Source organism: Homarus americanus, unplaced genomic scaffold (assembly GCF_018991925.1).
Source record: "Homarus americanus isolate GMGI-L3 unplaced genomic scaffold, GMGI_Hamer_2.0 scaffold1024, whole genome shotgun sequence".
NCBI lineage: Eukaryota > Metazoa > Arthropoda > Malacostraca > Decapoda > Nephropidae > Homarus > Homarus americanus.
The window spans coordinates 2,522,763-2,594,851 of record NW_024715228.1 but is presented as its reverse complement, the minus strand read 5'-3'; the positions used below and the strand labels follow the sequence as shown (position 1 = coordinate 2,594,851).

At 40.0% G+C, this 72,089-nt stretch overlaps 2 protein-coding genes across 2 annotated transcripts in view; both read left to right on the top strand.

The window, feature by feature from the left end:
- The first annotated feature begins 19,897 nt into the window (after positions 1-19,897).
- On the top strand, positions 19,898-49,655 carry LOC121857180 (uncharacterized serine-rich protein C215.13-like). Its single transcript, XM_042353120.1, has 8 exons — positions 19,898-19,971; positions 31,405-31,479; positions 35,683-36,272; positions 45,690-45,766; positions 47,788-47,933; positions 48,289-48,466; positions 48,706-48,842; positions 49,266-49,655. Exons 2-8 carry the CDS (start codon positions 31,413-31,415, stop codon positions 49,409-49,411), a joined length of 1,341 nt encoding a protein of 446 aa, XP_042209054.1. The 5' UTR covers positions 19,898-19,971; positions 31,405-31,412; the 3' UTR covers positions 49,412-49,655.
- A 2,640-nt stretch (positions 49,656-52,295) lies between these two features.
- The window catches only part of LOC121854956 (origin recognition complex subunit 3-like), a 30,671-nt gene continuing 10,877 nt past the window's right edge, over positions 52,296-72,089 (top strand). Inside the window, exons 1-10 of the mRNA XM_042349775.1 lie at positions 52,296-52,527; positions 54,842-55,000; positions 55,994-56,250; positions 56,414-56,552; positions 56,896-57,290; positions 58,168-58,327; positions 60,605-60,718; positions 64,279-64,476; positions 65,310-65,426; positions 70,105-70,243. Of these exons, the coding sequence (XP_042205709.1) occupies positions 52,501-52,527; positions 54,842-55,000; positions 55,994-56,250; positions 56,414-56,552; positions 56,896-57,290; positions 58,168-58,327; positions 60,605-60,718; positions 64,279-64,476; positions 65,310-65,426; positions 70,105-70,243 (1,705 nt within the window). The 5' untranslated portion in view covers positions 52,296-52,500. The remainder of the gene's footprint in view (positions 52,528-54,841; positions 55,001-55,993; positions 56,251-56,413; positions 56,553-56,895; positions 57,291-58,167; positions 58,328-60,604; positions 60,719-64,278; positions 64,477-65,309; positions 65,427-70,104; positions 70,244-72,089) is intronic.

The following is a 72,089-nucleotide window of genomic DNA, read 5'->3' as shown; positions in this document are numbered from 1 at the left end:
AGTCACAAGAGAAACAGTAATAATAAGGAGGAAGGTGTCACTATCCACAAGATCTCTCAAAACACGTCACCATCACCACAAGTCATCACACTCCTCCGGTGAATATTATAGCTACCGCCAGTTGTTGTTTTCTACAGTGACGCTTGAAATTACAGCCAAATGACGCCTTCTTATGAAACTTAATGACACGAAGCTGGGGAAATGTTTTACTGTCTCTATGTCCTCAAAGTTACAGTCACGATACTCCAGTGGCGACAACTTAGTGTAAACTTTGTGTAATCTAACTTGTATTTAATTTAATCAAACTTAGCATAAGGTGGCTGGACTTACTGTGACCTAACAACAACACAAGATGGCCGCCAGCTGGTCCTCTCCCCCCCCTCCCCCCCACACACACATACGAGCAACAGTATTGTCAGAAGTCTTTTAGATTCGCTTAACCCAGAAGTGAAAGACTCGCCGTCGTTAAAGGAAGTTGTCAAGCTATATGACAATAATATTCTCCTGATCTTTTCATCAAACTGATATTCCTTTATCTAATCTGACTTAAAGGTTCGTGGATACTCAAAATGTTGGTCATGACAATGTTCCTTAAATGCCTTGGTTATATTTCACTAAGCCCAGAGGGTAACCCTGTGATGGTTGCTGAAACTCACCTCCAGTCGGTCGCGTCTCCGTCTGGATCCTGAGGAATTGGCTGCAAAGTTGGGTGAATGCGGCGCACATCTTTGGATTGGCCACTCTCAAGTTCTGGGAATTACTATCGACTTGATTTACATTCCTAAGTTGTTGAACTTCGACTAACCTTCAGATATTTGCGTCAGAGAACGAGAGAAGGTCAGGAAACTTCTATTGCCGTGTTACCCGTCGACATCAACATCAGTCGACCGTACTGAACTTCCGGCATAAACAAGATTTTTTTTTAATAAACCTCACAAAACACGAAACAAGATAAACCATTAATCTTCAAAAGGTTTACACGGATGTCACACACTCATCCTACGACAATTCCTCTTGACTCCTGGAATGAGTCTGTTTTTCACCATAAACTTTTAAACCGGAAGATCTTAAACATTATTATTAGGTCATGAAGGAGGACGGCGTCCAGGTAGGTACTTCTCGGTAATTGTTCTGGCCAAGTTAAACAAGTCGAAAGGGAAGAAACGTTGATCTAGCGCAGCATCAGTAACGAACACTGATCCACTCCACCTGGGACGACGACTCCTTGTGTTCAGAAGATAAGAACACATGAAACCCACCTTCCCGACGTGTTGTCTCAGGATGTGTAGAGTCTCCCTGTTTAGAAAAGTGTACATACCTGCTGTGTTTCTCACGTGTCAGCCACTACCCAGGCTGAGCTCTTAACACAAGACAGATTAGAATGGAGTTGGTCACTCCGTGTCATCCAACACCTGAAGTGTCCGGTGAAGTCTTGATTGAACGTGTAAGTGAACCCCGGGTCAATACCTCACTCTTTCCTCCTGTCTGGGCTTAAAGGCGGTTGTGTTTTGCCCGGAAACATTGCCAGCTGTGATACATCTTGAGTCACACCACAACGTTCTTAAAGAGAATGGCTGACGCACCTGACATGGTGTTGTAATTGTGATTGTACAGTATACCAAGTGTTATATTTTATTTTCTTAGTGCTTAAAAAATAAACAGAGACTTGAAATATATACATATAAGTATACAGAAAAAAAAATATATATATATATATATATATATATATTTTTTTTTATACATACATACATACATACAGTACATACATATATATATATATATATATATATATATATATATATATATATATATATATATATATATATATATATATATATATATATATATATATATATATATATATACCAAGATGATTTACCAGATAATTATAACGTAATAAAAATTCACTATTCACTTCAGCCATCTTCACCTGATGTTCCTGATAGTTACGTCACAGCACCTCACCTGGGCCCACCTTCAGTCACACTTCACAGGAAAATAATTATCATGGCTCTTATTCCCTGAGACAAAACCACGTCACGCCGCCTCCTCTGACACTCTGACCCAAGGACCCTGGGGCAGGTCTCGCGAGTCCTGAGCGGGAAAGTGTGAAGATGTCCTCGGGGGAGATGCTCCTTTTGAGTGAGTCCTTGAGGATCCTTACGAGATGTGAGGCTCGGGAAGACGATTCCTAGAAGATTCTTAAGAGAGAGTCTTAATGGAGAAACATCCGAGTGGGTCCTGAGACAGATTATTATTTTACGGATGATAGGTGGAATCTTTAAAGGATCCTTGAACGTGTTTGGAGTCCTTGAGAATCCTAAAGGGTCATTGGAGGTTCATAAAGTACCAAACGTTCTGAAGATTTATAAGGAAGAAGGACATTAAAGAAGACGCATCCTCAGTGATGGGGTAAGAGCCCTTGGGTAGGGGTTGTGTACGTGGTAATCCTGATAAGGTTGGTTGCGTAAGACACTGTTCTGAGAGGACCAGTTTTTTAAGGATTCTTGAGATAAAAAGTTCTTTCTACTGTGAGTCTTTTACAATGATCCTGTAAGTAGCCATACATACATACATACATACATACATACATACATACATACATACATACATACATACATACATACATACGTACATACATACATACATACATACATATATACATACATACATACTTACATACATACATACAGAATTTTTTTTTATAAAGACAGATTGAAAAGGATGTATCGCAACCAAGTCAATGACATCACTGTACCTCGTCGACTCATTCCTGTACCACAAGAGACTCGCTACCACACCCACGTCTAACTCAGCCTCCATAGCACCACTTCCACCACACTCTATAGAAACACCAGACTCGAACCATCCAATCCTATGTGCTGTTGGATCATTGGCAGCTGAGTCGATACCGGAATGCAAATTGGAAAACCCGAGAGAGTTGAAAAAAAAATGGGTGTTTGTTTTCCTTCAAGATTTTTATTTTAAAGGGGCAGGTGGGGGTGGGGGGGTGGTGGTGGGGGGGTGGAAGTATTGGTATTGGTGGAGGGAGGTAATGGTGATGGGGAGGTAGTAGTGGTGGTGGTGGTAGTGGTGGTGGAGGTGGTGGGAGTGGTGGTGGAGGTGGTAGTGGTGGTAGTGCCGGCGGTTTCCCAACTATCGGTACAAACAGATGTTGGCAGATACCAAACAACGTCAACAATGGGGTACAGTTTTTTTTATTTATTTTTTTTAATCCTTATCATGTTCTACATACACTGTTAATGTGTGTTTGTTTTTTCAAGATTTTGTTTATACGCAGACACACTTGTGATTGTTTGCTTCGTTATTTTGTTTGTTGTTGTGTCCATTATATATTTATTAGCAGTATAGACGAACAAGACTGAGTTACATAACAGGTCAGAAAAAATCCCCCACACACATACATACTGTACGTACATTATATGCACAGAAGCACGCACACACAATCACAAATAAATACACACACACACACACACACACACACACACACACACACACACAGGTATAAACTTCCTCAATATAAACACTCCATCACAGGTGTATTTCAACTGAGTACCAGAAGAAAAGAAAATTCCCGCATCTTTTAATTTCCACTGACGAGATAAAACAAGAACTTTAAAACCATCAATACGGGATTTCTCGAGTCTAGGCATAGTCGTGTGTGTGTGTGTGTGTGTGTGTGTGTGTGTGTGTGTGTGTGTGTTATTTCACCAGCATATGTCAATCAATAACTATCTGCCATGAATCTATCTTGAATCTACCATATAACCAACAACCATGAGTCTACCATAACCAACAACCATGAGTCTACCATAACCAACAACCATGAGTCTACCATAACCAACAACCATGAGTCTCTCCTGGCCAATAAGAGCCTCCAGACGTCCTTAATCCATCTGGTTATCAACTTCATGGGTCGTTTCTTATCTCGTGGGATTCACAAAAGGATTTTCTTGATTCAAAGTTGATCTGAGTTTCCTTGCAGTATCTCTTGTCTCCTCTCTCTCTCTCTCTCTCTCTCTCTCTCTCTCTCTCTCTCTCTCTCTCTCTCTCTCTCTCTCTCTCTCTCTCTCTCTCTCTCTTGTTTGTTTACCTGCCTGTCAAACTATATACCTACAATATCTATATTTATTTGTCTGTCTGTCTTTCTGTGTATTCAACTGTGTGTGTATCTATCTATCTATCTATCTATCTATCTATCTATCTATCTATCTATCTATCTATCTATCTATCTATCCATCCGTCCCAATATCCGCCATATCTCGGATTATTGCTGCCGTTGTCTGACATGGGCGGGGGGAGCAACTGTTGTGAGCTTGACGAGTCTTAGGGACAGCACCCAACCATCCCTGAATGTTGATCCCTAGCCAAGGTCAGCTGTGAGGAGGCTGTGAGAGAGAGAGAAAGGAGGAACAGAGAGAGATAAAGAAAGAGGGAATGTTGTGTGTGAGAGAGAGGAAGAGAGACCTTAGGTGTAGAAGCTCTAATAGATATGCCGGTGTTAATCAGTGATGATCACCTGTCGCCATTACGATTACGAGTCACTGTTGTCATTCGTCATCATTACCAGCCCTCATCACCATCCATCATCATGTCTTCGTCACCAGTCACCACCAGTCACCAAGAGGGGCTCTACCACCCGTCTACAACAACACTGATGCCTCGCTGTTATTTATAGAAAACACATTTTTCTTTAAGGAGAAACTCAACAAAACCTGGAACTGACGTCAATTAAACTCTACAGGAGCTAGGGTCTCTCTGTCGACTCTCACAATGTTAATCACGAAGGCTGGGTGGGTGGGCGGGCGTGCGTGGTGGTTGGAATAGTACGAAAGAGCAGGAATAGTTAGATCAACAAACAGGAATTAGCGTAGAGGTGATAAGACGATATGGAATAGGATGGGTCGAAAGGAAGTGAGAGAGGGTTGATACAGGATAACTTGACCACCAATAACATCTTGAAGAAAATAACAACAATACGACCATCAAGAGATGCTGCCAGCTGAACAATAATTACATGTCTACGTTACAATCAGGGGGGACTTAAGGGGCAGCCATTGTCCTTGATATTCGTCTTGTGAATTAATCCCGTTTAGAAGAGTCTTCCCATCAAGCTGCATCGAGTCATTGCCCATTTACCTAAAGCTTCATATTGTCGTTCGAGGCCTCGGAACTGCTGAGCTCGTCCTGGGAATGTCTGACTCGTTGGGGCGGGAATGGAGCCTCGTTTAAATGATACATTATCCTGAAGCCTTTCATACCCCGCTCTGCTCAACACACTCTCACAGAAACTCTCTACCAACACTCTTACAATGACTACACGAAATGTATTTATGAAAAACAAAAACTGTTTTCTGTTATACAAATGATATCTTTACTTTCCTGACCCAATTTTTATATTATCTGATTTATTGTGAAATCTGAATTTTTCTGAGGGTGGGCTGAGGGAGGAGTGAGGGGTGAAGGAGCTGTGAGAGGGTGAGGGAGGGGGTCAGGGGGTGAGAGAGAGGGTGACGAAGGGGTTAGTAGGGGAGAGGAAGGTGTCAGAGGAAGGTGTCAGAGGAAGGTGTCAGAGGGTGAGGGAGAAGGAGATATTGAGTGAGGGGTCGGAGGGTGAGAGGGTGATGGGGATTCAGAGGGTGAGGGAGAGGGTGAGAGGGTGATGGGGATTCAGAGGGTGAGGGAGAGGGTGAGAGGGTGATGGGGATTCAGAGGGTGAGGGAGAGGGTGAGAGGGTGATGGGGATTCAGAGGGTGAGGGAGAGGGAGAGAGGGTGATGGGGATTCAGAGGGTGAGGGAGTGGGTGAGAGAGTGAGGAAAGGGTGAAGGAGAAATGAGAGGATAATGGGTAACGGAGGCGTAAAAGGGTGAGGAGGGGATGGGAGGTAGAGGATGAAGAAGGGAAGAGGGTGATGTGTGAGAAGGACTCAAAGGGGATTTGTGAGAGGGGGGGAAAGGGTGAGGGATGGGTGATGGGAGAGGGAATCCGCACCAATCCAACCTACCAGCCGAACATACCAACCCAACCCACCAACCCAACCCACCAACCCAACCCAGCCCACCAACCCAACCTAGCCCATCAACCCAACCCAGCCCATCAACCCAATCCATCAACCCAACCCACCAACCCAACACACTAACCCACTCCACATATCAAGCGCCGCTCAACACACTGACCCTCTCGGCTCTCTCTGACCATCACCACGACCTCATCTGTAAATTTGGTCAGAAGCTTCTGCACCATCCTCGACACCGGCTCCTGCTTCCACCCAAGATCCTTCGTCCGCGAATTGCTGTTCGACATCACAACCGCATCCAGCCCAAATGAGCACGTACTGATCGTTATAAGAACAGCCCAGTCCCAACCATTGTGAAAAATAACAACACTCATAGTCAACTAGTGTGTTCATTCCCAGCCAATCTCACCTTTATTCACTGTCACTATGTTGTAATGTCTTGTAGTATGACCTCTCCCCACCTTGTTATTATATATCATATTTGTATACCTTTTAACTTGTATATTATTTGCCAATCAAGTTATTCATTCCCTAATTATGAAACTGTATATTTTCAGCCTTCTGGCTGCCATGCTCTTTCAATAAACCGTTTTTAACTGCCGAGTGGTGCGACAGTTAGATGACGTCACGTCTTAAGGGTGAGAGAAACCCTCAACGTGGACTCACTCAACGTTTATTGGTTGATATGGTCAAAACCTGGAAAACTGAGACACTCGTTAACTACTGATTACATTCCATTACGTGTATACATTATACATCAGTTAGTAAATACACTATTCTGTACGGTTATTACCCAAATTGCCTTACACTATGAACGTATGTAGTTCACAACATTTCACCATAATACAAACAATCACTGTGTTCTTTCACTCACCTGTGCGGGCTTCTAGCTCCACTTAACTCCTAGTATCGCTCCAAGTAACTCCTGGTTATAGCGACTGTAGTGTGTGTACACTCGAAGGGGCTGGACGATACTGTCAGCCAGAGGCGTCCCGAGCTGCTATCGATGGTCATAACAACGAAAAGATTGTTTGTTTGTTTTTTTTTTGTTTTTTTTTGTTTTTTTTTGGGGGGGGGGCACCCCCCTCCATCCTGTGTAAGGTGAAGCGCAGAAGCGTTTACAGCGCCCAACAGGGAAGCATGGTAAGTTCATGCTTGCCTTTATGTCTCATGAGTTAAGGGCGTAGAAGCCTGAAGAGTCAATGGTTTATGTCATCAAGTTATTGGAAGCTCCAACAACTTTCCCTGAATACGAATTCGCAACTTTCGATTTACAACAGGTACCTACTTTACTGCTAGGTGAACAGGGACCAAGCAGCAAAGTAGGTACCTCTCTCTCTCTCTCTCTCTCTCTCACAAGTAAGCTAGTACTATTCTCTCTCTCTCTCTCTCTCTCACACAAGTAAGCTAGTACTATTCTCTCTCTCTCTCTCTCTCATCACAAGTAAGCTAGTACTCTCTCCCTCTCTCTATCCATCTATCCATCTATCCATCTATCTATCTATTTCATTGCCAAATACTTAATTTTGCAACACTCCTAGAAGAGAAAAATTTGTTTTCTTTTATCATGTATCTATATTTTGTTAAGGAACTTTTGCATTCTATGAATACAATTGCCTGCTCACTGTATAATTTGTTTTATAAGTGTCCAAAAATGTAACTGCAAATAAACCTAATGTATATCTGCTTATTTTACTGTTATGTAAATAAAATATGCTTGCTAAAAAAGTGAATGATAAATAAAAAGGGTATCCTATTACAGAGCCTTAACTTGAGACTCATGAGACTTGCCCCCCCCCCCCTCCCTTTCCATGAACATATATACGCCATTGATGATATACAGTATGTACAGTATGTTGTGTTGTCAATAGTAAGAGAAACAATTGAGACCCTGCAATTTTGTGTAAATGAGGCAAAAAGTCGGATCAGCAACCTGGGACTTGGTCACATTTTTCGTGATGCCATATGGCAGCAGGGTCTACCATTAGACAACACATTATACTTCCAATATCTTCCCAGGCGGTAGTACCTCCCTGTTTGGTAGCTGCCTACTACCTCAAAGGGCACTACTCAGTCAAATGTCCATACCTGGAGCTGGATGACGCCTTCACAAGGAGTCTAGCTTATACTACAGACGAGCAGTGGGCGACCTAATTGAGGTTTATAAGCATCTCAAGGGGCACTACTCAGTCGAGTGTCCTTAATTGGAGCTGGTGGACGCTCGCCCCACAAGGGGTCACAGCTCAAGATTGAAGAAGCCATAAGTCCAGAAAACTGTGATGGCAGACTTTTTCGGAGTGAGAATTGTGAACTCTTGGAACAACCTGCCAGAAAGTGTTGTGACGGCACCGAGCGTGAGTTCTTTCAAGACCAGACTTGACCAACACTGGAGCAGGTTCAGATACATTCAGGAGCCAGTTCATGGCCAGTACGTGCCAACAGTGCGTAACAGAGACGTGACCGACCGACCAAGCGGCTGACGAGCCGATCAGTGGTGAAGAGGATAAAAGTAAAAAAGTAACAGACACTACTTTTTACTTACACAATTTCGTTTGTGCGTCCTTTTACCACTTTAATTTTATAAATTCTTCCTTGTATTTATAAATGTTATTCAGTACTAACAATGACGACTATGTATTAAATTACAAAAGCTATAGTTTCTGATTTCAAATATTACTTAATGTACTTTCCAATATTCCCCTGCTGTAACCAAATACTTTCTCAATAAAAGATATGGGTGATACGGTAAGAATATGTAAAACCAAAATCCCTTACATCGTTATGCTTGTAAAATATATATATATATATATATATATATATATATATATATATATATATATATATATATATATATATATATATATATATATATATATATATATATATATATATATATATATATATATTTGAAACAGGAAGCGTCTCATTATAATCTGTGCAGTAGACTCACAAGGTTATACTGGTCAGCCCTGCAAGACAAACATAGAAAATGAAGCATCAGAGAAAACAAATTCTTTATGGGACACACTTGTAAAATACTTACGTTCTTCATTCCTCTCCCTCTCTCTCTTTCAGCTACCGCCGCTGGCTAGCCCTCGTGGCGAACAGGGAAGCAACTTTCATAAATAGTCCCCTGCTAGTACACAGCCTCTTCATCATCAAGACTCCTGGTGTGCCTCCTCGTGGTAACACACGGTAACTGGGTGCCTAGTGGGCCCAGGCTAGACCAGCAAGGGATCTCGGAGTCGCAGTGGGCTCCAGAGGGACGAGTCCTGGCACCTATCAACCATTTCCCCTTTGCCTTGCGGATTAACCTTGGTTGGTATAAGGCTACGGGAGTAAATTCCGATCGAAATATCTCCGGTGGAGCCCCGCATCAGGCAGACATGCTTACAGAGCTCCAACAAGACCCCAACGGCGGTATAGGAGGAAGAGGTGGCCACCAGGGGAACCCAACGACTACACCGGCGGACGAAGGCAATGCATGATGGACAGGCTACTAAGTCGAAAACCAACACTTACATCACTGGATCGGGAAAAGGGAGAGCCAAGATGTCAGGACCCTTCTGGATACTGGCACAAGTGAGCGTCCTGAAAGAAGAACCGCCCTTTTGGCAAAAGAGCTGGCTTGGTATAATATCGACATAGCAGCCATTAGTGAGTCCCGGCTCCCAGACGAGGGTCGATTCACAGAAAGGGGGCCTGGCTATGCCTTCTTCTGGAAGGGTAAGCCTGCTGTGGAGAGAAACTGCATTTATGGAGTTGGCTTTGTCATCCGCCAACGCATCCTACACAGGCTAACTGAAATGCCTATTGGGGTCAACGAGCGCCTCATGACGCTCCGTGTCCCACTGAATCACTCCTGTCATGCCTTTTTCATCAGTACATACGCCCCAACACTGGATGCAGAGGATGACATCAAGGAGGCCTTTTACGCCGACCTCGACAGAGTGCTAACCTCTACCCCCAGAGAAGATAAGGTTATGCGCCTTGGTGACTCCAGTGCCAGAGTTGGCAGAGATGCTGACATTTGGCAGGCAGGGAGTCATAGGGAGAAATGGACTAGGCAAGTGTAATCCCAATGGCCTACTCCTCCTCAGCAAGTGTGTTGCACACAAATTCACTATCACCATACCTTGTTTAGGCAGGCCGACAAGTTCGAGGGTTTTTGGTAACACCCACGATCCAAACATTGGCATCTCTTTGATTACTTCATTTTCAGAGAAAGAGATCGCCGTGATGTCCTCACCACCCGGGCCATGCGTGGCTCAGACCACTGCGACACTGGTCATCGGCTCTTTTGAACCAAGCAATCACTGGCTGGCAAAACAACCCTCAGTCTCTGACCAAAGCTGATACCTTCCACAAGAAGAAAGCGGCAGCCCAGCGCGAACTTCGCAATCTAAAGAACTACTGGTTAAAAAATAAAGCATGTGAAACACAAAAATTTGCAGATCAGCAGGAGATGCGCGAATTTTTCAATTCCACTAAAACATTTTATGGGCCAATCTCTCGTAGTACTGCCCCCACCCTCCACTCATCCGACGGTAACTCCTTAATTAAAGATGATGAAGGCTTCCCTCAGCACTGGAAAGAGCACTACCATTCACTGCTTAACCAAAACACCGATGTGAATGTCCTGACTACCCAGCAGGTCCCTCAACCTCCAGAGCTGATCCACCGCAGCTATCCTCCATCCCTAGATGAGGTAGCTACTGCCCTCAAACAGTTGCTAATAACAAAGCCTCAGGGTCGGATGGAATTCCAGCTGGGGTGTAAAGAGCAGGGGGACCTTTGCTTACCAGCCGTCTCCACTCTCTCCTGGAGAATATATGGGAAAAGGAGGAAATACCCCAAGCTCTTAAAGACACCTCCATCGTTAATATTTATAAGAACAAGGGAGACCAGTCAGACTGTGGCAACTACCGCGGGATGTAGCTGCTGTCCCTAGCTGGCAAGATTATCGCCCGGGTCCTCCTAAACAGACTTCTTCCTGAGGCAGAAAACTTCCTCCCATAATCTCATTGTGGCTTTAGAGCATCACGTGGCACCACTGACATGATCTTTGCTGCCCACCAGATACTGGAAAAATGCAGAGAACAGCATTGTGACCTGTACATGGCTATCATCGACCTAACCAAGGCCTTCGACTCGGTCAACAGGGAAGCCCTCTGGTGAACCCTCAGCCAGTTTGCCTGCCCACTAAGATTCATCGCCATTGTGAGGCACCTTCACGATGGCATGAACGGCAGTGTCCTGCGCAATGGCACCCAGTCTGAGTTCTTACCCATCCAAACGGGGGTTAAACAAGGGTGTGTACTGGCACCAACTCTCTTTTCCATTTTCTTGGTTGCCTTCCTTAATCGTGCCAGTGCCAATGTAGCCGGTGGGGTGGACATCGAGTACCGAATGAAGGGTCTTTTCAACATAAAACGACTCCAGGCAGGAACAAAGGTGTCGGCAGTCTATTATGAACTTCAGTATGCAGACGACCTCACCCTTGTCGCTCATACCGAACGCGACCTACAGGAGATCCTGAACACCTACGCGTATGCACACTTTGGCCTTGAGGTGAATGTACGTAAGACTCAGATTCTTTTTCGTCCTGCCCCTGGTTCAGCTACACCTCCACCATCCATCCAGCTTAACGGTACTACCCTCTCTAGTGTTACCCACTTTCGGTATCTCGGCTCCCACCCGTCCACCACCGCAGACATCGATGAAGAGATTCAGCATCGGATCCGATGTGCATCTCAAGCCTTTGGCAGACTCCGAAACCGTGTCTTCAGCTGTACGGAGCTGAATTTATCTACAAAGTTACACGTATGTTGAGCAGTGGTCCTTCCCACCCTATTATATGGCAGTGAGACATGGGTCACATACAGGAGGCACCTCAAGGCACTTGAAAACTTTCACCAACATAGTCTACGTTCCACCGCCCCTCCCGCACTAGATGTAGCCCCCCACATGTGCAACATCTGTGAACGACCCTGCCGGTCCCGTATCGGCCTCTTTAGTCACTTCAGAACCCACCAACGTAGGTGACATCCTTAATAACTCATACCATTGTATCATAGCTGGTTGATCGTCATACTCGGTTCCGAGTGACAAAAAAGTAGTAGTAGTAGTAGTGTGGGGGGGGGGGGACGTACAAAGGATCTGTCTGATGGGGAGGCTGAGAGTTTGCAAAAAGTGCACCATTCCCAGAGGGAGGAGGCGAGCGAAGGGAGCCTTTACAGCCGCTGGGGTCCGGGTGGGGCGGTTTAAGCCCACTGGGATTTTATTTTTAGTTATTTTTTTTTTTAATCTGATTTGTTTGAGGGCCATTTTGAGGCCATATGCAGTTGTTATGATATTTTGGCAGATTAAAAAAATAATAATGAAAATTTAGTTAATAAGCAATAAAGGCAACATGCTAACTGTTTCTTTACGAAATACTGGTTGTCAAAAGGTACTTTAACTTCACGTGTAGATGAATTATATGCCATGCAATGGCATTATTAAACAATTTATTACAACATAAACTAAACAAACAGGGTCATTGAATGCTACCCTACAGTTCAACCATGGCTAACATTAACGCCTTCAGTGTTAGGCGCACTGACAATGAGCAAAGAACATTTAACATATTATTTTACTGGAATTATTATTATTATATATCAAGAACCCGTTTGAAAAAATAAACATATCCCTCTTACTTCACTGAAGTAATCATTGTAAATTATATAGCTGACTAACTAAAACACCAATACGGGACAGGGTTAGGACGTGAGCCGATCACGTCTCTACTAAAATCCAAGCTCTGCTGCGAAAGCATTATTATAGCAGGGTGTTTATACTTGGCTTCAGAACAATATAAGAGGATTTTTCCTCCCTAAGTTCTTTGCGTCCCAAATGGGCTGATCTGCCTCTTTTTTCATGGCTAGTGGATACCCTATCCTCTTGTTACTGATGTTTGAAAAAAAAAATCGAGAGGACACTTAATAACTGGCAGGGAAAAGGGGCAGGGGCTCAAGCCCCCCTTGAGCGCTACCTGTGCACGTGCTGTGTGTGTGTGTGTGTGTGTACTTGGTATTGCTTATTTTCTGAATGTGTTTGTTTTTGTGTGTTTGAGTATTTTTTCTCACAAATGCTCGTGTTTCTTTGTGTATATATATATGGGTGGGTGTGTATCTGCTATGTAAATAGTTTCTTATTGTGCATGTACGACTCCTGCATATACTGTACTTGTATATGTAAAAAACTAGCTTCGTATAGTCTGACATCACAAAACTCTAGAGACAATAAAATATAAAAGACTATTTTCGCATTTCTTGTCGATTTATCAGTCTTGAAAAAAGGGAATATTTAAGAAACCGGGAGACATATATATCACATCGTGGTAACCTTAGGTAGAAAAAAAGAACTCGGCTCGAGCACTGCCAAACTCCTGCTTACCGAGGTATGACAAGGGAAGTGTGACAAAGTTGGGCGCTGGCGGGAGTTTGTCTCAGAGAACTTCACCGAGACGGGATGCTGTTCACCGCCACTCGTCTCGACTTTTGAAAGGATTTTGGCTACACGCTGCTACCACCTTACGTCACAACAATGAACTATACTTTTTTTTTATTATTATTTATTGGGCACCCCCCTACATCCTTGTGTAAGGTGAAGCGCAGAAGCGTTTACAGCGCCCAACAGGGCAGCATGCTAAGTTCATGCTTGCCTTTATGTCTCACGAGTTAAGGGCGTAGAAGCCTGAAGAGTCAGTGGTTTTATGTCATGAAGTTATTGGAAGCTCCAACAACTTTCCCTGAATACGAATTCGCAATTTTCGATTTACACCAGGTACCTACTTTACTGCTAGGTGAACAGGGACTAATGGGGGCTAGGAAGTAAGTCCAAACAACTTCCACCGGCCCGGGAATCGAACCCGTGACATCTCGCTTGCGAGGCAAGAACGGTACCGCATGTATCACCGATCCCCCAAATGAACTATACTGCTAGCGGGGTTTTTAGACGCCCCACTCTCTCTCACCCAGACGAGTCTAGGTGATACTTTTACATTCTTGAATGTTTTTTGGTGTTTTGTTTTTCTCCGCATAATCAGAAATTATCTTGTAGATGAATTTTATAAATATATCGGCATTTCAATCACTGTAACTAAATCTAAACTAATCTGTCCCTAACCTAACTTAATATGATTTAATCTATTTCTAACCTGACCAAATACAGTATAATATAATCTATTCCTAACCTAACTAATTCAACGTATCCACAACCCAACCCAACTTAACCCAACCCAACCTGAGTGGTTGAATACTAGCAGGCATCATTGTAGGTTAGAACCCATGAACAGACATTTACTATCGACGCAAACCAATCAGCGGACATCAAAGTGAATAAAGGACCAATCAACACACGCCATGACCACATACTCGTAGATTTTTTTACCTTTTTTTTATAACTTCTGGTCAGGGTTCATTCCCAGACATTCAAGAACTTCCTGGCAAAGATTTTATTATTGTCCAGTCTTTCCATTGGTTATGCGAGACTTAACTGAGTTGGAGATTGGCTGACGCGAAAGATTAGGGTGACTCGCTAATCATCGCGCCACAGTTGGTAGGAAAAAAAAGAGGGAAACGAAATGAATGCAATATATATATATATATATATATATATATATATATATATATATATATATATATATATATATATATATATATATATATATATATATATATATATATGGCATATAGACAGTGAGATAATGTGTGTGTGTGTGTGTGTGGAAGGGTGGTGATGGGAAGGAAGGGAAAGGTGTAATGATGGAAGGAGGGAGATGAAATGACGAGAGATAGAGAGAAGAGAGAGAGTTAAAGAATATAGTAAAAAGAAAAACGAGAAGCAACACATTTTTAATAAGGTGATAAAAAAAATATTGAAAAAAGCAGCAACTTAATTCTCGGGTTTCATCATCACATTAAAACAAACGCAAGTCATCTGGCTACACGGCAAAATATACCCCTACAGGGAGATGTGGGGGAATGACGTGAGTGTTCACGAGGTAACTTGCATATAAAGTTGTCTTGGTATAGGGAGGTACTGCTTCATAGGGCGGACTGACTCTGCCAACACGGGGAATTTAATTAAAGCTTATATAAGATTTAAAGCTCACCACATCAGAGCGCCATTAAGAAGTGTCATTAGTGCTGAGTTAAAGGTGAAGAACTCGGAGGTAGAATTCCATGGATAAAAACAGGTGGAAGTTTTTCGTTTGCAGTGATGATAAATACGAAAGAGTGTCAAGTTAGTGAACGTGAGAGGAAAATGTTGGGTTCTGGGTCGTGTTGTAACAAGTTTAGAAACATTTGCAATTGTGTTGGTTGTTCACAGGTTGTGTTATGAATGGTTATTGTTCTTAATTATGGTGTTCTTTGTCGCGCCTCAGTGACCATGATGGCTGGTTCAAGCTGTGCTGTTTTGGGCTTGGATTTTAATTTATATTCTTTTTAATGGCATTGATTAGAGGCAGAATAAGTCATTAGTTTACCTATATCTGTGATTTATAAGATCTTCAGTCGCGAATCTATATATATATATATATATATATATATATATATATATATATATATCTTGATTTATCTTGTCCACGTTTTCATTGTGGATCTACATGAAATATATATATATATATATATATATATATATATATATATATATATATATATATATATATATATATATATATATATATAATTCACCTGTAAACTTTAACAAAAATAATATACCCATTTAATCCACATTTATATACCAGTAGGAACAATCCTTTACAAACCTTAACTTTCACGGACAGTTCTCGGAGTTAATATAACAAGTGAGGACAAGTTTCAATAACTCTCTGGCGTATAATATATAACATGTGACCTTATAGCCCCAGCCAGCTTTTGGACCAGAGTTAAGACATTTTATTCCACTAAATTGTAGAAAGTCAGCCAGACATGTCCCTGTTTACGAGTCGCAGAGAAGCAGTAGCGTTATCATGACTCTTAAACTGTATTGATTTTAGACCTTATTGACGCTTAACCCAACATATATTTTGAGTAACAAGATAATGTTATGACACATAATTAAGATGGATGGAATATTGTGGCTATACAGTTGTGTTTTTCTAGATGTTTCACTATTTAATCGAGGTATTGATATTCATCGGACAAAAATATTAACAAAAACATCGGACAAATATATTAACAAAAACACTGGACAAATATGTTAACAAAAACACTGGACAAAAATATTAACAAAAACACCGGACAAAAATATTAACAAAAATACCGGACAAAAATAGTAAAAAAAAACCGGACAAAAATATTAATAAAAACACCAGACAAAAATGTTAACAAAAACACTGGACAAAAATATTAACAAAAACACCGGACAAAAATATTAACAAAAATACCGGACAAAAATGGTAAAAAAAAACCGGACAAATATATTAACAAAAACACTGGTGAAAAATATTAACAAAAACAAAAGGCGAATGTAATTGCTGTGATCGAGTAAGAGAAACAGTATTTTCTCTTTGCACTATATTTTGTTATGTCTTGTATTATCTAAGGTACGGGTGGCATTTATGATAACCACACGAAAGAAATGCATTAACGGATTGTCTCTGAGTCTGCGTCGATCATGACTCACCCACGAAAGAAGTTGGAAGAATGTGAACAAAAGAAGGAAATGTTAGTTATGTGTTAAGGAGCATTTATAAGAACATCTCTCAACCGCAGAAAAATACTATCAGTCAGTTTGCGAATATCGGGGTCAATAGGGGTGACTGAGGCACTAAACGGTGCCAGGAATGATGGCTGGCACTACACATTGACCTCAGTGAGTGACGCTCTCATTCCCCGTAAACGTATTTTTAGACCGGAGATTTTTTTTCCAGGTCAGAGAATTTCCTTTATTTTTATTTTCCTCTAAATCACAGGAGTCTGTTGTCTGGGACCCCCCAAAAAACAGATATGTGATTATTTTTTTTTTTTAAGTAGATAAATAAAAAAAGATAAATATAATTAAATAGATAACTGATAAGATATATATTGAGGGATAAATATTTTTTTTTTGGGGGAGGGACGGAGGGGAGGGGGAGGGAGGGAGGGGTAGATTCTGTATTGTATAATTTAAGGTAGTTTATGATCTCTCCTCTCTCTCTCTCTCCCTCTGGGGCTATTATTAACTTTTAACAAGGACAAAAGGTATCAAATGATAGAGAAGCTCCCTTGTGTATGTATGTATGCATGTATGTATGTATGTATGTATGTATGTATGTATGTATGTATGTATGTATGTATGTATGTATGTGTATGTGTGTGTGTGTGTGTGTGTCAGCCAGTCAGTCATTGCCAGCCTGTGTCAACCAGCCAACCAAAATGAGCCAGCCAGCCCGCCACAGCCAACCAGTGTCAGCCGCGTCTCCTATAGTCCCGTACCCTATTCTTCCCTCGAGTGGCAGAGAGAGATGCAGGACCTTACATCAGTCGCCATGCAATTTCAACATCAATTTGGCCACCAACTTCGTGACGCAACTTGAGTGAGCCAATTAGGTGCTTCCTCACAATTTCTGGTCGGAGATGCTTGACATACTGTGTACTCAGTTCCCTCTCCTTGTACACTACCTCTTGTACACTAAGCCTTGTACACTTATAGCAGGAATTGACTATACACTATCAGGTGCCTAGGACATGGGGAGGTGTTGGGGAGATGGGGAGGTGTTGGGGAGATGGGGAGGTGTTGGGGAGATGGGGAGGTGTTGGGGAGATGGGGAGGTGTTGGGGAGATGGGAGGTGTTGGGGATGGGGAGGTGTTGAGGAGATGGGGAGGAGATAGAGTGAAGTAAACTTGTATGGCGATTTTACTGGATCAATCAATCAATCATTCAATCAATCAATCAATCAATCAATCAATCAATCTCTCTCTCTCTCTCTCTCTCTCTACCCACTGGATGCTAAGGGTGAAGAGATGATCACCTGCCTGGACCTTGTCACAACAGACTTACTTTAAAAATCATAAGACACAATTTTCGTGAGACCTTTACGTCCAATATAAAGATGAAAACTGCAAACTTGACGAAGAAAAACGAGACTTGTTGTGAGTAATATTCAGATTAGGAGTAAACTAAAGTCTTTCAGCGAGTAATTTTAAAAGTTTAATTTGCAATAAAAAAGAAATATTCTGATCTTAAACTAAATCCTTATGATGAAGATGAATAAATTGTAAGTATATTAAAAAAAATAGAATGTGGATATTTTCATTCGTAGGTAAAGGTGGTGTGTGGTGTATGTGTGTGTGTGTGTGTGTGTGTGTCTGTCTGTCTGTTGTATATATGTCTGTGTCCTGTGTATATGTATTTTGTGTACAGTATATGTATATATTTAAACAAAAAAAATGTGTCTTTCTTTTGTATTGTTTATTTATTTGTCGATTTGTTTATTGTTGTCTTTGTTACGGAGAGTCAGTTGCCACACTTCACGTCAAGTCTGAAAGGAACAAGGCACAGTGTTTCTCTTAACCTCTAGTGTCAACAAGGCCACCAACAAGCATACAAGACTTGGAGAATAAACCCAAACTATTTATCTTCAAGCATCCAAGCGCGCACACCCGCACACACACCCGAGCTCCCTGCCACGCACACCCGCTCATCCATCCACACATATACACCCACAACCAATCATACACACACCCACCCACAAATATACACCCTCTCCCACTCACCCCCCACCCCCTCCCCAACACACTCCAACACACCCCACCCTCCCCAACACACACGCCCCCACCTTCACCAACCCCCTCCCCCCCTCCCCTAAAAAACAGCTCTCCATTAATGCCAAAATCAACAACAGATTCAATTTTAAATCTATGACAACCAACTTTCGAGAGACCTTGGGCAAGATGGAAGAGAGGGAGGAGGAAAAGGGGGGGAGGAAGAAGAGGAGGAAGAGGGGGGGAGGAAGAAGAAGAGGAGGAGGAAGAGGGGGAGGAGGAGGAAGAAGAGGAACGCCATATTGTGTAGAGAAGTTATCTTTGTTAGGAAATATTAGATTGAAGAGAAGGAGGATATAACATTTTTGGGGAGAATAATTCTGTTTATTGGGTGAGGTAGCGATTCTGAAGAGGGAGTTGTGATGATTTTATTGTGAATGGTTAGATTGCAATTGATCTTTTTTATATTATTATTATTATTAGTAGTAGTAGTAGTAGTAGTAGTAGTAGTATTTGTATTATTATCAAAGTTGTCCTTCATAAAACAGTTTTAAGTCCCGAGTCCCCTACCACTGTAAACACATACACTACCCTGAGAGCCTCGCGCCGTCTGACCACCACTTGCCAGACAGTCAGGCACCTGCGTCTACAAATGTTCTGTGTGCGGCTGAATTGAAGACCATTAAAACACCTGTACCGCGAATGTGTTTTTTTTTTTTTAAGTTGGCCGCTTTTCAAACACCCTTACAATAGGTTTTTTTTTGTAGCAAATATACTAAACAACATTTAGGTAAACATCTGTATAGTAAATGCTGGAGTAGGAGGGTGTTCAAGCAGGTGTATCACAAATGTCGACTGGAAAAAGGAGGTGACATATCTTGGCACACCTGCATAGCAAATGTAAAGTGGAAGTGAAGAACCCTCCGACAGGTGCATAGCATATCTGGAGAACACGTGGAGACACTTGCAATAAAAATTACACTCTTTTAAGCTGGTGTAGAGCCACAACAGGTGCATAGCATATGTTAAGAGCTGGTGAACAGACAGACAGGTGCATAGCAAATGTTGAGCGTCGCGTGGAGGTGGAGGAGAGGGAGTGAGGGAGAGAGGAGAGCAGTGTGTGGCTGGTGGTCGTGGTGTGTGGTGGCAGTGTGAAGCTCTCCCTCTCTCAGGCGTCAGGTAGCTTCTTACTGTGTGGGTTAGTGGCACTCTGTACTGTGTGGGTTAGTGGCACTGTCTCTGTGTAATATGTGAGTTAGTGACAATGTCTTCTTACTGTGTGGGTTAGTGGCACTTTGTACTGTGTGGGTTAGTGGCACTGTGTACTGTGTGGGTTAATGGCACTGTGCACTGGGTAGATTAGTGGCACTGTGTACTGTGTGGGTTAGTGGCACTGTCTGTGTAATGTGTGGTTTAGTGGCACTGTGTACTATGTAATGTGTGGGTTAGTGGCACTGTCTCTGTGTACTGTGTGGGTCACTGTCTGTGTAATGTGTGGGTTAGTGGCACTGTCTCTGTGTACTGTGTGGGTTAGTGGCACTGTCTCTGTGTACTGTGTGGGTTAATGGCACTGCCTCTGTGTACTGTGTGGGTTAGTGGCACTGTCTCTGTGTACTGTGTGGGTTAGTGGCACTGCCTCTGTGTACTGTGTGGGTTAGTGGCACTGTCTCTGTGTACTGCGTGGGTTAGTGGCACTGTCTCTGTGTACCGTGTGGGTTAGTGGCACTGTCTCTGTGCACTGCGTGGGTTAGTAGCACTGTCTCTGTGTACTGTGTAGGTTAGTGGCACTGCCTCTGTGTACTGTGTGGGTTAGTGGCACTGCCTCTGTGTACCGTGTGGGTTAGTGGCTTTGTCTCTGTGTACCGGTTGTGGAAGTGACAGTTCCAGCTGCTTAATTTCCTGTGTCAAGCATGTCATAAGGAATGTCACTGCCTACAGACTGACACTGTCCGTCACCAACGTTGCGTAGAGGTGTCACTGCCCGCTCAAGTACCACTTCCCCGGTCTGTGCGTGTTCACTCCCCGCCAACAGCGACAGTCGTACATTACAGCAGGAAAATTGCAAAACGTATCAAGATTTTCGTTTAAAAGCTGCAGCTGATCATCAACAACTGCAACAAGCACATGAGTGTTCAGGTAAAAGTGATTTGTGAATTTCTCTTAACTTGTATCATTTTGGGAGGATTTTCGTCATTACTTGGATTCGGAAATTAACCTAACCTCACAACCTAACCTCACAACCTAACCTCACAACCTAACCTAATGAAACCTAACCCCCTGACCCTCCTATCCCGAGTCTAATCTAACCTAATCTTTCCCACTCCTAACTTAACTTATAATCTAATCCACTGCCAACTGTTCAACCCTTAACTTAACCCTTCTATTACTTAACTTAACCCAACGTAACCGAACCCCCAACATGAACTAACGTAATCTAACTTAGACCAACCTAACCCAGTTCCGACAAACTAACCTCTTTGTAACCTAATCTAACCTAACCTTACCTAACCAGTACCATCTAAGTTTAAGTATCATACGTTAAATTAGACCCCAGAAACTGAGTCCATAGAATCTAATTAGTAGTTTTTCAGCGCTAATTTGGGAACTCATTAACCTCAGGTCAACCAAATTACGATAGGTTAAGGTTGATAAATATATATACACAACAAATGATGATACAGTAGTGAAAAACAGCTATAAAAAGACATTTGTGTTAGATGTTAATTATTTTTTGGAAGTGGATTATGTATATTAGTGGTCATTTGGAAAGGGAGGGAGGGATGTAATCAAACGAGACTTCTTTTTTTTTTTTTTTGCCAATTGGTTTTGAGGATTTAGTCAAATGAGAAACAATTTGATACAGGTTAAACAGAGGGATTAGTCGAATGAGGTAATTATTGGGAATTGGCTAAATGGTTTAATGAAAGGAAAACTTTATTAAACCAGTTATAGTCTGTTCACTCGTAGCTTGAGGCCTAGGGTCAGTTTGTAGCAAGGCAGTTGATTGGTTGGCTGACGGACGCTACAACATTCACTAGTTCTTCAATATTTAATATATCTGATATTTTAAGGGATAATAAAAATTTTATGTTGATCTCTATTAATTTATCTACTTGGGAAAGTAAATATTAGTTTGTGTAACGTACAGGTAATAAAAATATTAAAAATATAACACAAACTTGATGAACAAATTCTGAGACATAAACACCTGGTCACGTGAAGTCAAGCAGGGAAGTGGAAATGTCGCTGAAATTTTATAATATTTTTCTTGTTCTCGTCAACATTTTAGGTTACCAGAACGTTTTACATGTTAATTATAGCTTCATCAAGTACAGTAGAGATCAACACAGAAAAGTTATTAACCCTTAAATTATCTGAATAGAAATACGATAGATTTAACACTGAAGAAGTGTCCGTTCAGCTAACCAATCTGCTGTCTTAGTGTTGCGTGCTTGGGGACAACAGCCTGTGGAAGGGTTTAATGAGTTGAGAAACCATTGTAAGTATTTTGGGAAGCTGGTGTAAACACTCGAGAAATCAATTAAAATAGGTTATTGTAATAATACGAAATCCTATTCGAAGTTGATAATAGGGTTTAGTCAAATTAAGAAAAAATTCGAAATTGGTTGAAGTCAAGCAAGAATTTGTATGAAATTAGTTAGAAAATTAGATCTAACGAGAAAAATAGATTAAACGAGAGACTACGGTATTGTATATGAAATTTGTTAGAAATTTTGTTCAAACGAGAAACTACTATACTTGAAAAGGCTGAAGGTTCTGTCAAGCGATACTCAATTTGAAACTGGAAAGAGAGATTCAATTAAACTAGAAAGTGCCCGAAATAGTTTACAGAAGTAAGTCAAGCGAGAAATTATTTGAAAACAGTTTGACGATTATCTAGAAAACTATTTATAGGATTTAGCTAATCGAAAACCTATATGAAAAAATAGAAAAATTAATTGAAATGAGAAACTGATTATTTTTTTTATTTTAAATATAAATAGCATATTTTTGGCAATTTATTCTCAATTATTTATGAATTTATGGATCAATTAAGTAGGTACGTAGGTAAACAAAGAATAAGGAGATAAGATAAAAATTGGTAGATAAACGGAATCAGTAGACAAGTTGATAAACAAAATAAATGGATAAGCGAAATAAGCAGACAGTTAAATAAACGAAATCAGTACATAGGTAGATAAACAGGGAATAAGTAGACAAGTAGATAACGGAATAAGTAGAAGGTAGATGAATTTAGTAGATATTGCATTAGAGTTTCACCACAAGCAGAGGACAGGGTGAAGTCTGTTGATTGCTTCTGCAGGCGTTGGTGATTGGTTGTGCTGGTGTTGGTGATTGCCTGTACTGGTATTGGTGATTGTTTGTGCTGGCGTTGGAGATTACTTGTGTGTCTACTTTTAAATTTCGTTTGAAGTATTAATGCAAATACTAACCTAATCTAAAGAATAATAACCATACCTTACCTAGACTAACCTAACCTAACCTAACTCAATATATCAACCATAGAGATAAACTCGTAGGGCGAACACACTCTCTCTCTCTCTCTCTCTCTCTCTCTCTCTCTCTCTCTCGTTTATCCCATGAGTGATAGCGCTAACTCTTGAAGCGGTGAACGAGTCTTCAAACTTTGTAGGGATGACCTGGTTTCCTCCCCTCCACCCCCTTCCCCCTCCCCCCTCTTCCTTCTCCACCCGCTTCCCCCTCACCCCCTTCCCTCTCCGCCCCTTTCCTTCTCCACCCCCTTCCCCCTCACACTCTTCCCTCTCCCTCTCTCCTCTCCTCTTCCTCTTCTTCCCCTCCTCCTCCTCTACTTCTCCTTCCTTCTATCCTCTTCCCCCCTTTCTCTTCCTTCTCCTTCCTCCTGCTCCTCCTCCTCCCTCTGTTTCTCCTTCCCTCCTCCTCCTCTCCTCCTTTCTTCCTAAAAAGTTTGTATCGAAAATGTTATTGGTTATTTTTGTGATGTTATTTTGTTCCAAGTTATTAAGTTATAATAATTCTCAAGGGTAGAATTTTGGGGAACGGACTTGGCGGTGTTCTGGGGGGTGGGTGGTGGTGTTAAAAAATATATGTCATGTGTGTTGGACTTTACACGAACGCACAGATGTTCTTTCAGTCTCTGTTTTAATATTGTTCTTGTTTTTCTTTTGTTATTGTTCATCTTTTTTTTTTTTTTTAACCTTTTAATTTTTTAGGTATTTTTTGTTTGACTGTTTTCTTTTAGCCTTTATTGTTTTTGGTTTTTTAGCTTTTATTGGTTTTCCGCTTTTTTTACTCTGTTTTGTTTGTTTATCTTGCTTGTTCTTTTTTTTCATTTTTTCTCTTTTTTCTTTTTTTTTTATCGCCATATTGGTAGATGTAAAACTCACACGCCCTGGGTTTTTTTCATCCTGCGTCTGTGTGAGGGATGGTCTAGTTGATTTATGGTTTGGAAGAAAGATTTGTGTGTGTGTGTGTGTGTGTGTGTGTGTGTGTGTGTGTGTGTGTGTGTGTGATCTATGCAACCCCACACACTCACGCACACATTACGATGGTTGTCCGTCGTGTACGAGGATGGCCGACTCAAAGGCCATCTCGGCGTGAATTTGTTTAAGGTGTAGAAGCTGTCGCCAACACAACAACCACACCCTAAGTTAACGAGTTGCTTGACTCAGTGTTAAGGAATAGTCCGAGAAGACCGGACAACTCGCCAACTGCACTGGCTAACTATTAACCTGGAACACGATCCGCAAATTGATAACATCCAGGTTCCCAATTACTGCTGGGTAGACGGAGGCAAATGGTGTAACACACACACACACACACACACACACGTCTGGCTTGTGAGTTTTGACCATCCTGAAGTGATAGCCCTGAAATTCACCCCTGACCCATGAACTTAACCCCTGACCTCTGACCCCAAGCCTTGACCCCCTAAAATAAAGAAGCCGCATGATAGAGTGTTGCTATACCTATACCGGACATGATTGTGTCCTTAATTATTTGGTGACACACACACACACACACACACACACACACACACACACACACACGACGCCAGGCCCTATCACAGCATATGTATACAATATCACTAAACAGCATGGAGAAATATAGTGTAGATGGCGTGACGAGGATACGGCAGACCCCTGATTTGCATATTCAAATTTAATCATATTTTCTGCAACAACCACGGCGACAATAGCACTCAGCTGACACCTACATTACGGCCTCTCAGTGATTGTGATGCTGTACTTTTTTTTTCGAGTAGTTGAAGTAAATGTTAATGCTTTGTTACCCTAGAAATTAATTAACCTTGGTAACAGGAAATTGTAGTGTTGTAGTGTTTGTGTGGTTGAGGTTGTAATGTTGGTTGGTTGTTAGTTTTGGGAGAATACCTGACCTGACCTGACCTCAGCTCACCTCACCTGACTTAACTTTAATCTAAATCTAACCATAACTTATCTTAACCTAACCTCACAAACTAACGTATCCTACTAATTATTAATCTTAACCTAAACTAACCCAAACCAATTAACCAAACCTAACCTACAATCAAAACAATAAACCTTAACTATCTCTACATTAACCACTTCATAATGCATATCCCCCTCCCTCAGTATGTTCCTCTGTTCCGTGTGTTCATATGTTCCGTGTGTTCACATGTTCCGCGTGTCCCTCTGTTCCGTGTTATCATTACTCCTAAATTACTTCCTAAATTAATAAAATGTAAAATGGAAATGACTTGACACCTGCTGTATACAATGACTTGTAATTTTCCGCGCACCTACGTAAAGCTGGGCTCTATGAATAAGTAATTAGTTATTTAATGAGGTCATCCTTCCCCCTGCCCCTCCCCTCCCGTCTCCGGCCCGACCCCTCCTTCCCCCTGCCCCTCCCCGGCCCGACCCTCTCCCTTCTGGTGTGTTTTGATGCGGGAAAGAGGCTGGGGGAGGAAGGAGGAACTGTGGGAGAAGGAGTAAGAAGGAAGAACGGAGGATGGTGAAGGTGGGAAAGAGGAAGTATAGGGGAAGGTGGGGAGGGAAGGAATGAAGGAGGGTCTGGGAAGGAAACAGAAGGTATGGAAGGGGTAGAAAGGGTGTGGGGAGGGGTAGAAAGGGTGAGGGGAGGGAGAGAAAGGGCGTGGAAGGAAGAGAAAGGGCAAGGGAGAGTGTAATCCAGTTTCTTTGTTTGTGTTTGTCTGTCTGTCTTAGCACGGTTCGTCCTCCCGGTCATCCTCTGCGACCAACCAAGGAAATGTATCGGAGCTTGACAGAAAATGTAACTAAATTTGAGAGATGACTTAACATAACTTGAAAGAAAACGTAACATAACTTGAAAGAAAACGTAACATAACTTGAAAGAAAACGTAACAGAAACGGGGGGGGGGGAATTTTCGAGGAAAAAATCCAACATAAACTCAAATTTCCTCTACGTCACAATCATCCGTAAAATACATGACACATTTAATAAACTGTGTTGCTTTTTATCACTATTAATAAAGTCTGTAATAACAGTTAGGCTTTTAACGATGATTAAGCGCTTAACATTAATTAACATGTATACTAATACCCTGTTAAAATACCATGTTGAAATATGTTCAGTTCTCTGAAAGCCTCGGTTTGGGTGACTTGTTTGTAACGGTACTTTGGTTGTTGTTGTTTTGTAAGTGAGCCGTGGCTTCTGAGTGTCCCATGGATGTTGTTGTAGCTGTGTAAGAAGATATTTGTTATTGTTGCTGTCTTTATAAGTGTTCCTTGACTGTTGTTATTGTTTCTTCTGCGTCTCCGTCATATATCGTCTCTAGTTCTTCCCAGAGGTAAGAGAAAGAACAGATCTTGGGGCCCAGCCTTTCATAAAAAATTTATCTCCAGTTTTGACAAATTTGTAAACAGACCTTAACAGGAAAAGGGCTCTCTCCGGGCACTGTAAATGGGTCTCTAGCGTTGATCAATTTACAAACCAGATCGTAAAAAAAATGTTTCAATTACACATTGTAAGTAGGTCTTCCGTGTTGGTAAATTATCACACCAGACAGTAAAAATAAAGGTCTTTCATCCAGGCCTTGTAAATTGGTCTCGAACGTTGACAAATTTACAAACTAGACCGTAAAAAAAAAGATCTTTGTAATTGTAATTTGGTCTCTAATTTTGTCCAATTTTCAAAACAATACCCAACTTAAAAATAGGTCTTATATCCACCCATTACTGGTGTTCCTCTGAGGCAACAAAAGGCAATACAACATGTTAGAGTGAAGCTTTTTAGACGAGTGAGTCCTCTTGTTGAGCCAATTTTACGGGACAAGGAAACACAAAAGTCCTTCTCGGATCCTCCCAGACTTTGGAAATAAGTCTTCCGCCTAGTCCAATTTGCAAAACAAAGTCATCACGCTGGCAATTAGCGTTTAATGATCAGGCAGGTGCAGTTTGCTACGCTGAGAAATAAAGTAATAAAAGAAGTAACTCTCTTTAATTGTTCAATAAAAATCTCACTTTATTGTGTAAGTGGTGGAGTATTTAGATTTTTTTTCTAGGGGTGGGGTGGAAATTTAATCCCATATATTTTAGTTATTACTATATATATTTTTTTTTATATCGTCCATAAGTTCGATTTATTTTGGAAAAGGGGTTGTCAGAATATGTAAGTTAAGCTTTTGTTTTATTTATTGTAAATGTTTATGTCCGTAGTGTCTGCGTAGAGAGAACGAGACTATAATGTAACTAAATAAACGTAGAAATCAAGGAAGTTTCCAGTCTAGCTTTGTAGCGTCAACACCACGCCTTCAACGTTCCCTTAAACCACGCCCTCAACGCTTCTTTGAAACCACGTCCTCAGCGCTCTTTTGAAACCACGTCCTCAACGCTCTTTTGAAACCACGCCCTCAGCGCTCTTTTGAAACCAAGTCCTCAATGCTTCTTTGAAACCACGCCCTCAACGCTCCCCATGCTCCTAATAAAACAGGACACTTTGATATTCAGAAAGCACGCTCCACGCTCCTTTAAACTACGTTCCCACGCTCCTTTAAAACCAAGGTTCCACGCACATCCCTTCCGCCCTCCTTCACCCTCCTCCAGTCACTGTCAAATCTCTCCCATATTAGATTCACTTCAGAAACTTCGGTGTCAAGGAAATTGAAAGTAATTTTTAGCAGCCAGTTCTCCCTGGAGAGTCGCAACCTTTACACGCGACCTCCTTCTGCCCAACCTTCTTTCCTTCCCAGCCCCGTGAGGTCTGTAGGTCCTTCCTCGTGACTCGTGTTTCTCTCTTGAAAACACGCACGGGTAGTCATGCAGGAGGCGAGAACACATTCGTCTGGCGTTCCTGCTGCGAGCGTAGCAACACTAAGGAGGACGATATCGCTTGGCGCTCTTAATTACTCGCGTTGTAAAGGTTTTAGTGGTACGAACTTATCTTCTTTTCATAATATATGCCAACCCTCGATACTCATTATCATAATAGTATAGTTTGGGCTGAAAGTAATATCCTTATCGTAGAAAACAGCCACTTCCAATGCATTTACAATAAGGCCTAAGTGTCTTGTACAGTACATCAATCAATTATCAGGTATAAGGGTGAGGTCTCAGGAATAGGGAGGACTTTGTTTGTGAATAAAGACCTTAGTCTAATAAACTTTGATTACAAGCTTCTTAGGAAGTAGAATAACATCCTGAGTATGATAATTGGAGGATCTTAGCAGTAAATAGGAAGAGTAGCATTAAATTCTGACCTTTAAAAACAGTCACACACAACTTACTTCATCCTACAAAAATGCAAACGTTAGAGCTCTGAGATTTGCATACGTCATATGAACCTTCGTGACCCGCCCACTGCCAACAGAATATTCATCCCAAACAATTTTTTTCCTTCTTTTTTATTAAGTGTTATTCTCAAAACACTATATTTATAATAAACTATTCTGAATTAAACATAAGAACAAATCTTTACGATATATATACCTGGTACTTCGGGTAACAGATGTTTTAATATAAACATTAAGATATTTGGCACAGGTATGCGTAGTTACCCGGGAATATCATCATATTTCCCAGTATAATGATCTCTCCTTCTATAACATTCTGGGGTATAATGGAGAGTAATGACTTCCTTCCAGCAATAACTGTACGAGTAAACTAGGCCAGCACACCCGTGAACACCCGCCCTGAACACAACCATCTAATACCCGCCCTGAACACAACCATCTAACACCCGCCCTGAACACAACCATCTAATACCCGCCCTGAACACAACCATCTAACACCCGCCCTGAACACAACATCTAACACCCGCCTGAACACAACCATCTAACACCCGCCTGAACACAACCATCTAACACCCGCCCTGAACACAACCATCCTAACACCCGCCCTGGAACACAACCATCTAATACCGCCTGAACACAACCATCTAACACCCGCCCTGAACACAACCATCTAACACCCGCCCTGAACACAACCATCTAACACCCGCCTGAACACAACCATCTAACACCCGCCTGAACACAACCATCCCCAACACCCGCCTGAACACAACCATCTAAATACCGCCCTGAACACAACCATCTAACACCCGCCCTGAACACAACCATCTAACACCCGTCCTGAACACAACCATCTAACACCCGCCCACAAGGCACCCACATCTAATACCCGCCCTGTGAACACAACCATCTAACACCGCCCTGAACACAACCATCTAATACCCACCCTGGGCACGACATCCCAACACCCGCCTGAACACAGCTGCTAACAACACCGCCCTGAACACAACCATCTAACACCGCCCTGAACACAACCATCTAATACCCGCCCTGAACACAACCATCTAACACCCGCCCTGAACACAACCATCCTAACACCCCTCCTGAACACAACCCATCAACACCGCCCTGAACACAACCATCTAACGCCGCCCTGAACACAACCATCTAACACCCGCCCTGAACACAACCATCTAACACCCGCCCTGAACACAACCATCTAACACCCGCCCTGAACACACATGTTATCCACAACTTGTAAATATTAAGGAGAGTAAGACGAGAGGGTTGGGAGGAAAGTCACAAGCAGGTGTTGATGGCCGGCGTGTGATACTGTTTTGTTTCAGAGCTTTTGTATTTTATTTTATTTTAGTTGTGATGAATATACTTATATATACACATGCAAAGCACCTATTTATACATACAATATATACATACGTGAAGTCAATGTGGACATACACACACACACACTGCTGTTACTATTTCTTTCCCTCCCTCTCGTTTTTCATAGTTATCTCTCTCTCTCTCTCTCTCGCTACATCCCAGACAGCCAAGTTAATTTTTTCCCCTCCCACCTTCTTCTTCCCCTCCCACCTTCCTCTTCCCCTCCCACCTTCTTCTTCCCCTCCTTTCTTCCTCTTCCCCTCCCACCATCTTCTTCCCCTCCCACCTTCTCCTTCCCGTCCCACACCTTCTTCCTCTTCCATCCACCTTCCTCTCTTCCTCCCACCTTCCTCTTCCCCCTCACCATCTTCTTCCCTCACCTTTATTTCCTCTTCCCTCCCACCATCTTCTTCCCCCCCACCTTCCTCTTCCCCTCCACCTTCTTCTTCCCCTCCCACCTTCTTCTTCCCCTCCCACCTTCTTCCTGTTTTTGCCCTCCCCTTCCCCATTTTCTCCCCCCCCCCACAATGTTCCCTCCCACCTTCTTCTTCCCCTCCCACCTTCTTCTTCCCTCCCACCTTCCTCTTCCTCCCTTCTTTACCCCTCCCACCTTCTTCTTCCCCTCCCACCTTCCTCTTCCCCTCCCACCTTCTTCTCCCCCCCTCCCACCTTCTTCTTCCCCTCCCACCTTCCTCTTCCCCTCCCACCTTCTTCTTCCCCTCCTTTCTTCCTCTTCCCCTCCCACCATCTTCTTCCCCTCCCACCTTCTCCTTCCCGTCCCAGCGCACTATCCCTCACAGCCCGAGTCTCCCCCAAGAGGTACCACAACTTTGGCTGGGACGCGACGCTGAGAGTGGCGTAATTTCGTCAGTAATGAGGCGGCCCAGAGTGAGTTTCACAACACTAACGTTTTGTCTTCATTCTAGCACAGACAAAATTACCTTCAGGACGGACGGACGTAGAGGCTGAAGAAAAATAAATAAATAAATAAGAAATCAGCTTCCATGAGGGTATGACGTGCGTTGATTGGTTCTGGCAAACTATGACGTGAATTTTGACTTGCGTTGATTGGTCCACGTCGAAGATGGTGTGAGCTGATTGGTTCCCGTATACCATTATTTTATTGTGTGTGTGTGTGTGTTTGACCTTCCTACTGCTGGGTCACGTTAGGTCAGGTTAGGTTAGAATAATTTAGATTATATTACGTGGAATGTAATTTTAATTTTGTAAATATTAAGGTTAGATTAATTTTGTTAAGGTAAATGTACAGATTTAATCAGTTTATATTAGGCTAAATTATGTTACAGTCGTTGGTTTAGGTTAGGTTAGGTTAGGTTAGGTTAAGTTAGGTTAAGTTAAGTTGGGGTAGGTTAGGATCAATTAGATTAAATGAATTAATTTAGTTCAGGTTTATATTCTAAGTAGTCTTTGTTAGGTTGAACTGTTAGGTCAAGTTATACAACAAGACATTACTCACCCCCCTCCTGTCACCGCCAGATGGAGAGATGCTGAGGAAAAACAAGGTCCTGCTGCTGCTGGGGTGGCTGACGTCGACGGCCCTCTGTGTTACAGGTAGGTCCTCACGCTCTCAACAGGTGAAGAGATTGATTGTTTATATGGATCACCTGAAGATTCGCTCTCCAACTTCCTTAACTTGAAGATTATCCACCCTAATGCTTACCTAACCTACCAATCAGAGGACAGTATTGGAACATTTAGCCAATCAGAGAACAGTAAGGGAACATTTAGCCATTCAGAGAACAATGAGAAAACAGCGCGGGAAAATTTAGCATATAAGACAACAGCACAGGACATTTAGCCAATAAGACAACAATGCAGGAACATTTAGCCAATAAGACAACAGCACTGGAACATTCAGCCAATAAAATAACACCGGGGGAATAAATTTATCCAATAAGAGAACTAACTTTGCGAAGCACGAAAGGAATTGAGTTGGTAAGCTTATTTCACGTATCCTTTGAAGGTCAAGGCAAAAACCATTCTTTGATTTCCTGTTCTCTTATTGGCTGAATTTTCCCACGCTATTGTCTTATTGGTTAAAGACCTGAATTAATTATTTTGCCTACAGTTGGCGTAGTCTGCTATTATTATTATTATTATTATTATTATTATTATTATTATTATTATTATTATTATTATTATTATCAGTCTCGCCTTATACAGTAGATTACATCAGGCCTGATTAAATAAAATATACTTCACGATTATTTTCCGTATATTGAATTACAAAGCATTTTTTTTCTAGTAATTTACATAAAAATAGTTAGTTGTGACGTAAGAGGCGACGAAATTTAGACCCATTTTCTGTTTTGTTTTTCGGGGGGTCTCATTTATCTCGATATTGGTTCTCGATAAGTAAGATTAATGCTTGAGTTTTGTAAATGAGTTGGTGGAACGGTTGAGAGACAAGAAGATAGAAAGGGGTTTTATGGAGAGAGAGAGAGAGAGAGAGAGAGAGAGAGAGAGAGAGAGAGAGAGAGGAAAATAAAAGACGAAAAGGGGAAAATAAATAAAGCAATTAATAACAAGAGAAAAATCGATAAATAGAAAACACATAACAAATATAAAAGTAGAGAGAACAAAAGAAGGGGGAGGGGGGGAATCACAGAACCCCCGTCAGTTTAGACAGACAGTGGTTGGAGTTTTTAGACAGACATAGGTAAATGTAGACGACAGGTACTAGTTATCAAATAATTATATATATCTATCCATATATTTCTCTATCTGTCTTTATATCTTTTTGCCTATTTATATAATTTACTTTTAATCTATCTATCTATCTATCTATCTATCTATACATCTATCTATCTATCTATCTATGCATCTATCTATCTATTTATCTATCCATTGATCTAAATACAAAATAGATTTAGTGCAAGTTTAAATGACCTCACAGTGTGGTCCGTAACCCTCCGCCAGTCCCCCGACAAAAAAATACAAACAATTTTCCTGCCACTCACAGCACTAATCAAGAGGCTTCTCACTCTGAGGTATTTCACAGGTGGATGGCGCCAACTTTTCCCCGATTTAATCTGGCTGAAATACGACGTTATTATCCTCACTGCCACTGGGATCTGTATTTTTGGCTTTGATTAAGATTGGATTCGCAGGTGTAGAGTGATTGAACTGAGGTTATCAAGATTTTTAGATTAGTGATTGTACGTCATAGAATGGCCAATTACGTCTCAGAGTGGCAATATAAATTCCAGAGTGGCTATATACGTCCTAGAGTGGCCATATACGTCTCATAGTAGCCATATACGTCCCAGAGTGGCCATATACGTCCCAGAGTGGCCATATACGTCCCAGAGTGACCAAAAACGTCTCAGAGAGGCCATAAACGTCTAACAATAGCCATAAACGTCTAACAGTGGCCATAAACGTCTTACAATGGGCATAAACGTCTTACAGTGGCCATAAACGTCTTACAGTGGCCACAAACGTCTCAGAGTGGCCACAAACGTCTCAGAGTGGCCATAAACGTCTTACAGTGACCGTAAACGTTTCGGAGTGGTCATAAACGTCTCGGAATGGCCATATACGTCTAACAGTAGCCATAAACGTCTCAGAGTGGCCATAAATGTCTAACAGTTGCCATAAACGTCTTACAGTGGCCATAAACGTATCAGAGTGGCCTTAAGCGTCTTAATGTGGCCATAAACGTCTTACAGTGGCCTTAAACGTCTCGGAGTGGCCATATACGTCTAACAGTACCCATAAACGTTTTACAGCGACCATAAACGTCTCAGAGTTGCCCTAAACGACTTACAGCGGCCATAAACGTCTGACAGTGACCATAAATTTCTTATAGTGACCATAAACGCCTAATAGTGGCCAGAAAAACGTTCCAAAGAGGCCATAAACGTTCCAAAGTGGCCATAAACGTCTTACAGTGGCCATGGACGTTCCAATGTACCCATGAATGTTCCACAGTGACCATTAGGTTATCAGAAAATCACTTAAGCTATTGTTTTTGGTCTCTGAGTAAATGAGATGATATATTTGGCCTCACGACTCATTAGACTTTTGCCCAATTTCATGAGCATTATCCCCAAAGTTGAGACAGATGCGCTAAAACTTCATACAGGTGAGAAGTTAAATGGGGGGGGGGTGAATATTATGCAGATGTCCTTAAGATAAAGTAGATTCATATGATGCAGATGTTCTCAAATGCAGATTAAGTTTCTTACAGATGTCCTTAAAGGTAGATTTAGTTTCTCATAAATGTCTTCAAAGGTAGATTAAGTTTCATATACGATGAGTAAGTGTCCTGAAAAGTAGATTAAGTTTGATACAGGTATTCTCAAAGGTAAATTAAATTCCCTACAGGTATTTTCAAAGATAAATTATAGAGGTTATGCGGATGTCCTTTTCTTTAATGTAGACTATAAATAATCAAGCAGATGTCCTCAAAAGTTAACGTAAATTAGACATCATACAAAAAAAAATGTCTTTCAAATTCAGGTTAGACGGGTGAGCTATAGTTGTTTACACCTGAACGACCCCAAATAAATTATAAATCAGATGAAAATATAATTATGTTTTTTATTTACATGTTTCGTGCAGATCTATAGTCTCTCCTCAGCCCAGATAAAAAGACATTGAGCCAACACATCCACTGCATATTGGTGTTCGTGGGGATAATATTTACAGGGTGTTTTTTTCTTCAGAGGCGGAAGATGTGTTGTGAGTGGCACCTGAAGTTGACACTGAGGGACTGCTTATTAAACCTCTTGAGTTAGATTAAGGAAATTAATCTCGTCCTTGGTAGTGAAGGTGAGGTGGGGGGGGTGTGGTTGTTGGTGGTGGCTGTGTGTGTGTGTGTGTGTGTGTGTGTGTGTGTGGTTGTGTGTGTGTGTGTGTGTGTGTTGGTGGTGGCTGTGTGTGTGTGTGTGTGTGTGGTTTGTTGTGGAGGTGTGATGGTTCGTAATAATGGTAGTGGTTGATTGTGGTTAGGGTGTGATTGGTGAAAGTGTGATTGTGGTTGGTGGTTGATTTGGTTTCATAGTGGTAGTAGAGTTTACAGGCTACTGATACTCAATAATATATATGTGTGTGTGTGTGTGTGTGTGTGTGTGTGTGTGTGTGTGTGTGACTTCTCTTTGACAGGTATTAACTATAGAAAATCGCCTCAAGACAAAGAGTAGGGCTCTGTATATGGTACTTGGTGGCGTGTGGGTCCTCTCTCTCTCTCTCTACCTCTCTCTCTCTCTCTCTCTCTCTCTCTCTCTCTCTCTCTCTCTCTCTTTCTCTCTCTCTCTCTTTCTCTCTCTCTCATTTTTATCTTGCTTACCTCTCACCATTTCCTCAGCTTCTCTCACGCACCTCTCTCACCTTTAACCCCTCTCTCTCTCTCCCTTCTTACACTTTTCTCACCGCCTTCTCATCCCCCTCCTCAGACCTCTCTCTCTCTCTCTCTCGCCCTCTCACACCTCTCTCGCCCCCTCTCACCCCCCCCCTCCCCTCCTCTCACACCTCGCCGTTCACCTGTATCTTAGCAGAATTTGTAAAGGTGTAAAATTATTCTGTGAGAGTTTTAAGAAAGTTTAAAATACTGAAACCCTTACCTGCAGCTTCTTATTATCTCTCTCTCTCTCTCTCTCTCTCTCTCTCTCTAAAAGAAAACACGTCTTCTATTATTCTTTCTTATTGTTCTCGTTTATTTATTTATTGTATTTCATTGTATTTTTTTTTATTTCTTTTTAGGAAATTTTTTTTGTCGTTATTAATGTTTAAGTTTTTTCTTTTCCTCAGCTTCACTTCGAGTCGTCTCATCGTCGTCGCCATTATCGTCGTCACTCCTCTCGACGATATCCACCTCCTCCTACTCCTCATCGTCTTCCTCCACTTCATCGTCCTCCTCCACTTCATCGTCCTCCTCCTCCTCCTTCTCATCGTCCTCCTCCTCCTCGCCCTTGACAGTTACTTATTTGCTTTCAACTTCATCATCATCGTCATCAATCCCATCATCATTATCATTGTTATTTCCATCATCGTCTCCCTCTTTTCCTAAGCTATCGTCCTCCTCGTCATCTTTCTCGTTCACGTCATCGTCACCTGCATCGTCATCCCCCTCGTCATTTTGGTGGGGTAGTACGTGGCAGGAGGTTGTGTCGACAGAGGCAACCACAGTCCTCCAACACGACCACAACGACCAAGACAACCACACCAGCCAAGACGACCAGAACGACCACATCAACCAGGACGACCAGGAAGCCTCAACGACCCCCAAGGAGGAGGAAGTGTGGGCCCCTCACCTGAGTACAACCAACATCTCCGTGACGGTACACTTAGGGGCCACTGCCGCCCTTGACTGTGTGGTACACGACCTACACGACGAACCAGTGAGTACCTGCTTGTTTGTGTCCTAGTTGAGAGAGAGAGAGAGAGAGATATCGAATTTCCCCGTAGCAATGGGGGGGGGGAGGGAGGTGGACCTCGTTGGTGCTTATATGCCCCCCCTCCTCCCCCTCCTCCCTCCCCCCTCCCAACAAAAACAAAAATTGTGTTTTACGTGCAGCAGCAGAAACCGTGTTGTCGTTCCTTTGTCCAAAAATGTCCCCACCGTGTTTATTGTTGTAGCACTGGAACAACCTCTCTCATCGCCCCTGTAACACTTGCGTCTCCAAAATGGGAGCGTTCGTCCATCCATTTACTTAACAGCAGAATATGTTTGTTGTTCCGTACGTCCAGAGTTATTTTTTTTTCCAGATGACGTAAAGATGGGTTGTGGTTGAATCAGGTTGCTGCAATTCTGTAAACTTTTGTAAACAGCTAAAGTGCTGAGAAAGTCACCTTAAACGTACTAGATGAGGGAGAATTGGTATAAAATGAGGTAGTCTGTATAAAAGGAGGGAGAAAGTGTATAAAATGAGAAAGAATGTGTTTAAAAGAAGGGGGGACGCATCCAAAATCAGTGAGAACGTGTACAAAATCAGGGAGAATGTGTATAAAATCAGGGAGATTATATAAAATGAGGTAGATTGTATAAAAGCAGGGAGAATGTGTATAAAATCAGGGAGAATGTGTATAAAATCAGGGAGAAAGAATGTAAACAAAATGATACATCTGGACGTATGCAAGCCAGAGAGGACGTGGCTATACAACTTGCACTTAGTATCCAGTAACATTCGCTCACGTCAGACATCCAACACAGAGGGAGTTCACAGTAGGAGACGAATCTGATGTTCCTTGATCCAGGAGAACGACTACGAGCTACTCAACCCTTTGAGGACGATGGTTTAACCCCTTTGGGGACGATGGTTTAACTCCTTTGGGGACGATGATTTAACCCCCATTTTGAGGACGATGGCTTAACCCCTATTTTGAGGACGATGGTTTAACCCCCTTGAGGATGATGGTTTAATTCCTTTGAGGGCAGAGATATAACCCCTTTGAGGACTATGGTTTAACCCACTTTGAGGTCGATGGTTTAACCCCTTTAAGTTCGATGGCTTAACCCCCTTGAGGACGATGTCTTAACCCCTTTCGGGACGATGGTTTAACCCCTTTGAGGCCGATGGCTTAACCCCTTTGAGGATTAAGGTTTAACCCACTTTGAGGACGATGGCTTACACCTTTTGAGGACGACGGTTTAATCCCTTTGAGGACGAAGGTTTAACCCCTTTGAGGTCGATGGCTTAACCCCTTTGAGGACGATGGCTTAACCCCTTTGAGGACGATAGTTTAACCCCTTTGAGGACGATGATTTAACCCTTTTCGGAACGATGGCTGAAGAACTTTGAGGGGTTAAACCAATTTCCTCATAGGTGTTAGACCATCAAAGGGTTAAATTATTATCCTCAAAGGGGTTAAACCATCGACCTCAAAGGGGTTAAGCCATCGTCCTCAAAGCGTTAAAACCCGAGAAAATTGTCAGAAATATAATCAAAGACAATACTGTATCTTCCATGTTTTCGCGGGGCGTCTCGTTAGGGCTCCACCGGGCCACACAATTTGCACGAGGAGAGAGAAATTTCGAAATAGATTGCTTGTGACACAATTACACGCAATTGTCTGTCTCCCTGTATGTATGTATGTATGTATGTATGTATGTACAGTTTGTATGTATGCATGTATGTATGTATGTATGTATGTATATATATATGTATGTATGTATGTATGTATGTATGTATGTATGTATGTATGTATGTATGTATGTATGTACAATATGTATGTATGCATGTATGTATGTATCTATGTATGTATGTATGTATGTATGTATATATCCAGCAGTAATTGTAACCCGGGATGTTAATCTACTGTATTTGCAGATCGTTTTCCGGGGTAATGGTTAACCAGTGCAGTTGAGTCGTTGTTAGGTCTTTTTGGATTATTCCCCCAACACTGGGCTATACTGCTCGTTAACTCTGGCGACAGCTTCTGCACCTTAAACAATGTCACACCTAGATGGGATGCCCTAGGTCCGGCTAGCCTATGGGTAACCTTTGTATGTGTGTATGTGTGTCTATTTATATTTGCGTATGGCGACCTCTGGTGGAACGGTCAGCCTGCTCGCCTCGCAAGCGAGCGGATATGGGTTCGATCCCCGGGCTTGGTGAAACTATGTGCAAGTTTCTTTACGCCATTTGCCTCTATCTACCCAGCAGTAATTGGGGACCTGGATGTTAATCGATTTGCTTATCGTGCTCCTGGGTAATAGCTAGCCAGTGCAGTTGGCGAGTTGTCTGGTCTCGCACTTTTCGTTGACACTGGGTCAGGCAGCTCTTTAACTCAGGGTGTGGTTGTTGTGTTGGCGACAGCTTCTACACCTTAAACAAATTCACGCCTAGGTGGCCCTTGAGCCGGCCATCCTCGAACACGAGGGCAACCATTATTATATATATATATATATATATATATATATATATATATATATATATATATATATATATATATATATATATATATATATCACAGTTATCTCTTCACAAATACATCTGTAAACATTATTCAGACCTATAAACCTTCCTTCGCAAGCTGTAAATGTTTGGGTGTTATTATCAAGGCAAATAATCTTGAAAGTTTCTGTCTGGGTGACATCAGTTATCTTGCTTCTTCACTTTGTCGGCCCTCCGACGGTACATAGAGGGACGGCCGAAATAAAGACTCCTTCGACGGACACAGGGGTCTCAGAGACAAAGGGCTCCTTCGACGGTACAGGACACAGCCGAGGGTCCTTAAAGAGACAAAGACTCCTTCGACGTTACAGGACACAGCCGAGGGTCTCAGAGACAAAGACTCCTTCGACAGGTAGGACACAGCCGAGGGGTCGCAAAGAACAAAGAGACTCCTTCGACGGTACAGGACACAGCCGAGGTCCCAGGGCAAGACTCTTCGCGGGACACAGCCGAGGGTGTAGAGACGAAACTCCTTCGACGGTACAGGACACAGCCGAGGGGTCGCAGAGACGAAGACAGTCCTTCGACGGTACAGGACACAGCAGAGGGGTCTGGGAAAAAAGAGACTCCGACGGTACAGAACTGAGGGGGTCTCAGGGCAAAGAGACTCCTTCGACGGTACAGGACACAGCCGAGGGGTCGCAGAGACAAAGAGACTCCTTCGACGGTACAGGACACAGCCGAGGGATCGCAAAGACAAATAGATTCCCTGTATCTCATCTCCATCGTCAGGGAGATCAACGAACCTTCAATGGAAATCGTGGATCCTTTGCTAACTGAAGACAAAGAACCAGCACCTGAACATAGAAAGAAAGTGCTGCTGGTTAGATTACTTGAGGATATCGGTAATGAAGACCTTAGAAGTGTGGTGAAGGAAGAAGGGAGGTAGTGTAGTGTGTCTGGGATGAGAAGGGGAGGCAGTGAGAGTGTAGCTGGTGTTAAAAGGGTGTAGCGAGTGTGTGGTTGGGAGAGGCAATGAGTGTGTGGGAGAGAGAATGACTTACACGTGGAGAGAAAGAGAAAGAGGAAGTGTGTTGGAGGAATGTAAGAAATGTAACATGCCGTAAAGGGGAGAGGGAAGGAGGTGGGCGAGGCTGTTGATAATGAAGAAGAAAATTGGGGAGAATCAAGTCGCCATCGCCTGACAGAACACCGAAATTCTTATCAACAAACATAAAAGACTTGTTGGTGAACTTGGACCACTGCAAAAATGGTCAAAAGTATATTTAAAAACAAAAATCCAAATTTGGTCCTGTAATATGGTATCTCTGCTCGGAATCTCAATAAATTGGTTGATTTATGGCAGAAAAATGCACCACATTACTAAATTTAGGTATTAATATGTCCTTTGACTCTAAATACATGACCAATAATAATAGATAGATGTTATTTAGACTCAATATGTAGAGTTAGCATCAAAGTATATTTATTTATGCTAACATTCACCTAAAATAGTCTGAAATATGACTGAACAAAGAGCATAAAATATAAGCCTTTGAGTTGTTTGACCTCTGACCTCTGACCTCTGACCTCTGACCTCTGACCCTCACCACAAAATCCTCAAAAAGTCTCAAACAGAAGACATAAAAAAAAAAGTCCTGGAGTATTGGACCGAGACACAAGCTGCCAAGTTTCAGTTAATTGGCTGAGACCAGGAAGAGTGACGATCAGTGGTTAATTGTTGGCAAGAAGAAAGAAAGAAAGGAGGAAAAGAAAGAGGATAAAAAGGAGAACAAGGAGAGGAGGGGAGAAGAAGACTAAGAAGATGATGATGATGACAAAGATGTTGACGAAGGCAAGGATGACGAAGACGACGATGAAGAAGAGGACGTCGAAGAATAAGAAGATGAAGAATAAGAAGACGACGAAGAAGAAGAATAGGAAGATGACGAAAAAGAAGACAACGAAAGGAAGATGAAGAATAGGAAGACACACAGTAGAACTTTCCTTTACGGTTGAGAAATAAAGAATTAGCCTACACAAACACTCCATCTGGACTTGTACCGTCTTCAAAACAAATACTAGAGATTTAACCCTTCATGAAGACACATGGAACCTGACGCTGGGTACTCAAGAAGATTTCCAATATTGTATCAAACGAGAACCCAATTTACCTACCAAATATAAGGTACTACGTAATCAAAACAAAATCTATTTCTAAACATGATCCTAAATTTGTGACACATTCTAGAAACATACATTTTCAAACATTCTTCACGCCCTTTACTAAACACAGGACATATTTCTAAACACACTTCCTATCCCTAATTAACATACTCCTATACATTCTTCACGTCTCTTACAAAACATAAAACATCCCAAGACACTCTTCTCGTCCTTAATACACACGTAACACATTTCTATACACTCTTCACGTCTTTCAGTGGACATAAAATACTCCAACACACTCTTCACGTCTCTTACAAGCGAGGAGAATCCAAGTGAATAAGACAGGACTTAAAGGAATATATGAAGTGTCATTAAGGCTGGTCCACAACATTTATAGTGGTCGTCCCTCAACCATGTTCCAGGCGAGCGAGTCTCCAGTGAAACCCTGACAAACTTACTGTTTATTTAGTGACCCGGAAATTTACCGTCGTGTGTGTGTGTGTGTGTGTGTGTGTGTGTGTGTGTGTGTGTGAGTCGTACGTCGCAGCGATTACTCTTGTCTACCTAAACATGAACTTCCCCAAACTTGACTCTCCTTGGAACACACGAAAATGCATATTCTCTGTTGTGTTTCTCTCTTTTCTGATGTTTGAATCATTAATTTATCTCTAGATATGATGAAGTAAGTGAAATAGATGTTATTGTGTTGTTCTAGTTATATCTAAAACTGGTGAAAAATCTGTTTTTGGTGTGAATTTGAGTTTTTCTTATTTTAGGATCCCAAGTCACCCATAAGTGCACCAAAACAAAAGACAGTTGTATGCTCGAACACTGTTGACTTACCGCCGCTCTAAATTACTGTTAAATTCCTTACCTTCCCAAGCCAAGACAATAAATGGCAACAAAAATCTAATCATAAACTATAACTAAACATAAATACAACAACAGTGAATAACAGGTCCCAAAGTACCTAAAGTAATATAACTCCAACCACAATAATGAAATATCTCGCCGCTGTATATTAGAACCCAACACAATACACTTAGCATATAAATGAGGTGAAGCCAGCCAAAAATATAGCAAGAATTCCGTTATATATATATGTATATATATATATATATATATATATATATATATATATATATATATATATATATATATATATATATATATATTTCATTATAATATATATATATATATATATATATATATATATATATATATATATATATATATATATTATATATATATATATATATATATATATATATATATATATATATATATATATATATATATATATATATATATATGTATATATATTTCAGCCAGACACATGAGTTAAATCCTCACAATATACAGTACACCTTCATGTCACATACTGACTGAGTCACATACTCACAGTGTGAGAGTTACTGGCGGTGTGAGAGCTGAGAGGCAACTGTGCTCCACATACCTTGCATACTTCTAAAAACTGAGTTACTGGCGGACATATTACGATACTAAACTTATAACTAGACTACTTATGGAGATTGTGATTTAGTTGTCAATTTCACTGCTCTTTTATTTATTTCAATAGATAATAAAGAGAATATTCTTAACTTTCTAATCATATACTTTACTTTCCTAGCCATTTTAGAGTTATTGAATAGATCTAGGAATCTCTTCTCTCTATATATATTTAAAGAGTACTAGATGTCTGTTCTCCGTGTTACCAGAGGTTGTTATAAGAACATAAGAATGGAGGAAACTGCCCAGTACGGGCCTATTGGCCCGTACTGGGTAGCCCCGTTTACACTCAACCCCTATCGCTCATATATCCATCCAACCTATGTTTGAAGCTATCCGGCGTATTCGAGTTAATGATGATGTTTGGTACTTGTTCCACTCATCCACTATTCTATTTCCAAACCAGTGTTTACGTCTAAATCTAAATTTGTCTAATTTAAAACCATTTGCTACGAGTTCGCTCCTGGTTGGATAGTTTGAGTACTTTTGTTATATCACCTTTGTTTAGCCCTGACTTCCATTTATGCACCTCGATCATATCGCCCCTCACTACTCATTAACAACTACTGTGATATCTTTTAATCGCGTATTCTATGTTATTACACTAGTTATAAAAAAATCAGAGAGCGAGCTGTTGGGAACACGAGCGTAATCAATGAGGGAAGATGTCACTCCCCCTCACAGGCGTCGTCTTCGTCGATTCCCCCATATTTCACGTTACGTCTCGCGGTACTCAGGAGAGCTGCAATCATCGGGTATTCACAACAGGTGAAAAATTTATGCAAAGATTCCCCTAAAAGATTTTCAGAATGTCATATTTATTTTTATCATCATCATCATCATCATGTTTTCTCTTCTTCATCTTCGTTTATAATTAGTCTTTTGCCTGCCCTTTTCTACTTCGTCATCTTCATCCCCTTCTTTCTCCTTAATCGTCAAATTTTCTTATATTTCATTTTTCTCCTTTATCCCCTTCATCTCAGTCCACCTCTTCATTTTTCTTCTTTATCTTCTCTTTTCTCTCTTTTTTTCATTCTTCTTCATTTCCTACAGTATTTTCTTCCCCCTTTATTCGATTGACGGCAATTCATTTATGAATTCTTTACGTTCACTAAAACCTGAATAAGTCTGTAACAATAGCAGACCCAAGGGAAGGGGGGGGCACCTATATGTACTCCACTATACAGTGACCATGATCCAGCAGTGTTGTGACACGAGGACCTGACACTGGTAACTTTATTAGTATTTACAGTGATATTCTCTCAATCTCTACTTTATATATATATATATATATATATATATATATATATATATATATATATATATATATATATATATATATATATATATATATATATATATATATATATATATTGTAGGACATAATTAGAATCGCGAATTTTATCTTTGCAATCTATAGTTTAGACAATTCTAAGACATTTTTTCTTCTGTGACTTTTTCCTCTTAAATGACCTAATCTAACCTTCTAACCGGGGGCTCCGTCCCCCTGGGCCCCTCAGCATATTATAATCGTTTGCGAGGGAATCGTTATAGAAGTGTCTTATTTGTCTAAACTATTAATTCCAAAGATTAAATTCCCGTTATTCTACATATGTCAATTACTACAAATTGACCTATGTACTTATATACTTATATTCAAACTAACGTACAATATATTTATTCATACTTTATATGTACTTTTCTTCGATACATGACACGGGGGTGAACTTGTTAGCACATTATATCCAGTTTCCCTTATAGAGAATTTATTTTTATTTATTTTATTTTTTTATAATAATACGTTGTGGGTCGATGGCCTGTGCCTGGGTGGGCTATTCCCCATAAAAAAAAAACATGGCAGTCACACTCACAGGTACATTTATCATACACAGACACACACATGTACGCAAGCAAACACACACACACACACAGACGCATTCACAGACATATACATCTTGTAACATCAAATTTGTGATAGTGTAGTAAACTTTCAGGATTCAGACACTTGCTGTAAACGGCGAGGGTGATGGTAATGGTTACAGTAATGGTAGTAGTAATGGTAGTGGTGATGGTATTGATATTATAAAATCTTTTTATCTTATATTTTTCCCTCTCTATTCTTCTTAGCTCTTGTTTTTGCCTATTGGTTTCATCATCATCACCATGTTCACTGCTACGATGATGTGTGAGAGGCCATGTCGAGCGGCAGGCACATGATTACATCAGTCACCCTGGCCGAGAACAAGAGCAACCCGTAAATATCTCAACATGGTCTGTTTGTCCCCTAAACAACATTCTACATTGCCCTTGAAATAAAGTGTCCTTAGCAAATTCCTCTAAACCTCTCACTTAAACATCAACAACCCTACGATAAAGAGAAACACATGAATAACACAACCTGGTCGACATTATTGTTTTATACATGGGGTCTCTATTTCAACCACGTTATTTATTTGACCCCCATTACACGCGCGTTATTTTATGCATTACACTCGCTACTGTATGTTCTGCTTTTACGCAAAAGTATAACCTATTTTTTTATGTAATTATACACCCCCAAATAGAATTCTTCATTACAACTGAGCTCAGTAATTAAGTTCTTGTAATAACACAGGTATGTTGATGATGTTCCAAAATTGTGTCCGACAGCGTAATGGATTTGTGTAGAGCTGTAATGACTTGATGACCTGTAATCATCCATTGATGTAAATGTAATTAGTGGTTAATTGATCTGGATGATGGTAACTGGAATGCTAGTGGTTGTGATAGTTGTGGTTGTGGTGATAATTGAGAGGGTTGTGGTGATTATGATGATAGTCGGGGTGGTGACGGCGGCGATAATAATACTGACGATGATAATAGGCCTACTAATGGTATAATCTCCAGGTCACCTAGTGTCTCACCCACCTCGTGTCTCACCCACCTAGTGTCTCACCCACTTAGTGTCTCACCCACCAAGTGTCTCACCCACCAAGCGTCTCACCCACCTTGTGTCTCACCCACCTAGTGTCTCACCCACCAAGTGTCTCACCCACCAAGCGTCTCACCCACCTTGTGTCTCACCCACCTAGTGTCTCACCCACCTAGTGTCTCACCCACCTAGTGTCTCACCCACCAAGCGTCTCACCCACCTAGTGTCTCACCCACCTAGTGTCTCACCCACCAAGCGTCTCACCCACCTAGTGTCTCACCCACCTAGTGTCTCACCCACCTAGTGTCTCACCCACCTAGTGTGTCTTACAGGTGTCGTGGTTGAGACGTGTTGGAGACGTGTTAGAACTCCTTACATGGGACACCCACACCTACACTAGTGATGTCAGGTGAGTCTTTGTCTTCCTTCCATCGCCTTCCTTGTCCTCTTCACCATCTACTTCAATATCGTCTTTCTCTTCATTGTCTTTCTTCATTATCCTCGTCATTCCTCCATCGTCATCGTCGCCTTCCATTTCCCAATCACTTCCTCCTCCCTCCCTTCCTCCCTCCCTCTATCTCACTCACCCCCTCCCTCCCCTCTTTCTCTCAGTTCCCCCTCCTCCTCCTCTCTCTCTCTCTCCCAGGTAGGTAAGTAAGTCATGTCCTGTTCACCCTTATTGTGTCAAATATAGACTCACTGTTGCCTCGATTTACAAATTCTTGGTTGCATTTGCTCAGCTTAAACTACGATATATTATTATTATTATTATTATTATTTTTATTATATTAAAACAAACTCACCTCAAGTAAAACAAAATCTAATCACAGCAACAATACAAACAATGGCCACGAAACATAGCTGCGTTAGTGCGGAAACTGGTCCTGTGCCCCAGAAAGACGTCATTGGCCATTCAGTCGATCAGTCAGTCATATCAGGAGAAACAGTACACAATAGCTGACAAAATTCCCACAGTTCCAGCAGCAATAAACACCAGAAGGAATCCCCAAGTTAAATAAGTTAAGTTTAGTCAAACCCGAGGAGCTGTTGCCTGTCACGACATGTTGGGTGCTGGGTGCTGGGGCTGGGTACTGGGGCTGGGGGCTGGGTGCTGGGGCTGGGTGCTGGGGCTGGGTGCTGGGGCTGGGGGGTTGATGGCCAGGAACACAGTGGAGGAATGTAATATATATTGTGTTAACGTGAGTTGTGGTGTGTGTGTGTGTGTGTGTGTGTGTGTGTGTGTGTGTGTGTGTGTGTGTGTGTGTGAGGGAGAAGTGTGGAGGAAAGAGAAAAAGGTGGGGACAGGGAGATGGAGGGAAGAGATGAGGAGAGGGAGAAAGGATGACGAATGTGAGAAGAAAGAGAGGATGACGGATGAGAGACGAGAGAGAGAGAGAGAATAAAGGATAAGAGACAGAGAGAGGAGGTAAGAGAACTAAAGGTAGAACAAAACTGACGATAAAAGAGAAATGTGGACAGGTATAAGAGGAAAAATAGGGGGAAGGAAGACAGATAAAAGGCGAAATAAAGAGAGAGAGAGAGAGAGGTTACTCAAACCTACCGAAGGATCAACACAGTCACTTAGTTAAGACTGTACCAGAGACGAGGATATTGGCCAGAGGTGATGAAAGTCTCTCTCTCTCTCTCTCTCTCTCTCCCTCTCTCTCTCTCTCTCTCTCTCTCTCTCTCTCTCTCTCTCTCTCTGGACTAAATCTACTGTACATGGGAGAAATTGAGAAATATATTGTTTTCTTTGCTACACGGGGAACTTAATTATGTGATAGATTTTCCTGCCATCTTGCTGTTTCGTGTACCCAACCATAATGATTTTTTTTTTGCAAGTCGTACAACATGGCCACGCTTGTGTACGAGCGGCGTCGAGAAGGAAGGAAGAAATATGTGCAGAACTGTCCCTGTTTGAGAAGAGGATGTTATTTAACAATAATGATGATGATGATGATTATAGTAATAATAATAATAATAATAATACTAACAATAATAATAATAATAATAATAATAATAATAATAATAATAATAATAATAATAATAATAATAATAATAAAGATGATGTCACAAGAATTACAATAATAATAGTAATAATACGGCAACAGCAATGAAATCAACAATGATAATTATAATGAAAATTAATAATAATAATAATAATAATAATAATATAAATAATAATAATAATAATAATAATAATAATAATAATAATAATAATAATAATAATAATAAAATGACTACAACAACAATATAATACATATGGTAATAATATTTTATGTCCTATAAAAGTTTCTAGAACGTATTTTGAATAATTATCACTTGTGTATGAGAACATCTGCCATGCATACGTAACAGATGTTTGTTATGCTACATTAAAGTAATACAAGTGTTACGTCACCAGAGTTATACGGGTGTTGGATCCTTCAGGTACTCGCTGGTGCGGGAGACAGGGGACAGATGGCGCCGTTGGCAGCTGGTAATACTCGACTCTCAGCTGAATGATCAGGGGCAGTACCGCTGTCAGGTGGCCACACAGCCTCCCCTGCTGCTGTCCGCCGCTCTCACCGTCATTGGTAAGTCCTTCCATGAAGTCATATGAACTCACTGTCATTGGTAAGAACTTTGATTGTCACAGAATAACTTACGGTCATTGGTAGTGACTGGTGATGTCACAAGTTGACTCTTCATTATTGTATTGTTTGTCATAGCTTCAATGTTTGTGGTGAGTGAAGTAATATGCATTTTAACCCTTCGAGAATGATGTTTTAAACCCTTGAGGTTTATAGCGTCGATCGTTGACCTTAAACACTCGTCCTCAAGGGGTTAATTTGTATTTTGAGTTTGAGCTGTCGTCAGTTCCATAACTCCCTCTCAGCATCTCACTTCTTACCTCTCACGTCTCAGCTCTCACCCTGCACACTCTCACAGAGCCGAGGGCGCGGGTGGTGGACGAGAGAGGTGAGGAGGTCAGAGAGAAACACTACAACAGCGGCAGTATGATAGAACTCAAGTGTGTCATCGACCAAGTGCCCTTCCCACCTGGCCCCGTCACCTGGCGCAGGGGAGCTACCACCCTCTCCTTCAACACCTCCAGGGGAGGCATTAGGTGAGTCCCCTGAGTCACCTTCACCCACCCACACCCTTCTCCTGTCACCTCCCTGTATACCTCACTATCCCTGTCTGTCATTTCTCCCCCATATACAGTGAGAGAGGTGTAGCAATATGATCCTTAATATTTCATACTGAAATCTCTATCCTTTCATCCGTCTCTCATCTCTTTCTTATACAGTTATAATATATGAAATAAAACAATCCTGCTGTGTCTCAGTTCCCTCTCCCACACAGCGTGAGGGGAGAACCAGCCTGGGGGTACATCAGAAGTCGTCTGTACGTGGCTGACGCGAGGCCCTCAGACTCCGGCGTGTACTCCTGCTGGTACAGTAACTACACCAGCGACGCCCTCACCGTGCATGTGTTGGCTGGTGAGTGTGTGTGTGTGTGTGTGTGTGTGTGTGTGTGTGTGTGTGTGTGTATGTGTGTGTGTGTATGTGTGTGTGTGTGTGTGTGTGTGTGTGTGTGTGTGTGTGTGTGTGTGTGTGTGTGTGTGTGTGTGTGTCAATTATTTACCCTCAATCCGTGACACAACAACCCCTATTCTCAAAGCTTGTATGGTTTACATATATATAACACAACTACAGGGTCACCTGAAGACTAGCTCCAAGCTTATTTCACCTGATAATCAACACCCTAACGCTAGCTGGAGTTAGTTTAGGTTTTCGTTACATTGCGTTAGATTAGGTTATATTAGGTTAGGTTATCGTAAGAGTGGTTAATCCTATGATGAAATGAACTGGGGGACTAATTTTCAGGTAAGCACATTCCATGACGTAATTAACGTCTTACAGGTGAAAACTCGGCCGCCATGCAACACGACGCGTCACCTGGGGCATCTTCCAGCGAGTCGATCCCCACCTGGAGCTTCTTCACCTACATCTACCACCTGTACCTACTGGCTGCCACTTGCCTCTCTGCCACCTGTACCACCACCTGACACTTATACCTAGTAACGACACCACCATTTGACACCAACAGCACCTCCTCACACCAACACCAATAACACCACCATTACCTCGCCTACACCACCTACACCACCTTGATATAACACTGAACATTTACGTTATCTTATTTAAATGACTTCCTTGAATACAAAGCATTAATGTAATACTCTTGTTGTTGTTGTTGTGTGTTTCAGTAATACACAACTTATGTGTGTAGCTGTAATAGTGTTGATTAAACTGTACTCTTTTGGTGGAAATTTTATTATCAGTGGGTGTTGAAATACAACTTTAGTTGTGTTTAAGGGCATATCTTGTTAAAAAATCGAATATCAACGAATTTTCTGAAGATACTTCTTTCTATGTATGTATTTATAATTACACACACACACACACACGTGTATATATATATATATATATATATATATATATATATATATATATATATATATATATATATATATATATATATATATATATATATATATATATATATATATATATATAGTATGTATGTATGTATGTATGTAGTTATCGGCATATACATGGATCACGCGCACCTACAGTGATTCATTTGCATATATAACCATTTCTCCTACGTATCTATCTATTTTACCATTCCACCCAGAAATTAATCAAACTTTGCCTGCGTTTGTTGGACCAAGCTGCTAACTTCTCACAAAGTTCAAGGTTTTCGACCCAGTAACAAATCATTTACGACTGTTTTTTTTTCGTTTATCAGTTACACTCAGGTAGATGAATGTTGGAATGAAACACAGCATAACTTGTATAATTATGTCGAATAACCTAGTTTGGCAACCCCAGCTTATTAGGTTAGGTGGGGTTGGGTTAGCATTAAGACTTTGAAAGAAGGCAATTCTAGTTAATAATAGTTTTAAAATGAAGCATATACAGTACTGCTATTTTTTTTACTGTTATTCTGATCATTACTAACTGAACTATTAGCTCCAATTAATACTCAGATTTGAAGATTTTTATTTAACAGGAGGACCACCCGAAGATTCACTCCCTCCAGCTTATTTCACCGGGAGCATGGTGAACGAAACACGGTACAGATCGCTGATCAGCAGTTTGGGTTCACAAACTTCACACGTACAGTATACCTACCTACCCGTGTAGGTAGGTAGGCCAATGGCTCCTAGTCCCAATCGCCGCCGCAAAGCAGCGCTATTAAGTGTTCTGACCGTCTCCCATGTGATGGAAAGCAAAAAGTGTAGACCACAGTGGATCTTAGACAAAAATAGAGGAAGCTATAATCAAATATTCAGTGAACTAAAACTTGGCTAGGCAAATGATGTCAGGCACTACATTTGTATGTCAACAGACATGTATCAATTCCTACTTGGTAGAGTAACCCCTCTGATTGCAAATGTTAACACACACATGCGAGACTCGATCGGTGCAGGGCATGGTGCAGGAGCACGACTGGAAGCTACACTACAGTACCTGGCAGGAGGGTCAGCAACAAAATCCATCCTTGGCTCTGAACGGTAACGTACTGGCGCGCAGTGTTGCCGGATAATATAGACCATTTAATAAAATAAGAATATAAGAATGGAGGAAACTGCAGCGGGCCTATTGGTCCATACCGGGCAGTCCCGTTTGCACTCAACCCCTATCGCTCATATATCCATCCAACCTATTTTTGAAGCTATCCAGCGTTTTCTCGATAAGTTTGAACATTCTTGTAATATCCCACTATATTACCCATAACTTGAAACATCTGGCATAGAGCTAAAATATCTGGTGAAACCCAGGTTAGCGCTACTAATATTCAGGCGAAATATGCTGGGGGAGGGGGGGGCGAATCTTCAGGTGATCTCAATCAAGGTATAAAGATATATCTCTAAACCCTATTAGACGAAATATCACGCAAAATACCACAAACAAGATATTAATAAATACTGTATTGATTAATGATCAAAGGAATTATGGGAGACTACAGTAGCAATTGAATGATGAACCAGAATTTTTTTTTTTTAAGTTATGGAGGATAAATATTTTAGGAATATTTAAAAAATCTAAGTTTAAACTTTTTTAAAGTCCACAGAACATTTTCATACATATTCAAGTAATTTATATAATTGATGCAGGGGCTCTGGGCTTAGAGGAATTTAGATCTCGAGATGCATTGAAATTTTAATATTCCCCATTTCCCGGTAACCTTCTGTACAATTATCAAGGTGTATATAAGAAAATCAAAACTAATACACATATAAAATAGGCAGCGGATATTTTGCCGTGTGACTGACTGACTGGTAAGTTCCAACTACTAACGCTATTTTTCCGCGAGTGCGCTGATTAGCTAACCGTCCATTATCGGTGAACAACACGAGAACTAAATTTGAGTGTGACTCTAGCTGTAAACATACCCCATTATATTTCTGTTCTGCATGGAAACTTAACATTATAAAAGAGGCGACTTTTACTAGAACCCAATATAACCTGACTTAACCAACCAAAGAAACGTACTTAAGTTCCCCTAACTTCCTAGCCGAGGGGCTAGGAAGTACTTAGCCAATCAAAGTGCAATCACGGTAAAATTGCGTTAGTAGGAATTTGTCTGGTCACGGCACAATATCCACTACGCATAATAAAAATACGAGAACGCAATTGAACGCAGCCTTGATGCTTCTTCCAACTGTTCGGGTATTACAAAAAATTACTTTTTCGCCCCTGAATGAATTAAAATTGTATTTTTTACAACGTCCTGAAAAAAATCGTTCAAATTTTCAGACAAATTTGTGAAAAATCATGAATAATTTGTTTTATTAAATGGGTATACTGTAGTGTACAGAGACGAGGCCGACCGCCCAAGCGGCTAACAAGCCGATCAGTGGCAGAGAGGATAAAATTAAAATTAAAGTACACTGGTTATTCCGGGAGTAGCATATCCCTCATTCAAGTTCATTTTTGGACGCATTGCTGTTATTACTTTACTTATAACTAACATAATTATCAAATTATTATAAAACAGGACTTTATTACTCGTGAATCTTGAAGTTTGTCAGGAAATTGGCGCGAACTTTTAACAACAACAACAGCTGATAGCCTGCCCCTGGTGATGGCTGCCACAGTGTCTGTCTCTAAGGTAAAACATTAAATTTGTATGAAAAATTCCGTTGTTATCATGCATGGAATATTATGGATAAATTGTGTGTATAGTAAATTGTTTGAGCTCTGAATTTCAAGAAGATAACTATATCACAGCCTTCATTATTCGTCTCTATCTAGAAAATTATTTGTCACGTTATGAGTTATGACTTTAGGGATTCCTATAATGCTACATTATATAACTGATTCGTCCAAACAAATAAACCCAAGGTAAGTATCCTAGGCTTGGTTTGTCCATGTAACAGTAGTGTATTAGACTTGATATTAAGCAAAAAATGAAAAAAAGTAGAGGTAAAATTCTCGTTTTGATCCCTGTATTTAGATATCCTAACCTAACCTGATTAATATTCGTTTATTGGCTGTGGCAAAATTTGTGTACAGTATTTGGTTATTCTAGGATTATCAAACAAAAAAACACGGTAAATTTATAGAGAAACACCATTCTTTCTTTGGATATTAAAATTATGTTTTTCCTATGGTTTTGGGTGAGTCGAACGAATTTATATTCAATAACCTCCGGAATCACTCGTTTTTTGTTAGGTAAATCACAAACAGGCAAAAATCGTTCGAAACTCATCAGAAACCTTAAGAAAAAACATATTTATAATACAGAAAGAAATGTAACCTAACTTAACCTGCCCCTTTAACTTATGTTCTGTCACCTGTGGACACCATGCTTGTGCTTCATCTGTTGAAAGATGCTTCCCAGCAACTGCCCGAACATTACCCAGAAAGTTTGTCATATATTACCTACCCAAACCTACCTCACCTAATATTGCCAGGAGCCACATTGGTGTATATTCATGTTCAGGGCGAAAAAAAAACAAATAAAAACCAACACAAAGTTTTAAGATACTGCATTTTGAATTCCTTCACTGTTTTAGAAATTCTTGAGATAAGAAACTAGTTTTCTTTTATATATATATGTATATATATATATATATATATATATATATATATATATATATATATATATATATATATATATATATATATATATATATATATATATATATATATATATATATATATATATATATATATATTTTATATATTATTTTAAGTTGTTGGTTCTCAGGGGGCAATGTTCTAGAGTATTACCCTTAACCTAATTATCTTTAGGTGGAAGTACAGTACAGTACAGTATGTTATTTTAAGTTAGGTTTGGTAATTTAATTTCTGTTAGGTTAGGTAGGTTTGGTTGCATAAGGCTACTGGAAGTGTTTGTCCGTTTACTTTTATCCTCTTCTCACCTGATCGGCTAGTTAGTCACTTGAGCAATCGGTCACATCTCTGTTACTCACTGTTGGCAAATACTGGGCATGTACTGGCCCCAGAATCTATCTGTACTTGTGCCAATGTTGGTAAAGTCTGGTCTTGAATCGGCTCACACTTGGTGCCGTCATAACACTCTCTGGCAGATTATTCCAAAAGTTCACAATTCTCTCTCCAAAAAAGTGTACCCTCACAATTTTCCGAACATGTGGCTTCTTCAACCTTGAACTGTGACCCAAAGTGGGATGGGCATCTGCCAGCATCTGGTATGTCAACAATTGAAATGCAAACATGGCATCCTCATGTGACAGAATGTATTTACTGTTCTGTACTTAAACTAGGAAAAATCTCCAAAACAAAATGTAAGAAAGTTAAAATTCCTCCTCCAGGCTTTGGATATTCATGAGGTAAGAAAGAAGATTTTTTCTACAGAATTTTTTTTGTTAAAGGTACTAGTTGTTGAGGGACACTGTTCTAGATTACTGTATTACTCCATAAACAGCAAAGACTATAAAAAAAGCCTTGAACAGTTAGAACCAAGAAATTTATGGGAAAAAACTTACCAGCCTCTGCATTCCAAAATATGATTAAATGACATTGCTGAATGAATTTTCTTACTGTAGTCAGAATTTAGTGATCTTTTTCTAATTTCATTGGAATGCCAAAGACATGGAGGCCACAGCTCACGGCCACAGCTCGCTTATTGCTGTAATAAATTGTGGTGCTCTGATGATGCATATGCAGCTGTCTCTTTGTTGTTGTGGCAAGATAAAAATTTAATTTCTGTGTTTTTTATTTGTTTATTAATAATTTTCCAGAGTTCTCAAGAAAATTTGTGTTTGTATATACTCTACTGTATGTCTTATACTGTATTGTACATAAAATACTGTACTGTACTGTAGTTATTTACAGTACATATAGCATTTTGAGCTTCAGTTTTTCCCTTCATGATTAGCAGGTCTAATACAGGTATTAAGTTTTAAGGTAATATTCTAGAATATGTTCTGTGTTTTCAGGGTGTATTTGCCTTCAAGAGAAGAAAGGGTAAAAATAGGAAAAATGTAGATGGTCCCTCAACCCGGGACTACTGGACAGAGGGTGATGATGCAGAGATTAAAGGTCTTACCTACAAGAACTATGTTAGATGTTGGCAGAAAGTCACTGATATTCTTAATGTAAGTGTGTATAAGGCTAACGCCCGTATTATTAAACATCAACTTTCCTTGAAGAGGGTCGTCGTGCTTCAACCCGAGTTTTAAACTAAATGAGTCCTGAGGGACACCGCAGTACAGTACTTAACGGGGTGGTGCGGCGGTAAAATTAACTAATTCCAATATTATAAATTAATTTTATTGGAATTAGTTCATTTTACCGCCACACCACCCCGTTAAGTACTGTACTGCGGTGTCCCCCAGGACTCATTTAGTTTAAAACTCGGGTTGAAACACGACGACCCTCTTCAAGGGAAGATGTTGTTTAATAATACTGGAGTAAGTCTTTTTATTTTGTGAATAGTAAATAGAATATTGTAGCTTATCAATAAACAATACCATAGAATATTTATTGATCTGAATCAGGGACCTGTGTTTTACTTGTGTGATATTTAATGAAAGGGGATGAGTTTCTCTGCATTCCTGTATTCAAGTGCTCAGAGATAACTTATGATTACAGTACTAAAGCATTCATATACCGGTAGATACCATTAAACGAGATGACCTTTCAGTTGTTAATAAATTTTCTCTTTGGGATCACCTGATGTTTTGTTCCCCCAGTTTATTCCCCCTTACCTAACTTAACCCCCTAGTAGCATTAGGGCATTTAATGATCAGGTGAAATATGCTAGGGTGGGCTAATCTTTAGAATATATTTTCTTTGACCTTATTATGATCTTACCATTAAATAGAGGGTGAAGTACTGGATTATACTCATCTGCATTTATCTGTCATAAAAAGCTCCTAAATTTTTCAGAGAATTTCCCAAAACTACAGTAGGCAACAATTTCTCATAGACTGAGAATGTCCACTTTATTGTGAATTTTCTCATACTAGAATATTATTTCTTGCACAGTTCTAGTCCACACAACATTAGTTAAACTTCAAATTAATTGTTTCTCAATATTTTTTATTCATCTTTTGTGCAAAACTAATACTGTACTGTATTAATTTCAGGATCTGCAAGACAGTATTCATGCTAAGGTTTTCCAAGATTTGGTTGAATTCATTAGAGATGCAGGAATGAGAAGTAATATTATGATTGATGGCATCAAGTCCAAGGAAGGTCAAAGTGACATCCCCACTGCATGTTTGGTGACCGGGGTGAACATGCCCGACCATGATGCAATTTTTGGGAGTCTGGTTCGTCTTTTAGTCGATGGTGTGACTCCACATATTGCAAAACTTCAAAGTCGAGATTGCAACACTGTCAGGTGAAGATGTTTGGCTTTTCTCCATTAATTTGCCACCATTAAAGGGTTCATATAAAGTGAACAAAACTAATGATACAGTGTACAGTATACATAGTAGAATGGGAGTGAGATTGGCAGAAATGAATATGATCTCTACCTTCAACCAAAATTTTGACAATTACAGAGGTGCCATATTCAAGATGATCTCACAGTTGATGGGGCAGAATGGCTTTGTAGATCCTGAGTTTGAAGATGAAATTATAACAGGACCATCCATCAAGAGGGCCCAGTTCACTATGGCTGTTCTGACCTCCTGGTATAAGGTAAGTAATAAGAAGACCATCTGGTAAGTGGTCTTACTGCACTGTGGATAATCTAACCTGGCAGCTAAATTGTATTTTTTGTCTTAGTTTTTTCTCTGGCTTTCTTTGTGAAGTGTCATTAATTCTTTGTACTGTATTCATATACAGTACCAGGTATTGTATTTTTTTTCAGGGTTCTTGTAAATAAGGGGTAATTTTTTCAGTGTGTTGATCAATAGGTTCAAAGATAAGCTATTCTAAATAGTTAAAGGTTGGATCATTATTCCATTTTTAGTGTACTGTACTTTGACAAAATTTGATAATGTTTTGTGTGAAAAAGCCTCTAATTTAATACAATTTCCAGGAAATTATAAGCGCAGAAGACACCAGAGAATCTACTTCTAAATCTCATGGCTCTCCACGAAAAAGAGCAGGATGTTCACATAAAGACATGGGGTCTCCTTACAAACCTGTAGGATCTCCTTACAAACCTGTGGGATCTCCTCGCAAGACCATGGGATCTCCACGCAAGCCCATGGGTTCTCCTCGCATGCCCAAAGGATCTCCTCGCAAGCCCATGGGATTCCAGTCCAGAGATATGAAATCTGTCAAAGACTTTGGGTCACCTGAAAAGCGGATGAGATTAAATGATGAACCACGTTTACCTAGAGGAGGCTATCACCCACCTCTCGTAGTTATTCTAGAAGATGTAGAAAATTTTCCAGCCAATGTTCTTCATGACCTTATTTTGATCTGCAGGTAAGTAATAAGTTGACTTCTTGATGATCCATAAAACTATCACATACGCTTTGGGGATATTGAAGAAAATGTGTAGATTAATTTATTTTTCACTGCCATGGAGGGATGCATGAGTGTTTGCTTTGCATGAGTTTTAAATATGATAATTCAAAAGAGACAATTGTGGATTTTATGCCAGACTTAGTGTATGGACCTGTGAACTTTGCTTTAGCACAGTAAGGGGTCTGGCCCACCTCATATTGCAACTTTATCACCTTACAACTCCTGATAATTGAGCCCAGGTACTCTTCGAATTTTCTTTGTCCATTGATCCAACCCTCACAAAAGTGGGAATAAAATGAGTGACCAAAATGAATTAGCTATGATAGAGAGACATGTAAAAATGCTGTCATCAAACTACAAAGTTAACTGTAATAGCTATCCCAGAAAGATTTTTGTTTTGATGCTGATATGTGTCTATCATGATAAATTTATATATTTGGCTCATCCAACAGTATTCAATTTACAAATGATCTACACGGTATATGGATGAGTGATGTGTTTGTTCATATGATTTGTGGCTAAGTTCTGGCTCTTTGTTGTGCAATATTCCACGTGCTCATGTTAGACTGGACACTTATCACCAATAATTTCCTGCAGCCTCTTTATTAAAGCTTGGATTATACTTTTGGGAATTTAAGTACCAAGGATAAAGTTTGATATTATTTTAGGTCACTGCTTTCATATACCTCAAAGAGTGCTGGATGTGCCTTCTCTGGACATCTGATACTGTACTGTACTGCAATGATAAAAAAGACTTCAGATTCTAGCAAGTGAGACTACTGGAATTTCCTATGTGTTCATGAAATTAATGTGGTGTAAAATGTTCTTGTTTCAGTGAACACCGTTGTAACTTACCCATTGTTTTCGTGTTTGGTGTTGCAACAACATCCAATGCTGTTCACCGTAGTTTGTCGCAGGATGCTTCCGCTTGTGTTGCTATGGAAACCTTTCAAGCTCAGCCCTCCACTCATTATCTTAATCATGTCATTGAAAAGGTCGGTGCTACACACAACTTATTATGAAGTTGCCAGAGTAATCCTTTCTGTCTCCTCAACCATCTGTGATACTTTGTAAACTACTATCCCTCATCTTTGTTATTTCATTCATTCTTTTTGCATTGAATATTCCATGTTCTAATTTTGTTCTCTCTAAAGGTTTCCTGTGTTCTGATGTTTTGTCTCCCCAGCCATAAGCTGAAACTCCACCAGCTATTTATTATTATTATTATTATTATTATTATTATTATTATTATTATTATTACTGTACTGTATTACTATTGGTGATTTTTCAGGAAATACAGTAATAAGTACAGGGGCCCCCCAAGTTCGCGGATTTTTATTTCGCGGTCCTCTATTATTCGCGGATGACACCCTGGATGTACCCATGAATGTCTGTGGGTAGTTTTAAAGTTGCCAGCATTTTTGCAGCTGGGACAGGGAGCCATTCGTTCTAGAGACAGTAATTTCCTTTAACTGTATCAGAAACAAATTTATTAAAAATGTGACAGTCTACCCTTAAGTCTGTGTAGACTGTCACAATTTTAATAAATTTGTTTCTGACTATTTGTGATAGTATTTTCCCACTATTATTTATTTATATGTATTTTGTGTGTGTGTCTACATACACACACACACGCATATATACAATACAGGTAAAAGAAAAATTGTCTGAAAGACAAACACTTAAAGGGAATATACATTTCTTTGTACACAAGTAAAATGTACACCCCCCAGTCCTCAAAGTTATTCACGGATTTGGCGATTTTACGCCAATTTGAGAACCTAACCCCCGCGAATTTGGGGGCCCCCCTGTATAGTGATATCCCCATTAGCTGGAGTAATTGATGGAGATTTCTGGGTATTGAGAAAATTTTCTCAGCCCCGGAATTTTTCCAGGTATACTGTAAAGGGATAAGTTTTCCGAGAGTCTAAACTACGCATACCGCATGGACAGACACAGAGCTGTATTTATTTCCGCAAACACCACTGCACACGTACACTATAGTATACAGTAATCCCGTGTTTTTCGCAGGAATTACGTTCCTGAAACCGCCGCGAATAGCTTAAACCGCAAATACTCTTTTAGGAATAACAGTAGCCACCAAACATCTCAGGTAGGTCATGCACTTAACCACGCCATGCTCTCCACTCACGGCCCAGTAGTCACACTGATCACTGATGCACTATACCGGCATTTACTAACATAATTATTTGAAACTAATCATATTGTAGTATAATAAAGGAAAAACGTAAACACAGTTATATACAATAAAAAATATTTACACGTAAATAAAAATTTTTATTTTCCGCTGAGGTCGGCAACACCCTTCCATAACCCGGGGTCATGCCTGTACTGTACTCACCAGCAGATGCTGTCGTCCTGAGCTTGTAATGCAGGCAGGCCTAACGGTGATATGATGATACAGGATGGCCTGTCTTTGTAGTTGGTGTTTCTGTCATTCTCCTCTCCCTATTGTACATACATCTCTAAACACTACCCAACAGTAGGCATACACTGTACATTCTGCTGAATTTACAGTACAGTATACATACCTGAAATCACTTTTTATGTCTTAACACTGCTTTAACACTGTATTCTTGGCTGATTGTGTCCTGATACAGTAATGTACAATACCATACTGCACAGCACAAATTGTATGAAAAAGTAGCAGCAAACAAGGGATCAGCCTTGTACAGTGGCAGCAGAATATGAATTACGCTTGTGAGCCTACGGCCTAAGTTACCAAAGCAACTAGCCGACCCACGCGCCCGGCACATAGGGATGCGTCACAGCCTAATACAATCACTCAAAACTCCAAAAAGTTTGTTACAATGCGCAAAACAGACAGATTTGGAGAGATTTTTCTATGAATTTTTCATGAAAATGCGCATGATTTCATCCTCGGAACTTATTCCCATGCCCGGAATGGAGAGAGTTTTCCTGGAAGGCTCAAAATCCATTCCGGCTCTTGAGAGTTTCGAGGACCAGGGATTCTGGCTAACATGGAGATTACTTTTGGTTCTTAATTGTGGACTATATTTTAACCCAATGGAAGTCTTATTTTTCAATCAGTATGAAAATTATGCTGTGTAACATACTTTTATTTTAACTGAGAGCATTGAAGTGTTTTCTTTAGATATTTATGATAAATACCATATATATTTTTTACTAGTTATTAAAATCTTGGTGACTGAAAAAAAAAATGCTGTCAGATTGACACGTGAGGTTATTTTTCATATAATTATAATTGACTTTATGATCAATATTTTCAGGTTTTGATGACAGAAAAAGTGCCATTCCACATTGGAGGTCGTCCTTTCAAGTTGCTCCTTGATATATTCCTCTACAGCGATCTTTCGGTTAAAAACTTTGTCAAAGGACTTAAGGTTAGTACAGTATGGTTTAGCAGTTGGTGGCTCTTAACCTCTTCGGAACTTAAGACTTGTATCCGAACTACCCACTAGATCTAAACATCACTGATAGTCGTAGGATTCTCAAGTCACTCTGAGAACAGATATTTATAAAATATTGTTTTCAGTTAAGGATAATTTGATTTAAGGAATGAATTATGATATTACTGACTTGACAGTCAAGGAGATCATAACAATAATCAGAGAAATTTGGGGGGGACAAACTTCACTCATTATTGGATAATGATATACAGTATTCATTTGTGTTTACACTCGCTCCAAAAAGTATCTTTACGGAAGGGTCTGATGAATTTCAAAATGAACACTGAAACTCCTGTTGTCTTGGTAAGGTTGTCAAAATCCTTCTTCCATTGTGTCATATTGTCTCACACAATATCATAAAGATGCTTTGGAGCAAGTGTATCTGTCAGATACTGTACCTTACAAAAAAAAATTTTTCATGTGTAGTTATACATTATGTTATATCTTTTCACATTGTGATGAACTAGTAGAGTTTACATATTACAAGGTGATGTATAATTAAAATTGATTCTTAATACACAAAAAAAAAAATCATATATCGGACAGGTTGAGATATGATAGATATATGAACCCCTATGGTCTGGATTTTTGTGAACCAGTTGAAGCTTTATGACAGTGGGTATAAGATTGTACCACTAATGGCCACTTAGTCTGCTTATTAATCACACATTGCCTTGTGAATGATGATATAACCTTTAAATATTGATGTAGAAGTATCAATTACAGTCCCTCTCACTAGTGCGTTTACAGGGGCTCGGCAGGTTGTGTGTAGTGTGGCAGCGCTGTATTTGGTTATAGGAAACTCACAATAGTAAACATACTATGGAATCAAAGTAAAAAAGTATCAAAACAAATATACGACTATAAATGTAAAGATTTGTGGAATGTGTATATGTTTTATAAGAAATGCATTAAATTGACTTATTAGATCTTATCTTTTTCCCAGTGGACGGTGATATAACAAGGTGAAGTGACGTAAAGTGACTGTGGGGTGGGTGGGGGGGAAGTGGAGGAAGGTATATAACGAGTTTTGAATGTAATACAAAATGGACTACTGTATATAAGATAATAATCAATGACTACCATATGACAGTTTATGGTTCGTCTCTCTCTCTCTCTCAATTAAAGATATGTAAAATATCAACATAATATGTTATGTTATGCAGTAATGGTATGAATTAACAGCAGCCGTCTTTCTTACAACACCTTCTCGTACTCCTTCCCACCACACATGCACCTCAAGTGGCCTTAGCCTCACCCTTGCAATTAATATTGATAACATTTCAAAGATGGACTGCCCTAGCATTGGTTGCAATATGAACACCTTAGAAAATCTATGGGGTTCTATCATTAATACCTGGGAGCCGGCAAGGGAAAGGACACCAGCAGAACTGATGGACCACACAAAGGCTGAGTGGGAATTATTCCGGGCCAACCACTAACTGGTGAGGAACTATGAGGTCTCTATGCCAGAACTACTATATGTTTGTTAGAGAAAGTCTTCCATTATTATTTTCCAATTGTAAACTTTAATTTCTCTTCTATTTAATAAGTTGTATTAAAGATGTTTGTGTGAAATTATTTTTATCTACATTCTTAAAACAATTTCACTTGCTGAAGGAGTATCCTAGCTGTTATTAGGTACTACAGTACAGTATATATTTTCTTTCATAAAGAGTTATCTAATCGTTTATCAGTTGCATCCATGGACAAGGGAGGCTAAGACCACTTGGGGTGCATGTTTGGTGTGAGGTGGGAAGACAGACAAGGTGTTGTGAGAAGGAAGGCTGCTGTTAATTCACACCATTATTGAACAACATAACATATTATAACATTGATATTTTACATGTCTTTAATTAGTAAAGGAAGAAAATATTGTAAAGGTGCGTGCATGCGTGTGGTCGATATGGACCATAAACTGTCGTACGGTAGTCATTGATTATTATCTTATATAGTTCATTATGTATTACATTGAAAATTCGTTATATACGCCATTCATCACCACGATACAGCGATTACATCAAAATGCTAGATCAGAAGAAAATCTCCCATTATCACCTGTGATGAATGAATATGAAATGTTGCATTAACAACTTAGGTGTTGCCAACATGTTTTCATTTTAATAAAAGAGATGGACAGAAGTCTGAAGTTTCCTTCACCACACATAATGTATTTACAAACATATTCAACACATAATGTTACCTTCATACTGGTTTCAAGAAATACAATCTTTGAAATGACAACTGATTGAAAGTTTCTTAAATGACACAAGTGTCAAACACTGATCACGATATGTTACCAATGATCAGTCAATTTACACTCCTCGCTTGGCCCTGATTCCTTTATAGATAAAGAAGTAGATATAGCTTAGAGAAAGGGAATTAGTTGTGCTTAGAAAAGAGGCATACAGTATTTTCATTTACAGTTCACCATCCTTACATAACCAGACATGACATGCACCTTGGATACTGAGACAGATTGCAAGCACTCTTATTGTTATTACATTATTGCATGTTCTAGCAAGCAACAAGCACATGCAAAAAAAGAATTACTGCAATTAACTTCAAACTGTATGAATGTATCTGCATAATACAGCAGACGAGGAAAATAATAGATATAAACTTAAGCCTCAATTGAGTGTTAATAGTTCATCATTAACGAATACCATGACTGTAGGTAGAGGGGCATCTTTTTTGGGGATTAGCCCATCCGGGCACAGGTCAACGACCCACGGCCTGGGGGGCGAAAAAATAAGAACAAAGAAATTAAAAAAGAGTAGCAAAAGGTTATATTTATCTACACCACGAAGATGCCGGAAAACCAGCCTTTTAAAGTGAGAGAGATTGTAGAAGTGTGGAAACACAGAAGAAGGCAGAGCAGTCCACAGTTTGGCTGTGTGAGGAAAGAAGTATGTATTATAACGGGTCATTCTAGTGTGACTGACATCCACAGAGAAACGGTGGGCACTGCGGGCAAGACGTCTGTCACGAGCCCACGGCCTTGTCGGCGGTACACAGGATGTCAATTCCACTGAACATTGCCTCCACTTCCCTCTCTGTTGCCTCCCCCTCCCACTCCACATTCTCTTTACATCACTTCACCTTGCTATACCACTGTCCACTAGGCAAAAGATATGATCTAATAACGGTCTGTTTAATGCATTTCTTATTAAACATATAAACATTCCACAAATCTTTACATTTATATATTTGGTTTAATATGTTTTCACTTTGATTCTATAGTGTGTTTACTATTGCGAGTTTCCTATAACCAAATACAGTGCTGCCACACTGCACATAACCTGACGAGCCCTTGTAAACGCTCTCGTGAAGGGGACTGTACAATAAGAGAGAGAGAGAGTTAATATTTAGTTTCTTTGAAGACTGCTGGAAACTTGTTAGTTCCTATGTGTCCTATAAAGTTTGTAGCATGTACCAAAATTTTAGGCCATTTGACAGAGGATCCAGATTACATTATAAATATTTCACTTTAGCTGTGTATGATGGAGCATTTCCTGGGAAACTCCTCTACATTTCTGTGCTGTTCTGCACCTGAAAGAGCTTTGCGCATCAGGGCCATGACACCAGCACAGTTGGACATCATTCGAAAATTGCCATCATTCAGGAGTTACGTTGAAAACCGCCCACCCAAGGAACAAGCGGTTCTTCTTCTTGATGAGAAAGTGACTAAGGTATGAGTGGGTGTTTTAATTTATCCACTCCAAACTAGTTGGTTGGGATATGGCAGTTGATGTGTTTGTGTCTGTAATCTTGAAATTATAAAATCAATTCATCCTGTAGTTTATTGTGGAATTCAATACGACTTGGGACTATTGGTTTATATGGATAGGTGGTGTGCATGTCCCAAGATGGTTACATTCTTGAAAGAGATATGGCTAGGAGATACCGTTATCCCTCGCCAACAGTAGGGGTTATGTTTTAGAATTTTCATGTGATTGCCAGGTGCTTTTTGTAATGGGAAATATGGAGTTTGGGAAAGTGACCCCCAAGAGACGTACTTCAAGCACAGTACAGCTCAAGGTTTAAAATACTGTAGTTAAAGGGTGTTTGGTATTACTTATATATATTTGTTATTATACTGTATGTACTGTATACTGTACAGTACACCAGGTGGGTATTAAACCATACAGTACTATACAGTACACCAGGTGGGTATTAAACCATACAGTACTATACAGTACACCAGGTGGGTATTAAACCTTACAGTACTATACAGTACACCAGGTGGGTATTAAACCTTACAGTCTGAGGATGTATCTTGAGTGTCCTAGAACACCAAACTAAGCCATAGTCTTGAATATTTTGTTTTTAAATCTCAATATTGTATTGATACAGTACCGTACTCTTAAACATGCTGACTTAGAAGTGGGGGGTGTTTTAGTGATCACATTTTCTAGTTCATATTTCTTGATGTTCATGAAAACAGCATTAGCAAACACGGAGTGTCTGTTGCACATTATTGCTGTTGACCCACTAACTATATTTATTAATTTACTCCCTCCAGTCCACAGTTCGCACATTGATGACTGAACTGGACTCTTGGTACCTGCGTTTTTGCTGTTTGGTCAAGGTTGTCAGTGCACTTACAAGTTCACTGCCTCATTCTCCTCTTGGGCGACAGGTAGGAATTTTATGTAACTGGGAAAATGGAAAGGAAACGCCATAGTAGGTTAGACTCATTTCTTCTCTGCGGTGCCTCAGTACTTTACTCCTTAATGTTTTGTTTTATCTATTCCTCCTAAGGTGTTGGTTGTTTTATTGTATTAGACAAAAATTATAGACATATCTGTCTTGCTAAGTCTTTCCAAGATTATCATTTGAATGATTAGCTTCCATAGGGATGTGGTCACTTATTTTGTATTGAAAATGGCTAACTAACAACTTCTTTGACCAAACTTGATTTTGAGTCAAGCCAGTTAGTGGTTCACTAGTACAGTATAGTGGAATCACGATAATTCATGGTTTGGGTACCTTAAGCCTTCGTGAATTTTCATATCGCAAGAAGTAATTTATTTAAATTAAAAAGTTGGGTTCTAGAGGCCAAAAAATTCGCATAAGCTGTTCCAAAACTGCTATAATAAACACTAAACATCATACATAATTCTTCAAAACATACAGTAACATATAGATATTGTACACAAAGTAGTTTTACATTACACTATACTATGAGCAGCTCCTTCCCCTTTCTTAATCATCCTCCGGGTGACACCATTAAGCCAACATCAATACAGTGTTATGCCATCACTCCTCTTTATCAGGATTTTACCACTAGTCAAAATAAGAGGCGAGGCTTCATCGTGATAGCATTGAGAAACACCCCTGCCGTTAGTGGTCACATTTATAAGAAGGGTAAACCTTTTAACAATTCGTATTACCTTCCCCAGGTTCTTAATAATAAGCCTCATTAACTCAAATTAAATGGGTTTCATAGTGAGGAGAAATCATACACTGCATAAATTAGTATAATAAAATTAAAGAACATACAGTCGACCCTCGTTAATTCGGACCCCTTTAATCCGGATTTCGGATAATTCGGACAAAATCTGAACGAACTTTTTTTTTTATTCTTTTTTTTTTTAAGATTTGTAGGAATATTACCTACGCGGACCTTAAGCTAAAATGCTGGTCCACCCACTGCTGGGATAAAACACCAGCATCTTTTTGGTTAAATGTAACATCTCCACCGTTAGTGTGGGGGGGGGGGATGCAACTTTTAGCTTGACATGAAAAATATTTACCATTTACTGCCAGTAAACAATGGAAACGTATCATATCATATACGGTATCACAGTTCTCATTGATCTACAAAAAATACCGGTAATAAAAACCTTTTTGATATTTCACACTTAATATAATACCTTGTAATCTACTTCAACCTCCTATTGTTTACAACGACACATGACGCACCACCAACTGTTGAGTATCAGCTACACGGTACACGTGTTTTTCGAATCGTTTTCAGTTAAAAAACTGTTACATCACATGTATATTTTACCTTAACTGTGCCTGAATGAATATATTCTCGGAAATAAATAGTAGTTTTGCTGAAACGTGATGTATTTCAATGTAAAATAGGATAAAATACATGACGAAAACAAAAGACTTTACCTAAGCTTCCAATGATCTTGAGATGTTATTCGTTTTTTTAGTAGTTTTCTGTTAAAATACTGTTATATTACAATGGTATTCTATTCATACTGTGCTTGATATAATACATTCACGGAAATGTAATATTTTTGCTGAAATTACGTACGTATTACAGTGGAAAGTGGGAGAAAATTGTGATGAAAACAATGACTTTGAAATATAATGCAATATTAGCCCCTAAATCGGTTAATTCGGACAATCGGCTAAAACGGACACCCTTCCCCCCCTATTAGTCCGAATTAACGAGGGTCGACTGTTTATACAAGGGACATGTAAAGGAAAAACAATGAAATATTGAGGGCCACAGCCTAAATCAACCTAAGCCCTAACATCAGCCTTAATATGCACTTGAACAGTACAAAAAGTATACCCATGCATGTTTCATGCATGTTTTGTGGACAGTAGAGCATAATATGAATAATTAATTGTTGAGATGAATACCTGCCGTGCAATTGTGACCATGACAGTCTTAGCTCACACCATCTTTGGCATGTAAGTAATATTTTCCCAGTATGAAGAGGAGAATAAGGATGCCATATAATGCATAATGACAGGTAAAAATTAGAATTGGTTGCTTGTACAGTATGGTGAAGCAGTGTGTCACCCAAGCCTCTAGGACCAGCTTTATGGTCTTGGGTTTCCTTGCTGCCCATCTAGTAATAAACATGTCAGTGGCAGCAATATTTTGGACATATAATATTAGGATGGGATTGATGAGTGGATGTTTTGTTTTTGAATAGTTTGTTCATGAAGTATTTGATATTGCAATCCTACAATAAACTGAGATAAAACTAAGAAAAATGAGTTTGATGAAAAGCTTTTTGTCTCTTAGGTGAAGAAATTGCCCCCTTTTGATTTTTTTTTCACTTGTTTAATAATTATACTGCATTTTGCTACACTCACTTTCATTTTTACACTTGCCAGCCATTTTAAAGGGAATTATAAACGAAAATTTTATCAGTACACAGCGCAATCACTAATTTCGGGACTCGAAAATACGTAACTTAAAAAAAAAATTGTACGACTGCGGTGGTCGTGCATCCGAGTGGTCGTAAGTCGAGTAGGTCGTAAGTCGAGGAGTACCTGAATTAACATGGCTGAGCCAGTTGAGAGCCTGCGCACTCCTGTACTGTAGGCACCTAGAGGTCTCGTGAGGTAAGGTGATCTTCTTGTGTCCTTTAGCACCTTGACCACCCACCTCTTATCCTCGCTTCCCCATGGAATCCCTCTCTTCTACCCACCTTTCCTTCAGGGGCTTGGTCTTCCAGTTAGATGTCAGTTGCTCCTTCCGTATACTGTACTGTACCTGTACCTAAAATGAATTTCAGAGAGGCTGTGATTCTAAAATGCTTTACATAATCCCATCTTGCATATAAAGCCTGTATCTATACTTATGTGTGAGACTGAGTGTATTTAAAATTCTGCTTAGATGACTAACTACCACTCCACCCTCCCCCCCCTCCCCCCCCCTGCCTTCTTCTGTGTTTTCATACTCTTACAATCTGTCTCACTTCAAAAAGCTGGTTTTCAGGCATCTTCATGGTGTAGATTAATACAAAAATAATTCTCTTCTCTTTTAATTTATTTTTACTTTTATCCCCCCCCCCAGTCCCCATTTTGGGTTGATGACCTGTGCCCGGGTGGGCTATTCCTGTAAAAAAAAAAGAAGTCACACTCAGTCACTATGGCAACAATCATCCACAAACTCCTCAACTAAAGGAGCTTGATAGCTACTTGGAATGCCTAGGGAATGGAATGGAGATACTGAAGTCTTTCTCGACATTATGTGACTTATCTCTGAAGCTTAGCACCCCACTACCTGCATGTGCTGCTTGTGAGCATCTGTTTAGTCATGTTGGGCTTATTATTTGTTATTTAATTAATTTATTACACCCCAAGGGGTAACAAGCCTAGTCACAAGACCATGCAGTCAGACACTAACACATTGGTACTCATGTCTCACAGAACATGCTATGACTTGTGATATGGAGACAATATTGATATGATTTAAGGACAATGAGAGTTAGCACCCACCAAAGTGTGGGTAGCGTACAAGAATTAAATCTAAATTATATTACGAATAAGTAGGTGGTGACATAAAGTGGTTAGTGACCCTCCCTGTGGTAGGAGGTCCCTGACAGTGGGGACAGTCATGGCAATAGTGTTGAAGTGTTTTAACTTTGGAACTGTAACAGAGTTTACAGGAAGAGAAGTGCGGGTCATCTCCCACCTCAGATACTGTACATGCCAGATAGGTCTGTATCCTAACCTAATGCGAGCAGAAACAACATTATGTCTGTGGACCTGTGGACCTTAAGTCCACATTGACAATTCTTGTGTGGATAAGGAAGAAAGTGATCATAGTGTTGGATGGATATATTTTCAACCCATTCACCATCCCTGCGATGGATTGTAGGGAGAAGAACGCCTGAACGTATTCTTTTTCGGTAGGTCAAGCTGGGCTTATATTTAGGCCTAAAAGATCCTGATTGGACAACCATAATTTTGAAAATAAGTTATTGATTAATCTTAATAGAAAGATTTGCAAATAAAGTTGTGTTATGCAATGTGTCTTATGTTTATCTTCAGTTAACTATTTTTTTTATTATTTACTGTGGATTTATTTTAATATTTGAGACAAATAATGATTTTTTTTTTTTTTCTACTTTTCACTTTCATTACTTGAGTACCTTAAGAATGAGGTACTCTTTTACTTCTACTTGAGTACATTGACATTTGAATACTTTTACTTCTACTTTAGCAACATTTTGCCAATGTAACAATACTTTTACTTAAGTAACAAAGTCCAGAAATTTTTACAACTCTGCTAAATGGTAAACAGTTAATGGAAAAGTGTGGGGCCTCAGCCCGAATTATTCACACACCCACTTTAATTGGCAAGATAGCAGTTTAGGTTTGAATCACTAAAATTGCTTTGACAATTGAGGGCAAAATTTTTACCATTTTATTGTACGAATTGTGTTTTAAAGGGTGTACAGTCTTGCATTACTGCACTAGACAAGGACTTAAACTGCTACTGAAATGTGTAGAAATATGACAGACAGGTTTTTCACATGTTCATTTTAAAACGGTTTTATTTTAAGATTTTTTCTATGCATGAGCATTTTAAACAATTCTAAAGATTTTTCCAGATAAGGGAAGTATTAGCAACCTGCCTGTCACGACCACTGGTTGAATCTGAAGAATTCAAGGAAGCTCAGAAGATGTTGAAACTCATGGCTCGTGAAGAACTCTTGCCCATCCTAGCAAATATTTTGGAGATCTTAAAAGGTAGGAACACCCGGTTTATCTTCATTATGATGGTAGATCTTATATATACATTATATAGTAAGTATTTGTCTAGCAAAAAGTTTGGGACCAAGATGCTTCTGTAAAATGGATAATACATAAAGTGGATACTGCCATAAACATGATTGGTTATATTATTAGTGTTTGCAAATACGTGTACAGTAGGTTCACGATAATTCACAAAATATAAATTCACATTCTTAAATTTGCAGGTACAGTACCCTGTACTTCTATTACTACCTCTTTTTTAAATTTTGCAGTCATATATTCATAATTCACCACCAAGTGCTGGCTGTTGTTGTGTTTATTTACATAAGAAACCATAAAAGTTGTAACCCACCACCTCATAACACATTAACTTCACACATATGCTCTTGATTTTTCTTACTTTATAGTTCTATATTATATTTTCCATATTTCTAAGCCACATTAGAATATTGTAAAGATTTTCCAACAACTTTTATAGTTTCATTACAAACAACAATAAACACGGCGGTTAGACTGGCGAGTCGGAGACGTGGTTTATTGCTCACCACCTACATACACGTTCACTTCTCACACGTACACACCCATGCTCTTTTTGTCTTATTTTATATGTGGTTTTATATAGTGCAATAATTGTTAAAGAGAGAGAGAGAGAGCGAGAGAGAGAGAGCACAGACTGCCCTCCCATAAGGTAATGTACCGAGCTTAAGTACGGTATTGTAGGTTTTTTCTTCTCTCGTGTGTTAGGTAGTAAATTAAGAGTAGTTGTGTACTATTTATCTTTAGTTGGGTAGGTTTTGTTCTTGTTTGCAAACCAATTTTGTGTTTTTGGAGTCATTTGGAGTACTTTTGTTCATTGGGGACCGAACCCTATTTTTCCCACACAGTATACAGTATTCTTTTATTCGTGATATGTAAATTCACCTAATGAATGGTTATTCTTTAACCAAACCCATTCATATCTCGAGGGATACTTGTATTAAATTCCTGGTTTACATAGCATGGCCACAGCCTGCCTGTCTGAATGTTGTTGTCTTGGCATAACCCACAGGATGATTATGAGAAGGGAAGGAGCTGTTATGTATTGTAGAATTACTTTTTTGTACAATATCTGTGTTGCTGTATGTTTTATGATGTTTAATGCTTATTAAAGCAGTTTTTGGAACAGGTTATGGGTATTTTTTGTCTGTGGATCCAAACTAATTATTTCCATTTAATTCAATTAGCTATAATTCACAATGTCTTCTGGTACCAAACCCATGAATTATCGAGACTCCTCTGTAACTTACTTCATCATTCTCCAACATTCAATGTTATTAAGTCTACAGATAAGTTTTCAGTGTTATCACTTTCCTACAGTCACCATATAGCCAACTTACGGTACTCCTCAAGCTTAAGTAAAGATAAGTAGATTCGTCACTCACATCACCACACACGCACAGTTACTCAGCCAGCTGCCTGATTGTCCAATTTATCATCATTTACACATATGTATTATGTAAAAAATAAAGTATAAGAATGTTATTCTATTCAATATTCTTAAATTTTATATTTAGAATGCTCAAACCTTTCTTAAAGTAGATTTTTTGATTGCCAGATACTTTACTGTACCTGTTGTCGGTTTTGGTATTTGATCGTGACATTTATATATGCAGTATTAAAAGATCTACTGCATAGTTGAAAGAGACTCAGTAAATTGAGCTACCAACCTGTCTCACTACTCACCAGTTTTTTATAAGCACCTGAAATCCAATAGTTTTCATCCATCAAAAGGAAGGGAAGTAGAGGTCTGAACCAGTATACAGTACAGATATAGTACACAACTCAAAAAACTTTACAATGC

Excerpts from the sequence above, each read along its gene's own strand:
- LOC121857180 (XM_042353120.1), top strand. The coding sequence starts at position 31,413 with ATGCTGAGGAAAAACAAGGTCCTGCTGCTGCTGGGGTGGCTGACGTCG. Across the intron at positions 36,273-45,689 it reads ACGACCTACACGACGAACCA|GTGTCGTGGTTGAGACGTGT; the intron begins GTGAGTACCTGC and ends TGTGTCTTACAG. Across the intron at positions 45,767-47,787 it reads ACCTACACTAGTGATGTCAG|GTACTCGCTGGTGCGGGAGA; the intron begins GTGAGTCTTTGT and ends TGGATCCTTCAG.